Source organism: Populus nigra, chromosome 4 (genome assembly GCF_951802175.1).
Source record: "Populus nigra chromosome 4, ddPopNigr1.1, whole genome shotgun sequence".
NCBI classification, from domain to species: Eukaryota; Viridiplantae; Streptophyta; class Magnoliopsida; order Malpighiales; family Salicaceae; genus Populus; species Populus nigra.
The window spans coordinates 22,236,408-22,306,803 of NC_084855.1; the positions used below are offsets into that span (position 1 = coordinate 22,236,408).

The 70,396-nt window shown below is 35.1% G+C and overlaps 6 protein-coding genes across 14 annotated transcripts; 3 read left to right on the forward strand and 3 right to left on the reverse strand.

Annotated features, from left to right (window-relative positions):
• Positions 1-1,794: 1,794 nt before the first annotated feature.
• On the forward strand, positions 1,795-8,819 carry LOC133691575 (uncharacterized). The gene is made up of 11 exons (XM_062112143.1): positions 1,795-2,395; positions 2,610-2,704; positions 3,179-3,236; positions 3,857-4,051; positions 4,608-4,684; positions 5,282-5,364; positions 5,584-5,635; positions 6,033-6,101; positions 6,903-6,989; positions 7,091-7,152; positions 8,268-8,819. The coding sequence occupies exons 1-11, from the start codon at positions 2,278-2,280 to the stop codon at positions 8,497-8,499; spliced, it is 1,128 nt and encodes a 375-aa protein (XP_061968127.1). The 5' UTR covers positions 1,795-2,277; the 3' UTR covers positions 8,500-8,819.
• LOC133691574 (uncharacterized protein At3g49140) lies at positions 3,856-18,401 on the reverse strand. 3 transcript variants are annotated; one of them, XR_009841711.1, is made up of 13 exons: positions 18,245-18,401; positions 17,481-17,604; positions 17,004-17,229; positions 16,774-16,876; positions 16,611-16,675; positions 15,357-15,473; positions 15,168-15,266; positions 13,573-13,726; positions 12,727-12,836; positions 12,253-12,402; positions 10,525-10,620; positions 9,219-9,437; positions 3,856-9,103 (listed from the first exon to the last, which is right to left on the reverse strand). XR_009841711.1 is itself a non-coding variant. In XM_062112142.1 (12 exons), the coding sequence occupies exons 1-12, from the start codon at positions 18,294-18,296 to the stop codon at positions 9,324-9,326; spliced, it is 1,329 nt and encodes a 442-aa protein (XP_061968126.1). In that variant the 5' UTR covers positions 18,297-18,401; the 3' UTR covers positions 9,165-9,323. The 3 variants fall into 3 exon arrangements, 2 of the variants coding, with proteins under 2 accessions (XP_061968126.1, XP_061968125.1); XM_062112142.1 differs by lacking the exon at positions 3,856-9,103 and having other exon boundaries at positions 9,165-9,437; positions 16,774-16,795; XM_062112141.1 differs by lacking the exon at positions 3,856-9,103 and having other exon boundaries at positions 9,165-9,437.
• A 3,897-nt stretch (positions 18,402-22,298) lies between these two features.
• Positions 22,299-32,647, forward strand: LOC133691279 (sister-chromatid cohesion protein 3-like). 5 transcript variants are annotated; one of them, XR_009841631.1, is made up of 23 exons: positions 22,299-22,567; positions 22,645-22,807; positions 23,008-23,120; positions 23,295-23,387; positions 23,561-23,724; positions 23,819-24,055; positions 24,166-24,310; positions 24,399-24,577; positions 24,695-24,840; positions 24,919-25,046; positions 25,398-25,571; positions 25,945-26,106; positions 26,197-26,397; positions 26,476-26,610; positions 26,692-26,895; positions 27,013-27,157; positions 27,379-27,485; positions 27,750-27,884; positions 28,364-28,629; positions 28,794-28,918; positions 30,419-30,700; positions 31,000-31,087; positions 32,177-32,647. XR_009841631.1 is itself a non-coding variant. In XM_062111709.1 (22 exons), the coding sequence occupies exons 1-22, from the start codon at positions 22,532-22,534 to the stop codon at positions 31,011-31,013; spliced, it is 3,354 nt and encodes a 1,117-aa protein (XP_061967693.1). In that variant the 5' UTR covers positions 22,299-22,531; the 3' UTR covers positions 31,014-31,174. The 5 variants fall into 5 exon arrangements, 1 of the variants encoding a protein (XP_061967693.1); XR_009841630.1 differs by lacking the exon at positions 32,177-32,647 and adding an exon at positions 31,565-31,883; XR_009841628.1 differs by lacking the exon at positions 32,177-32,647 and adding an exon at positions 31,218-31,557.
• Positions 32,600-34,539, reverse strand: LOC133691280 (protein WHAT'S THIS FACTOR 9, mitochondrial). 3 transcript variants are annotated; one of them, XM_062111712.1, is made up of 2 exons: positions 34,314-34,539; positions 32,600-33,964 (listed from the first exon to the last, which is right to left on the reverse strand). In XM_062111712.1, the coding sequence occupies exon 2, from the start codon at positions 33,957-33,959 to the stop codon at positions 32,718-32,720; it is 1,242 nt and encodes a 413-aa protein (XP_061967696.1). In that variant the 5' UTR covers positions 33,960-33,964; positions 34,314-34,539; the 3' UTR covers positions 32,600-32,717. The 3 variants fall into 3 exon arrangements, with proteins under 3 accessions (XP_061967696.1, XP_061967695.1, XP_061967694.1); XM_062111711.1 differs by having other exon boundaries at positions 32,600-34,024; XM_062111710.1 differs by having other exon boundaries at positions 32,600-33,961; positions 34,314-34,538.
• A 518-nt stretch (positions 34,540-35,057) lies between these two features.
• LOC133692700 (uncharacterized) lies at positions 35,058-43,143 on the forward strand. The gene is made up of 9 exons (XM_062113810.1): positions 35,058-35,555; positions 35,644-35,855; positions 37,070-37,351; positions 39,155-39,277; positions 39,638-39,788; positions 40,805-41,025; positions 42,474-42,510; positions 42,602-42,744; positions 42,845-43,143. The coding sequence occupies exons 1-8, from the start codon at positions 35,186-35,188 to the stop codon at positions 42,718-42,720; spliced, it is 1,515 nt and encodes a 504-aa protein (XP_061969794.1). The 5' UTR covers positions 35,058-35,185; the 3' UTR covers positions 42,721-42,744; positions 42,845-43,143.
• Positions 43,144-43,968: 825 nt separating this feature from the next.
• Positions 43,969-51,093, reverse strand: LOC133690865 (clathrin interactor EPSIN 2-like). Its single transcript, XM_062111129.1, has 14 exons — positions 50,864-51,093; positions 50,517-50,631; positions 50,345-50,396; positions 49,860-49,939; positions 49,696-49,774; positions 49,363-49,446; positions 49,122-49,267; positions 48,521-48,859; positions 47,994-48,035; positions 47,802-47,897; positions 47,560-47,711; positions 46,563-46,786; positions 44,979-45,876; positions 43,969-44,863 (listed from the first exon to the last, which is right to left on the reverse strand). The coding sequence occupies exons 2-14, from the start codon at positions 50,549-50,551 to the stop codon at positions 44,421-44,423; spliced, it is 2,670 nt and encodes an 889-aa protein (XP_061967113.1). The 5' UTR covers positions 50,552-50,631; positions 50,864-51,093; the 3' UTR covers positions 43,969-44,420.
• Positions 51,094-70,396: the final 19,303 nt, after the last annotated feature.

Sequence of the window (70,396 nt, forward strand, 5' to 3'; positions counted from 1 at the left end):
AATGCAAGCAGAATCATCGGTCAAAAAGATTATCATGAAGCTTGTGGCCTTTCTTTTTTTTTTTTTAATTATTATTATTAAAAAAGAAAGTCTACTCTTATGTGGGACTACCGCCTCTGCGCATGCATACATTAGTTTATTTACGAAAAATTGTTTTTTTACGAGTTAATTATTAATAATAATCTCTGATTCGGTGATCAATCTAGTGGGTCTCATGTCAAACTATATAAAAATTAACTTAATTAAATCTGAATAATATAATATGTCCATTCACAACCTCATTGATCTAATTAAAATTCAAGTAAAATTAATTTTAAAATGATATTATTTTATTTATAAAAAAAATTTAAAATAAAATCAATTTAAATTGATTTATTTCTAAGTTGACCTATTAAACTAATAACTGAAATCTCAAACAATATTATAGGCCGGAATGAGTTTTATAAATATACTTCACTTAATAAGCTGAAGTTTCTCCAATAACAAATAAAATTATACATTCCCACTACCCTCTCATATAGTGGTGGTGGAAGCCTTTAACTTACAAGCAGTCATGCTTAGAGTTTATTACGGTAACGATGGTGTTTTAAAGTGTTCTGTTATTTTGAAATGTAATAAAATAATATATTTTTTTTATTTTTTAAAATGTATTTTTAATATTATTGTATAAAATAACTTGAAAATATTAAAAAATTAATTTGAAGTAAAAAAATAAAATAAAAACGATATCATGAAGTGAATAATTATTGTTGTTTTCGATTGGTGATACAAAATTCTTCTATATAAAAACAAATTAATTAAAAACGAGATCATAAAGTCAACTCTTTATGTGGATGCATGAAGGGGTAAGAGGTGGATGGCAAAGGGCTTGAAATCTGCACAGCAGGTCTCGAGTTCGAGCCAGGGCGTACACCTCTTGTAAGAGCCTGGGACAGCCAGGGTTTTACTCACTCACCTGAGCCCACAAAGTGCGCTTTCCGGAAGGTGGGGTTTCCTCAAATCTAAAAAAAAAAAAAGGGTAATAGGTGGATGTTTATGTCTCAAAATAAATAAATAAATAAATGAGTCCCTCTAAGCCTTCTAATCGACGTCCAGGTTAATAATGGAAGTTAATATTATTCTAATACGTCATTTTTTTCTAATTAAATCACAAAAGTATTAAAATATTTTCTATATATTTTTTTAATGATTAATTTTTGAAAACATTGATAATATTTTTAAATTCAATCTAGTTAGATAGATAATTCTAATGACTTGATAATTTATAATTTAAAATTTAAATTAAGTTGAGTTTTAAATTAAATAAAACAGTAGCTGATTCATTCCAATCAATTAATCTTTTTAAGATAAGAACTGTTTGATTTTTTAAAAAAAATATTGTTTTAAATTCATTCAAATCAAATTATAATTTAATCTTCAAAATAAAATAATTATTATTTAAAAAGGAATCAGGTGTCAAAACACCATTGATTAAAAGTTAAAAACTTGTAATTGAGATCTGGCCTTGCAGGGGAAAGGGTTTATTCCCTCTCTCTACCTCCAGGTTTAATCCTTTCTATATATATTTATATCCTCCATGAAACTTTATTTATTTATTGGATTTATAGGTGTTTAGTGTCTCTATACATATAAACTGGCTCGAATACAATATATATTAAAAAAATTCAAAACTTGAAATACTATGCATAATTATATCAGTTGAAAACCCCGAATTTTAAAATCTTTTTGGATAAATAATTTATAATTATTCAATTGATTTAAAAATTCAAAAATCTCTTGTACGTGATCTATGAGGTAAAATAGAAAGCAAAAACCAATGCACTTATTCAGGGAAGAAAGTTGAGCCATCAAAATCGCCGAACCTCTTTGTTTCCCTCACTCTCTCTCCCCAAAATTCAACGGCTGGAGTCAAGTTCCGCACAGAACCCGGGAACTCCAAACAGCCGTTGGTTGATCTTGATTCTCTTATTGTTGGAGCAAATTCAATTTGGCAAAAAAACCTCTCTTTTATCACTTTCACTGTCAAGTCACCCACTCAAATTCTATCACCACCATCACCAACATCACCAACCACGGAACATTGTACTCTTTGGCCTTTCCATCATAAAAAAGATCAAAACTGAAGAGGGTTCTTGTTCTTTTGCTAATTCAATCCCTTTGAACAGAAAAGAGTTGGGTTTTTTTTTTCTTTATTCTTGAACCACCTAACTGGTTCTTGGAACTTCCTTGTAGATTGTTTTGCGTTTGTGCTAACAGAAGATTGGCAAGAGGGAGAAAATGTTGAGCTTTAAGGAGTTTTGGACGAAGAAAACATTGGTGGCTCTTGGGTTGGGACAGTTTCTCTCTCTCCTCATTACTTCTACTGGATTTTCATCCTCTGAACTTGCTAGAAGAGGTGCAGCTCCAGTTTTCTTCTTTCTCAAGCATTTAATTTTTATGTCTTTTGCTTGCTCAGAACTCGTTTCCTTCTTTCCCCCCTGCGTTGTTATAGCTGTTTGTTTAGATGATGATGGTTGTCTTGTGAAGGAAATCTTAAGTTAGAATGCAAAATCTCAACTTTGTTGGTGTTTTTTTTTATACTGTAGTATTCTAACTTGGTTCTAATTCAGGAATTAATGCACCAACTTCTCAGTCCTTTCTAAACTACGTCTTCTTGGCCATTGTTTATGGAAGTATTATGCTTTATCGGAAGCAAGCACTTAAGGTGAATTTCTTTGCTTCATCTTCTTACTTCAATTTTTTCTTCCGTCATTTAGTAGATGTTATTAGTTTAGTATATAATTTAAGTGCTACTGAACTCATTTTCTGAGTTTACTTCTATCATTGGAGCTTTCATGAGGGCTGGGAAGTGATTGATTAGAATTAATGTCTTCATTGGATGTTCGTATTTAAGCTGCAGGGATGCAGTGGATGGGTGTAAGAAGTTAGGGACATAAAAAATTGAAGGAAATTCCGCTTGGTCTTTTTTTGAGGTGATAGGAGAGTTCCTGATGAAATAATTACTCGGGGTAGATTAGTGATGCAGCTGCAATATAAACCAATTTGAGTTGACAGCGAAGAATATTTTGCTCAAATTTCTTTTTTTGTTGAATGATCTTTTCTTTGTTTTCATCTTTCTTGGCTGCAATTTTAATATTAGATGTTGATGTTTTTGGATCTCCTTTTGGAATTTGTGCAGGCAAAATGGTACTACTATGCTATTCTTTCATTGGTCGATGTAGAGGCCAATTTTCTTGGTGAGTCTTTACTCTACTGGTGCTACTGACTGGGTATATAGGTTATTTATTTCCTGCTCTACTGTTGACTTTTTAGCTAAACATTTGTACTAACTATATTTTTCATTTGATTGTAATTTTTTTCTTTTACTGATCCTGTATTTTTAGTATCTACGAGATTAAAAAATCCTGAAGATGTACTAGGAAATTGCATATCTCTTGATTATAAAGCAAATAATCAATTTGGTACTGGTGAACTTTCACCGAAGCCTGGGCATTCTCTCTGATTAGTATCTAGTTGTGATAATATAAACGAGAGTAAAGTACTTCAAATAGATATTTTTCACCTTGTGGTGGTGTAAATCATGAAGCGGGTTACTTCTCACGAGTTCTCAGCAGTATGGAGTTGCATCTGCTGCTGATGTATCTGTTCTGCTACATGTTTTAAACAATTTGTAGAAGAATTGATAATGGGAACATGTTATTCTAACTTGATGTCACTGACCTCACTGGCGCTTGCATTTTATATTTTCAAAAGAAATGCCACTTAGGCCTTTCATTAGTGAAGTATAAGTAGTGAATTGTGATTGTTAAAGCGACTCATGCTTATGATAATTGATCTCATCTTCATTCATGGGCAGTGGTGAAGGCCTATCAATACACATCGATCACAAGTGTCATGCTGCTGGACTGTTGGTCAATCCCTTCTGTTATGGTTCTTACATGGTTTTTCTTGAGCACAAAGTACAGATTCAAGAAAATAGCTGGAGTAGCTGTTTGTGTTGCAGGCCTTGTTATGGTTGTTTTTTCAGATGTTCACGCTGGTGATCGATCAGGTAACTTTGCCCTATCTCTTTAATTAATTTTTCTTTATTGTTTGACTGATGTCTGTTCCATGACCTTAAGTTAAATCATAATGTAGCTTTTGGATGGAATATTTTCCAATTTCATTGAGCTGTCTTTGAGGATAGCATGTTATGTTCGTGTTTTGATAGTTTCACTCGCTTGTAAGGTAGGCAAGGGTTGTTTGATTTTTCTCTCATTTCACTCTCTAAATGAATGTGCTAGATAGGAGAATAGTTTTACTATATACATGTGTGCTTTCGTTCATGTTCATGAATCCGTGGTTCTTTTTGGGATGTGGCTATTGATATATCGAGTGCAGAAAGATATTGACCTACAGCTATAAGCCAACATGTTCTAAGGTATTATCAATTTACCTTGTATGCCTTGATTCTCCCTTCTGGAGATACTGAATGTACTTAAACTCTCATATTTGAGATGCAACTGTAGCATTGTTGTTGTGTATAACATTTCGTAACCATTTCCATTACAGTTTTGTCTCATAGAATTGAATGATAATCTCTTAACAAGTGAGCTTCTTTCTTGTAGGTGGGAGCAACCCTCGTAAAGGAGATGCTCTTGTTATTGCTGGAGCAACGCTGTATGCTATCAGTAATGTCAGTGAGGTAAGCCAAATTGCGTGCTATAATTTTGTCTAGGTGAAAATCAGTGCTTGTTCTCTGATCCTCCATGCTGCTTCCATTTGGTAGTTGTTCTCTCATGATCTTACTTCTTCAAAGAAGTGTTACTGACTTTTTGTTTAGCTAATTATAGCGTGTATAAATTGATAGTCTTAATCCAACTTTTGTTTTAAGTTTAGGTCTTCAGTTTGGCCTTGGAGGAAGGTTAAAAATTTGTCACCCTCCTATTAATATGTGCTGCATAACTTTTTCATATAAAAAAGGCAACCAAAAACAAAAAGGAAAAGGAAAACACAGAGAAACATGGTGCCTGGCTTTTTTCATTTGAGATTTTGGTCTGAAGTTTTATTTTTTTTGGAGAGTGATTTAGGTCTGAAGTTGATTTTCCAGATATCGGTTAGAAGTTTTCTTATTATGAATTGTAAGTAATTGTTTTCTTAAATAGTTTAAAGTCTTAGTTTTTATTCATCATTTCAAGACAATGGGGGCTTAAAGCAATACAGGTATTAAGGATATAAATTGTTATACTTGTCACAGTAAATAGAAAAGGTTTATCTTCATTTATTTCCTTCTGTTATGCAGGAGTTTCTTGTAAAAAATGCTGATAGAGTTGAGCTCATGTCGCTTCTGGGTTTTTTTGGTGCCATAATCAGTGCCATTCAAATGTATCCTTAACTTAATGGCTAAGGTTGATGGCTATGAGGAACATCAACCTTTCTACTGATGAGTTACTTTAATTTATTCTGTGTAAATTGTCTACAATCGACTTTAAAACTTCATGATATCCAAAACTCATGATCACTTGGCTAACTTGATTGTGCCATTCAATGTTGGTAAATTGTTTAATTGTTTTTGGCAATTGTATCCCTTAGTGATATCTACAGAAGTATTCTGGAGCGCAACGAAGTTAAATCCATTCACTGGTCAGCTGGGGCAGTATGTTTCTTGTCCATCCTCTTCTTCCAAAGCATATGTATCTTACACTTGTTTTTCCTTTTATTCCTGTTCACATGACTCAGCAATCACAATAGAATGGTAGCTTCACATCTGATGTTTAATGGTTCTGTATAGGGGTCATCTTTGTAATTTGCTTCTGGTGTTAGATGATTCTTAACCAAAATCAATTCAAATACATACATATAATGGCTCAGACGAAAAACATTCAAGAGAAAGATATGAAAATGAATGTAGGATTTTAAATATTCAGTTATTATCAATTGGTCTGACATTGTTAGAGAATTGATTTGTCTTTAAATTTAATACATATAGAAGTCTTGAGGATTATTCGGTTAGAGTTTAACTTTTCATGTTTACTTTATGTTGTTGGTTTCAGGCTCTTCCGTTTTTTGGATTTTCAGTGGCAATGTTTCTGTTCTACTCTTCAGTCCCGATCTTGCTTAAGGTATGGATTTGAGTTACCATAGAACTAACTAAAACTTAGTAAGAATGTGGGCTGCCTTTGAATTCAAGAACTTGAAATTGTAGTTTGAAGGGTGATGAATGATTGCGAGCTACCTCTTTGAATTGAAAATCTTTTTCAAAATCTGTAGCTTACATGCACTAGATTAAAATCTTCTTAGCATCTAAAACACCGATTATATTTATTGAAATCTGTTTTTATCCCTCGTATACACTACCAATGGTTAATTTTGGTTTCGCTCTTTTATTAGTCATTAATTACTTTCTAAATTAATGGTGCTTTTCATTTGTTACTTTATCATCCATCGATTTTTAGCACAAATTTGATGTTTTGTGAGATGGTGCCAAGCCAACCATATGCATCAGTTGTGCTTCAGTTATCTGTGATGGTTTGGTGCTAACATGAAAGGAGCTAATCCATATGCATCAGTTGTGCTTCAGTTATTGCTTCAAGCCTGTACTTAACTGATTTTGACAATAAAATTTTATTCTAGACTATCAAGCTGCCATCACCTTCATCCAATGTCTTAACTTCAGAGGATTTGTATTATTATTTTTTTACTTGTTTTTCACCAGCCCAGTAAGGTTACCATCTTATAATTTGTCATAATTGTAACTTTTTAATACTTGCAACGGTAACTTTTGGACAAATGTGAAATTCAGTGTGATTATCAGAGTTTTATTCAATGCTAGAGGGCAAGAGTTATTTAGACTGACCTCATGGATGGTTTATAATAGTGCGTGCGCATGCTCACCTAAATATTCTAACTCCCACTATTTACAGATTAGTGGATCCACGATGCTCAACTTGTCTTTGCTGACATCAGACATGTGGGCTGTTGTGATTCGCATCTTTGCTTATCATGAGAAGGTTTGTTAACTAATAACATTGTATGAATGTGAGAATTCAAGTATTATGCAAGTTCAAATGTTCACACATGGAATTTTCTCACTGATGGGAATATTGATCAGGTTGATTGGATGTACTTTGTGGCCTTTGCTGCTGTTGCTGTTGGGTTGATCGTTTATTCTGGGTATGCAACTTTTTGGATTTTGCTTTGAATATTTATCTCCATTTCATATGTGATAAATTCGTAAGAAAAACAGAAATCTCTGGCTTTGCTGTTTACCTAAGCTCCTTCATCAGGAGCACTAACTAGCAAATGAGTGCTCTAGTTTGAATGAACTGTATGTCCTTACAAAGCTCAACCCTGTTAGGGTTACAGAGGTTAGATTATGGAAAATATTTTGGATGAAGTAGGTCTGACAGACTTTTGATACAAGGTTCAAAAAACAGTAATATTTAGTCATGTTAGGTTTGTACACTAGCTTTGCGTAGTTAAGGCTACATGAAACAGACCTTGATGGTGTTTGAGTGGTTAGGCTATTCCCAATTCTGTCATGTTAAGGATGCTCCATTCATTTTAGCTCCCCTGGTCCATCATTGTAAGTTACTTTTCTATGAAGACACTTATCTGCAATATTCCTCATGCTTTGAGGATAGGCTAACGTGTATTCACTGGAATTGGAGGTTAGATTTTCCAGGTTTTTTCTTTCTTTTCTTTTCTTTTCTATTTTTCTTTTTATTTTTTTGGCATTTTCTTAGCTTGTGTTTAGTTCATGGTTAAAAATTGGAGTTTAAATTTTCAGAGGTCAAGTGTCAAGGGTTTAAAAAAGTAATTGAAGGGTAAAGGTTAAGGATGTTTGGTAGATGCGTAAAAATTGTGTAATGATGGGACCCAATTTATTTTAAATATAAGTTTAAATTAAAAGAATTAGTTTTCGTGAAAGTTTAATAGTGTCACAATCTATGATTGCAGGATGGTCTCTGTTCACTGTCTATATCTATGAATGCTGCTATTCTTTACATAATGTGATAAAAAGTGTGTTAGTATGGAAGCCCTATGCTTCCTAAATCACTACTTTTTCACGGACAACTCAGTTTGGAAAATGACTTGCTGGCATGCAGTTGAAAAATGTCTGATATCTCTGAAATTTCACTCTGGTGTACGGGAATGAAAAATGAATATATCACCATTCTTGTCATGTGGTCTCCATCTCATCCTTTGGTAACATGATGATAGGTCATTTTATCTCTTCTGTGAGCAAACCATATCACATGTGCCCAACTCTTATGTTGTTTATGCAGGGGTGACAAGGAAGAGGATCAACACCATGCTGGTGATGAAGATGAAGATGCAGAAAGAAGTAAACATTTCGACGAGGAGGCTTGTTCTGGAAACCGCGGTCAAAAAACTATCCCTGGGAGCTCAAAAACCAGGGATAGTAGTAAGCATGATCTTGCTAGCACCAGCATTGCAGATGAGCAAGACATTGAGAGCAAGAATGTGGGAAAAGATGTGTGGGGGAACAAATCATAATAAGGCACTAGATGCAGAAAAAGCTTGAAAAACGAGCACATGGGAAAAGTCTCAGGAGCTAAAAATCGTAATGCAGGATCTGCTTTCAGGGGTTAGAAAGAGCGCACGTCTCACTCCTGCTCCAACAAACTATAGGTGTCAGCTAAGTTGGGGGTAATGGTTAGCAGAAAAGGAGGGGGGGTTCAATAATCACCAATTTGCAGCTTGGAAGTAATTTTTTATGCATAATTGCAGTTCTTATTTTCTTTACTTTTTACGTTGTATTACACGTTGTTGCCTTACTCATATCATCAGTCATAATCTAAAGTATATTCTTAACCTTTCTTAATGTTTAGAATGTTTAGGGATTTGTTTCACCAACTTGACAAGTGGTTTATGTCAGAAAACTTTTTAGCTATTTTTGTGGGGCAACTGCACAGGATATTGAACTTAAATGGCTAAAAAAAACCAAGAGAAGCATACCAATTTCTCTAGATTTGCTTCCTAGTCTCACCAGCATGTGTGGCTAAGCTTAAACATCGTAAGTGCACAACCAAAGATTTTCGCCACCACTCCCTCGTTCCCACCATTGAGTTGCTCGTCTAGCTTGAAAACTTAAAGAATGCTGGATTGGGGTGCACAGCATAAAGAAATTTTATCATGTCAATAAGATTGGATGAACAGAGTGGCCCCAACTGGTCCTTTATTGAAATAATGTACAAATATGTTAGTGCAACGACCTTTTGCTGACAAATCTCCAGCAGATTAAAAAACAAACGGACGAAACGCGAACCACCAAGCCTGGACTTTATTATAAAAATAAATCTCTTGTTCCCTCGTCAAGGTTAGAAATATGAGGAGTCCCCAAGCTCATCTTCGTGAGTTTTAAACTTTTTTCGGCGAGCCCTAGGGAACAACAGCTGATGAATCTGCTTTCGAGCAGCAGTTTTACAGGTAGCCTGCAAATTATATAGACAAAAAATATCAACAGACGGGCAAACTTTGGTCCTGGATACAGTGTCAAGACGTTCATCAATCCATGTCATCAATCTGAAGAACAATGAACGCCTCTGTTAACTTCCAAAGGACCAGAAAAACTTAAATTTTCCTAGCTTGTACATGATATCGGTACTTGTTTTCCCGCATAAGTAAAAAGGAGGCAAGAAAATGCACATGAATGCAAGCACACATTGCCCTTGTAGTACATGAAATGTTCAACTCATCAACCAGTTACATTTTCAGTGCCTCTCATATAAAAGAACTCACATGTGGAGTAAACAACCTTACATCAGAGGGCAGAAGATTGTACCACTATAATGAATTCTACAGATGTGCTCAAAGGTCAAGTTTTGGGAGAAACATCCATAGTTTCCCACAGCAGTGAATAAAGGAATGAAACAAAAGCTTCTGACCCAGGCTTGGAAATTCCAGCAAATGATGTTGAAAAATGAATGAGGCACATTCCAGCAAAAAGCAATAGCGAGAATGATGTTTAAGAAAAATTAGAGAGCTATATGGCACTTGATTGGTACCCAAAACACAACTATGCATCTAGCTAGAAGAAAGGCACTTCAAAGAAAGATTGCAAAATACTTTTAAAAAGGTCAAGAGGAGAGTGATGGACAACTCACAAAACGTATCAAGTGATGTGAAATTTTTGAAGACAAATAATATGGCTAATGCCGAGGGACATTTTTGGAATGAGAAGTAACTACTATGCAATATTTCAAAAGAAGTGTTGTACTTTATGGACCAATTTCAAAAGAGATGAACATGCATTAAACATGCGCATAAAATACCAAAGGTAAAATTGGTTTTCCAGCGAAAATTTAAGCAAATAACACTACTGATTTTTACAAATGCATGATGCAAAAGAACTTATTCAGCATATTTGACACTGTTTCAACTTTGGTAGGAACCAGACAATTTGAACAGTTACAACTGTACATTCAGATAGGCTTTCACATCAGAAAATCTATTACCTGACATAACCTGGATAAGTCATTTTCTATTCTACACATCTCAACTGTGCCTTAGATTACTTACCCGGACTTTGAAGGGAAACCGATGAGTTCGTGCTTCCAACCCAGAGAAAATTCTAACATCCATGCCAAGGCTATCAACCCCAATCAAATTAGCTCTCTGTATAAGATCAAAGGGACGCGGACAGTAAATAACTGACCAACTATAAAAAACTGATCTTAAGCAGGAATGCAGACATAAGTTTCTCATAAACGCTGCAGAAGTGTCTTAAACAGAGATACACGAATATTGCAAATGAGACTCCAATCACATCCCTATTTCTCATTTTCATCACAATGATTTGATAGACTGGTGTGGTTTTTTTCAGCAAGCCTGATATGGTTTGCTATCAAACAAGACCTGATTGAATAGTGCACAGGCAAGATGTATATTTTGACATCCACTTTCATTCCAATTAGGTTTTTATAGCTTATAAATGAAAAAACAAGGCAAAACGAGTTAATTTCCACTAATAAATTTATAGCTTCTCTTTGGGAGCTTATTGTTTGATAAATTTTGCCTCTCTTACAGGCTCAATTGCATATTAGATTGTGTTTTGCTTTTGTTCTATGTCAGGAAGCAATAGAATAAGATTTGCAAGTGATTTTAAGGCATAACATGGAGCTCAAAGAATTTGCAAAACTGGGGATAAGGAAGAGATGAATCGTTCAAGAGTCCTATTATGGAATTGTTACAACAATATTTTTTGCGGTCAGAATATTTCTCATAGACAATCTATTCATAAATGCATTCTTGGTTTTCAAGAATTTTCTGACTGCAAGTTACTTGACAAAACATTTTGTAAGTGGTTGTCAAAACTTGAAACCCATTGTGAGTTTAATGAGATTCCTGAGGATCAAAGGATGAAGCTTACTTGCAAACTTGACGATGATGTGATAGAATGGTTAGATCATATATCTTGTTCAGTTTGACAAGGCAATTTTGTTCTGCCTCAAAATGTTGATGCGTGTACAGAAGAATGTGAATATAAGGAAGCAAGTTCAAGATTTCAACAATAAGTTGAATGGTTGAACAAAGAACTGTTTTGCTCCAAATTGTTGTTAAAAACAGATTTAACAATCAAGAACCTGTTATCATAGTCATCCAGGATACTTTTCTGAGAGAGTTTCAAGAAGGAGAGAAACAGAACAAAATAAAGTTTTGGGCTCAAGTCAATAAGAAATTGAAGAGCAAAAGATGCTGACTTTATTGAGAGAAAAAACAAATTAGTAGCGGGTCCTATTAGATCTGAAGCTGATCCTGTAACCAATAATTTTGATTTTCTGAATATCAACAAGCCAGCTTGGTTTGGAATTTTCTTCTCCATGACCATCCATTTATTGATTTTTCATGAAAGGTTTCAAGTTAAGCGACTTTATAAAGATGTTTTAAGTCCTTCATTTGATGTTTAATGTGGAAAGCTGTAATTATTTTTCTGTCACTAATGAGAGTGCAAGGTTTTCTTTTTCAAGTGAAGTGGTTAGAGAAGTGTTGACAACCAAAAGAGAACTAAAATAATGCTACTTGCCTCTGAGTAGTTTGGACAGCATACAAAGACAAGATAATGAAGTTGTTATCTTTTTTATCAGAGGTTTGTTAGCAAGTGCCTATGACACAATTTCAACACATCCAAGTGAACAAGAAATGTGTTCTACAGATCATAGCAAATAAACAGGCTGCGTACAGCTTGCACAATATCTGATACAAGAAACCAGAAATATAGAGGGATAGCACTCGAAAGCATTTATTTACCTCAACATGAAGACCCTTCTTCTTGCAAAGAGCTTTAAGAGCAATATTGCATCTACTTCCCTTTTCACTAAAGTGCTCTAAAATTGCTGGAGTCGAGTGTGCAAGGACATCAGGCTCTGCTTCTTGAAAATCTTGTAAACTAACCGCAGACTGCAATATCCAAAGAAATGCACTGTTGTAATAGAACGACGTTGAATTGCTGAGTGTGGAAACCACTGCATAAACAAATTATAAAATGCTTTCCCTCCAAATAGAATTTAGTAATGGGTGAAATAATCTATCATTCCAAAACAGATGCCTTAATTAAAAAAGCAATCATATGTTTTGTTTTTTGTTCACGTGTCTTAATTATATTTCAAAGTAAAATCTATTCCCACTAACCCTGTGAGCTGGGCTTCCAACCATCCACACGAAAACATAAAATGTCATGCAGGTTATGATTTATGTTCTACAAATATGGTTATAAGTATGTACCTGAGATCCATACAATGAAAATAGCTCTATTCTCATGATCTCCAAGCAATGGAGAGTTGAACCAGAGCTGCTTACATCACTTTTGGAGTTAAAGCTCAAAATTTCTGTGTCTACAGAGGCAAAAAGGATATATGTGTGACGGAATAATTGCACAACAACATCACAGGTATGTTCTAATGTAAATGAGAGATGGCACCAACTGAAAAGGATGTTCTTGAATGCTCAGGTTTACACTAAATATCTAGAGCTGCCCTTGATTGAATAAATACAGTTCATATTTTTAATTGGTGAAAAGTTACATGAGAACCATCAATGAAGAGTGTAGGCTGGGAAGCATTCCATTCCAAAAATCAGCTTGGTGCAGCTACACAATGCAATTATTTTGTTCCTTAAATTATCCATCTGATTTTAGTATCCCCACCAGCCCCACTCCACCAGTGTGTATCAACTAAAGGTAGGTCCATTACGTGAAGAGTAGGAATGAAGAACAGTAAAAACAGCATAAAAAATAGAAACATAGCTTAAGCATGAGTAGAATTGAAGTTGGAATAAGGGAATGAGATTTAGGTTTGATGAAAATCTCTAACTTCTGTAATTGATTGATAAAATAAGTTGTCTGGTAAAAATCCTCCTAATAGCTGATCTGCACTAGTTAAATGTTCTCAATCCTAATTGTTACAAAAATAAATTAATTCTTATCCTAATTGACTAATATTATTAAAAGTCAAATGCTAGTAACTTGACAACTAGAAATCCTATAAGGATTCCTAACAAAACAAAAATCAATAAGCAAACTTTAGAAGTTACATTAGATGGTGTAGCAAGGTAAGCATAACCACAAGATACCTTTCCGGTCTGAATTATAGCCATCACTATCCTCACAGTGAAATGATGTTCTTAAGTATAATTCTTCATCAGAAAAAGCTGGTCTCAGACAACCCACAATAGAAACACCATTTGATGGATGGTCCATTTTTCTATAGTATTCCATATTGATTGCCTGTGAGGATGCAGCATTCAGTAAATTAAAACAGTAAAAAAATAAAATAAAAGAGTAGGTCTAATTTCCTACTACCCTTTTGCGGCACTGCCACCCTTCTAAAGTTGATCTATATCATTTTTCATGCAACTAACTCAATCAATTCACTCCTGACCTAATTTGTGGCACAAAAAGAACTTTTAGATGCCTTCTCTATTATTATTTTCATTGCTTCCACGCTTTCTTCATATGTTTTCTTTCGAGAGATTTATGGGGAAATTTTCTCTTAGTATCCTCAAATACTTGATTTCTTTACTTTTTTGTGTATTAAAATCTCTAACTTGACCAAAGGTTTGGTTTAGTTTATAGAACTTTTTCACTTAAATATTAGACTTTGTTGGAATCACAATTTGTTTTCCAATGAGTTAGATCGACCGTTATTTGTTCTTTGTATCTTAGGTTTTTCGTTGTGCAAAGCTGGGCACATGATAGATAATATAGAAAGGTTTTGAAAAGGTGCCACAATTTCCTAAAATCATTGTCCTATAAGTATGTATAGACCACAGTTACAAGCTATATATTGTTACAAAATGCACTAAACCACAAAAGGAGTATTTAACAATAGAGGTGGCAAATGGATGGGTATGGATTGGATCAAAATGGTTATGGATTATGTTTTATCCATTACACATTTATGACCTTTTTATTTTAAAGATATAAACATGAATAAATATTTTATGTTGCCTTTCAATTAATGAGTCTTTTTTCATGTCAATAAAGTTTGTTAAAAGATATAAATTATTCTTTCTAAAATCATCAAAGATAACACAAGAAAATAACTTAGGTCCCTTGTAAGAAAATAACTAGGGTCCAATTTAATTTGCTGAATTGGTTTTATTAATTTTGGAGTTAAATATCTGTGGGGTGAATATAAATAAAAAAAATACAGGCATGAATTGAAATTTTAAAATAGTTTTTCTTTTTAAGAAATCTTCTATAATATTTGTAGCAACTGTAAAAAGGAATAACAAAAATTTTATGGATACTTTCATGTAAAAAAGTCAGATAAGTAAGACAACAACCAAGGATCCAATTTACTAATTTGATTTGCAATTTCAATTTTTAGGAAAAGAAAAAAATAAGCAGTGATACAAAATCTGCATGCCACGTGAAATGGGTGTCAAAATCAAATGATTGTTCTCCGAACCATACAAATTTAGCCAGTCCCAGGCCATTGCCATGGTGGTATGGCACCATGTCTTAAGCAATGACCATGTAGAACAATTACTAATAAAAACAGTTCAACACCAAATATCTTAAATTGAAAGAAGACTGAAAAATATTAATAATGATTGCCTGTCAACAATCTTCATTAAGATTTCCAAGAACAGTTATGAATTATGTAGATTTCCATCCAAGTCAGTAATTCGCTATATTAACTAGGAAACCAAGTTGTAATCACCTTTGTCATGCACTTGGCAAAATAAATAGGATGAACCAAGCTGGAAGTATCTGGCATTCCCCAATCAACTGGAACTTCAGAGACTTCCGAATCCATTACCTATTTGATTTTCATGTAACTTCAGTTTGCAGAATAACTCATAAGGATGTGCAAGATTCAACCCAGAAATGAGGAGCAGTGATTACTAACCTCAAAGTAATCCTCATCAAATGGTATATCATCTTCACTGCCAACATTGAAAATATTGTATTCATTGACTACCTTTTTATTCTCGTACATTGGAATATCCATCCCAATCAAAACATTCTGAAAAGAATTCATGAATGCTTTAAGAAGAAATTCAAATTCATGCAACTCGAGCAACAGAAAAGAGGAAACAGATTATTAAGGTAACTTACAAAAAGAAAAGAAAAAACATCTTTAAGGGATTACATATTCCACCCTTTATTTTTAAAAACATATGCTTCACACCCTATAATTGCATCCTGATCATGTTGAAGGCCTTCTGTTAGCTGACTGACAGGTTCTGCACCTACATATTAGGGGGCTTTAAAGGGCTGTGTTTCTTTTTTTTAGCCAATGATATCCTGCTGTTTGAACAAATTTTTATTGTGCAAGGAATACAGGTTAAATCTTTAAGATAAAATAACAATTTCATTACAGGGCAGTAGTTTTTCTACTGCTATTTTGAAAATAAAATATGCGGCAAGTAACCAGAGCAAAACTTTGAGAGTTTGTAATTTACAGTAATAAATATCTAGGCAGAATCAACCAATTTATTTTATAGCTAATCATTTTTCCATCATTTATTACCTTTTAACTAGTAACAAAATCATCTTTTTAGGGTTACGTATATGAGTAGAAGATATCCAGTAAAAAAGGCTCCAAAGGGCACTAAGCATTCACAGATAACACCAACTGCATAGCAAGTGTGTAACAGCATCACTTCAGTCATCCAAAAGCTTTCACTGTATTCCACATGTGTCCAATAATCTGATAAATAGGATAACAAGGAATAACCCTTGAATCTTTTTTCTTGCACTTATTCCAAAGAAACTAAAAATATAATAGAGGAATACACTTCTATAGTCCCTGTTCACATGCAAAAATCTCCACCTCTCAACATTGCTTCTCTAGTTCTAGTAGTCTTCTTTTTCCCTGTCACCCTAAATTTACATGCTAGGGTTCAAATAACATCTTATTGAAGAGCTTTTTGGCTTGTTGGACTTCTAAACGTTGAGTGTACACGAAAATTCTCCCAAATTTTGCGCTGTTATTCAACTTGTTCACCATTGTGCTACAATGTTTTTGCCTTTTTGGTTCAGTTATCAACAGGGACTTTTTTTCTGTGTTTTGGCAGGGGGCATAAAAAGAATATTTCACTCTTGCCCCTTAAACATATTCTGGATTCATCCAATGAAACATAAATAAGTGTGACCTCACCACAGGGTTGCTTGCTCCTCGATCTTGTAAGATATTGCTATCGTCAAAAATCTCAAAGAATATGTCTGAGAAGAAATTCATAATAGAAAAAGAGGATTAGGTCAAATCAACCAAGTTCATGTTTTACGTATGATTATGCATGCACATTACAGCTAGAGTATACCTCCATAGTCATCAATGATATACTGAAATTCGGCCCAGGAAATTTGTCCATGTGGTTCACAATGTACGGATCCAGGAAAAACCAGCAAAGCACTAGTATTAGCCTAAAACAAAATGAAAGGCACGACTATGAATTCTTACACAGAGAAAAAATCATGGCATTTACAGCAAGTAGACCTATGACACTGAAATTTTAATTCTATGCTTCCATAAAACTATCCAAGCACCCACCTCAACAGTTGTCCTTGCTATTTCAGCAGAGGTGAGCTGAGTTTCACGAGTCCTTTTGCTAAGTTTCACTTCTTCTAGTGGATGATAACCTCGATGACTTGTGTAATTAGATGAATCAGGAACCGAATCGGAGTAATCTGCAGCAACTGAAACTTTCTGAAGGCAAAGATTACGGCCCACAGATGACCATTGGAACTGTGTTGATCCAAAAAATGGATTTCTGTACCTGAAATTTAACATAAAAAATACTATCTTCATAAAATATTCCAGAAAAAAACAGCTAATAACAAGAGACAGGATTGAAGGAATATCAATGCCTTGGAATTGTATGAAAAACTTAAAAATATTCAAACATGTAGCTAATTTTTAAAAAAAAAGGAAGAAAAAAAATATGAAAGAACTAAATCAATCTCATGCTTTGAACATGATTTCCAACTTCCTGTGCTGCGTATCTTTATCAAAAATGAATATATTCACCTTATGCTGGAAAGGTCACAAGGTCTGCAACTGTCAATAGGAGACTTGTTCCAGCTATTTGTGCCCCCGTGTGATGTTGAGCAGCAAAAGGCATCTGCCTGGCATAGTTGACAATGGGAAGAACCTGAAAACATTATACATAAACATCAAGAAAAACACCTTGAATGAAAAAAACATGGAGTTTAAGAGGAGCAAATTCGATTAACAGAGATGCTGAAAAGGAAGAATTAAAAAGCAAAATCCTCAGTCAATGACAAAAGTAGATTAATGAAATTTATTACTTATTTCTTTCTCTCTTTTTTCAGGTTCCAGAAAGCTAATTCCCCATCAACCCATCCCAACCAATGCATGAAATGTATTTGTACTGCAACCACAATTTTAGAAGAAAAAGGAAAAGAAAGAATTGAATTCATTCACATTCATTTCTTGCATTCTCAGCGAGAAAACAAATTAATAGCAAGCTTATACCCTTCAAATAAAAGTCTTTATGGAAAAGGGGTATCAAAAACTGAAGTGCCTTTCCTAATGTCTTCATATTAATACATTCTTCTGATTTGCAGTGGACTAAGCAAAGAGGCATCAAAACAGAGCTAAGAAATAGAGCCTTTCTCCGAAACACAAAATGGGTTTTCAAGAAAAGAGTCGCTCTCTTTTGGGTCGGGTTCGATTCTTGAAATCAATGGGGGGGAGCATGCACGCAACGCACCCTAATTAACAAACAAAAAGAAGAAACAAAAGCATGAAAAGAAGGTCATAGTAATTACCGAGTGAAAGCGAAGAAGCAATAGCTGCTGCCGCTGCTGCAGCGATCACCATGAGAGAGAGAAGAAGATGCGATGGGAAGAGAGGAGGGGAGAGGAGGGATATGAAAGGGATGGTGTTTGTGTGTCGTTTGTGTTATGTGTTAAGTGGAGGGATTGGGCCATCAAAATCTGTGTCAGAGCGGTCGTGTCCAGAAGACTAGACTTTCACTGACATACATTAGATGTCCAATGCATGACATGGCCATGGCATCTATTTTGTGAAATTCGTTGGTATCCAGAATTTTATTTTATTTTAGTAAGGCAAATTTTGACAACAGGTAAGGCTTAACATGCCATTGAATTTCTTGCCAAAATAATAATAATAATAATACTTTTGTTTTTTAGTTTTCAGTTTGGCAATACAATGAAGTTAGACATTCGATTTTTTCTTTTCTTTTTTACAAGAATTAAGAAAAAATATCATGAAATTCTAAGGAGTGCTTTAAAAACAATGTAATTCTTCTCCTTGATTCACATTGGAAATTAGTAACGTGTATGTTTGGGAGTGTAGTTATAATTGTTTTTCAAAGTATTTTTCATATTGAAATATATTAAAATAATATTTTTTTTATTTTTTAAAAATTATTTTTGAAATCAGTACATTAAAACGATCTAAAACATATAAAAAAAATAACAAAAAAATTTTAAATTTTTATAAAATGTAATTTGCACCGCATTCTCAAACGATGCCTTATTAATCTCACATAAAAAGTCTTGAAGAGTTTTAAGAGTTTTTTTTGGAATATGGTTGGTTATTTTTGTAATCTTGCATCAAGACGTTTCATGAATTCAAATGTTAATTATATTAAAAAAAAATTACATTTAATAATGGAAATTTTATGAGATTAGTATTGTTTTGTCTAGAAAAAAAATTATCGTACAATTATAATTATGAACAATCCTTTATTTATTATAATTAATATTATATTCTTGTAAATATGTGCTTAGTTTTTTTTTTTATGATCATCTTGAGTTTGTGTGGATTGATGTTGGGTGCCCTTGAAATATTTAAGAATTCTCTAAAATTACATTGATTCTGACTATAATATTATTTTTCTTCATTTGTGAACATAATTCAAAACATATAAAATCATTATATTATGTATTATATGATTATTTCTTTCTTTATTTTACTATAATATTCTTAATATATACGTGTGAAATCTTTAAAATTTTGGATGCCACAATTATCGAAAGAGGAGTTCCAGATTATGAATGAATTTCACCGGTGGAGAGCTAGAAGTCGGTTTGCGGCTGAAAACACTCTATCTATTTTTTTAGCATTTTTTTCAAAGATGCGAATATCTTGTTTGTATAAAAACTATAGCCTAAACACAATGATGATGATTCATTTATCTTTTTTACTTTTGATGTATTGAATTAGTGACATAAGCGCACACAACTTTTATTTTATTTTATTATAAAACAAAGATTTTAGTCATAGTTAGTTAAATTCAATCTGGATGGATTGAAAACAAAGTATATATTATAATTTGGTGAGTTAATCTAAAAATTAATTAAAAAAATAATGGGTTTAACTAGATAATGAGTTGAATTTTAAAGTAAACTTTAATTAGGTTTAGATTAGTTGATGGTCATCCGAATCTTGAATTTACCCATTAAACAAGTTTAATAATGTTTATTTTAACATGAGATTTCTTAAGGAAAAACAGGTGTGGATGCATGCAATTAAGCTAAAGGTTTATTGATTTTTCTTTTTAATTTTCTTTTTATTCAATAGTAAAGTGAATATTTAAAAAAGCATTACAAATTAATAAATTTACGATCTTCCTGTTAGAAAATAATATAAATCATATTTTAGGATTTCACCTAATAGTTTAAGTGTTTGGGTTGAATTTATTCTTTGATATGGTATTAGAGCCTTAATGATCAAGCGGTCACGAGTTCGAATCTCATCATCTTTATTTATTTGATAAAAATTAAGTACATGATAGTATGAGTTTGTGTAAATTTCAAGACCAAAGGGTTCTCACTTGAATATGTATATTAGATGATAATATAAATTATATCTTGAGAAATTACCTAATAACTTAAACTTAAATTATTAAGTTGAGATGATTTTTAGCACTCCCAACAAAAGTAGAAAGAAAGATTGTCGACGTCTTGCACATACCCTTCAACTCCAGCAACAATTTCACGTGCCTATATATAGTGGCATCGTGAAGGTAAATATAAAATCATGTAGCTCTTCCTTTAGTTCATGATCTAAAGCTACTGCCATCTCTGCTGTGAAATAATTTTCCCAATCACCAATCTTTCCTTTCGTAAAGAAGTCAGAGTTCTTGAAAGAAAATTATGGGGAACTACTCTTGTTGATCTCCAAATTGCTTAAATTCTAAACTGCACAGCTTCGTTATTCTGAGCACCACCACATCACTTTCTTCATCCTGTGTGAAGGGTTGCTCTAAAAATTCAGTTAACCTCTTACTATGAATTGAGGGATCGCTTTTCAAATCCTCATATTTAAGAAACAATATCAATTTTCTCTGGCAATTCTAAGCTTACTTTCTAGTAGCCTAACATCTGGTCCCCAAAGGGTCCATAAGCTGAAACTCCTTGATAAAAAATCTCGAACACATCTTCTAGAGGTTGTGGTTCTGGTAATAGTTGATTTGTTCATAAAATGCCATGTTGAAATAACATTTATTAGATCACGGCAAACATAAACAAAAATGTAAGGACAATGAGTAGAGAAGAGGCGAGGTGAGGGAAGAGCCTCAAGATTAAAAATAGATTCGTGCTTGGCGAAGTATCCTTCTGGGAAGGTGACTAGGTCATGAGGATTAGTTGTGAGTTAAGGGTGCATTGGTTGCGAAGCCAGGATAACATCAGCTGGTTGAGCCTTAAAGTAGTCTTGTATGTAAAGGATTACTTTTAGAGCTGCACAAGAAAAACCATGCAATCTGGACATGATAGATAAGGTTTGTATCTAATTATCAACCTTTTAATATTGAATAAATCAGGAGAATGACTATCTACTAAACACCCACTCAGATATGAACCTACAATAGATAACCAACAAACCAAAGACCCTCGTCTCTCACTAAGAACCCAACATGTCAGCTAATCCAGCCCTGAAGCCGCTCCAAAATACAGATAAACCCACAACACACCACTCGTACCATGAAAAAATAGCAAAAAGCATATTGCTCATAACTTATTGCAAGAATTAATTAATTTATTCTAAATAAACACTGTTTCAGTTCATAGGAAAAACACGACTAATCTCTTTTAGTTTTTATTTTCTTTTATAAAAAATTATCATAATTTTATACAAAAATTATTTACTCACAACAATTTGTTCATAAACCATTATACATTTGATATTAACTAATGCTCCTAGTTATTAAATCTGTTAATTTGGATTTTTTTCAAAATATTTTGGATATTAATTAATTTTAATATAGGAGATATCTAGTTAGATCATTTTTTTTAATATTTTTTATTCAAAAACATCAATATTTTAATTTTAAAAAGGCTAAAACTATAATTCTAACTATCATTTTAAAATTAATGTAATGAAAATCCAATTATTTAGAACTTAAAGCCGGTTTGATTTTGTGTTTTTTAAAAAATATTTTTTATTTTTTCTTTATTTTAAATTTTTATTTTAAAATTTTAATTATTTTAATGTGCTAATATTAAAAATAAATTTTAAAAATTAAAAAAAAATATTATTTTAATATATTTCAAAACAAAAAATATTTTAAAAACTAAATTTTATCTCATTTATAAATAAGATCTAAAATATCTGGTTATCAAATAATTTTTGCTTTGTTACTAGTTAGCTCACCATTTCTTTTCAAAACTTAATTTTATATAAAAATTAAAATAACTTACTTTTTAGTTAAACCATAAACTATTTTTTTATTTATTTTATAAATTTTAAAATAATTTTAACTAAATAAATATTTTTTAAAATTATTTTTCTTAGATCTATTTTTTTAATTCACAATAACAGAGACTAATAGAATGACGAACCACGCTACACGCTGTAGCACCTAGCTAGTCAGTACGAGTGAGCATTGCTTCAGTGCGGGGGCGCGCACGCGCACACACACAAGTCACAGCGGGACACACACAGGCCTCAAAACACCCAGTCAGATGCCATAAATGTCGGATTGATTTCGTTTGGCGGGATAACAAGACACACAGAGTCATCTCCCCCTCTACTCTACAACAACAAAATAATTTCAAGAATTTTTAAACACCAACCCTAGCTAGGTCATGGAGGACCACCCCGAAACTTCCCGAAACCGCTCTGTAAGTTTCAATTCTTCCGATCTGCACTTCCATCTGCTACTTTTAGGCACTAATTTTGATCTAATTTGCTTAAACAGAAGAGGAATCGGTCTAAGAACGCGACCGATGAGAGAACAAGTGAGGAGGTGGAGGAGCGCGAGGATGATTTCGAAGAGGTTCGCCCTAAATCCAAGCGTAATCGTGCTGCCAAGGATGACACTCCCGCCGCCGTCCTCCTCAATCCCAACCAAAGCTTGATAGGTGATTAATTGACTCCTAATTTTGTGTAATTTTGATAATTATGGTTTCAGTTTGCTCCAATGCCGTGAACTCTGTATTTCATGTTAATTGATGTGATGAAATTTCTATTAGACGTTATTTAACAATATTAGATGTTTCTGCTAATCATGGAGGTCTTGTGTGTGTGTGTGTGTGTGTTCATGAATATTGTTCTGCTGCAGATGTTATTAAAGGGAATGGGGTACAAATTCCTCAGGCGGTGAAGCTTTGGGTTGAGCGATATGAGAAGGATCCAAAACTTGCAATGGTTGAGCTCTTGACGATGCTGTTTGAGGTAATCATGGAATTTTTTAAAATCTCTTTGTTTGGAAAATAAGGAATGAAGGAGGGCAGATACAAAGGTGCAAGTATCTTATCATGAGGCTTAATATAATAGTCTATGAAGTTCAATTTCAGTGCTGCAGGCCTCTCCCCAGCCTTGTGACTGTTAAATTGTGTGATTGTTCAGGCATGTGGAGCCAAGTATAGTATCAAGAAAGAGTTGCTGGATGAGACTGATGTTGATGATGTTGTCGTTGCTCTTGTCAATCTTGCAAGAAATGTATGCTACATCTTTTATTTTAATATGTTTCTTGTTTCATTATGCCCATTATCTTATAGTTTCCAACCTTTTCCTAGAACCTTTTGTGAAAAATGCTTGATGGGGTTTTCTTTTTTAAGTTCATGCTTTGGGAATACAAGTTTAGAGCACTCGCTTTACTTTTGAAACTGTAGGGTGAAGTTGAAGATTATCAGAGTTCAAAGAGGAAGGACTTCAAACACTTTAAAGATAACCTCATCACATTCTGGGACAATTTGGTTACTGAGTGCCAAAATGGGCCCCTGTTTGATAAGGTTTTGTTTGACAAATGCATGGACTATATAATAGCACTGTCATGGTTAGTACTTATCTTTTTATGAAGTTCAGAATTGTGGTTTAATTTTTGAAGCAGCCCCTTTTGTTTACATTTTCTTTGTGTTGACTCTAATCAGCACTCCACCAAGAGTTTACCGTCAAGTTGCATCCTTGATGGGTCTCCAACTTGTCGCGTCATTCATAACAGTAGCTAAAGCGCTTGGCTTACAACGAGAAACTACTCAGAGACAATTAAATGTGGAAAAGAAGAAACAAATAGAAGGACCTCGTCTAGCGTCCCTAAATAAAAGGTTATCAGCAACTCATGATAAGATACTTGTACTAGAGGACTTGATGCGCAAAATATTTACCGGGTACGGTTTATTTTTATAGAAGGAAAAGAATTGATCAAATTCCTGTTTCACAATATTGACATTTTTATTAAAATAGTCTTTTGACTTGTCTTATTCCTTGCCTTTTGAAGGTTATTCGTGCATCGGTACCGTGATATTGATCCTAATATTCGAACATCATGCATTGAGTCTCTTGGTGTATGGGTTTTGTCCTATCCATCACTTTTCTTGCAGGATTTATACTTAAAGTATCTTGGATGGACACTAAATGATAAAGTAAGTAATCTTAACTGGTTTGATTTAGTGTCCTTTGTTATTGCTGAACAGTCATAATTTGCTTCTTTTTGTATAATGCCACTCAAAGAATGCAGGTGTCAGAAAAGCATCTGTTCAAGCATTAAAAAAACTTTATGATGTGGATGATAATGTGCCCACTCTCGGTCTTTTTACTGAAAGATTTTCCAACCGGATGATTGAGCTTGCTGATGACATTGATGTTTCTGTAGCTGTTTGTGCGATAGGACTTGTAAAACAATTACTTAGGTAACTGTCTGCCAATTTTTGCTCCATCACATGTGCATGTAGAAACACATCTTTGATTTTTTTGAAATCCAATGCTAATGGCTCTTATACTGGCAATTTGCCTTATGTGTCCTGCAGGCATCAGCTCCTACCTGATGATGACTTGGGTCCGTTATATGATTTACTTATTGATGATCCAGCAGAAATCAGGCGTGCCATAGGAGAATTGGTGTATGATCACCTAATTGCACAAAAATTTAACAACTCTCAATCTAGCTCAAAAGGTTTCTTTCCTATTTGAACTCTATGATAAGATCTTTGTCAAAATTCTATAAACTAATGTTCATAACGATTTTTTCCAGGCAGTGATGATGGCTCTTCTGAGGTTCATCTTAGCAGAATGTTGCAGATTTTGAGGGAGTTTTCAGCAGATCCAATTCTCAGTATCTATGTTATTGATGATGTTTGGGAGTACATGAAAGCAATGAAGGTATGTTGTTATTACTTTTGAAATTTAGAATTCTACTTGTGTTTGAGGAAAGGAGTAGGATCATGACGGGGTGGGGTGGGGTGGAATTTCTGACTTAACCTGTGAGAAGTATTGGGCGTGGGCTTACCTGTACTGACTCCTGCCCAATTTGTATTATAATTTTATTCTGCATTTGACAAGTTTCTGGATAACGGAACTTTTTCTTGGATAATTGTTTGTGATGGAAATTTTTTTCTTTTATAAACCTGGAGCACTTTACTGACAATGACTAAGAAACATTATGCTACAATTTATTTATGAATGTACAGTTCCAATTGCTTAATATGAAGGAAATTCATTTTTCATTTGCAGGACTGGAAGTGTATTATTTCCATGCTCCTGGATGCGAATCCATTAATTGAGCTTACCGATGATGATGCTACAAATTTGGTTAGACTTCTTTCTGCATCTGTCAGAAAGGCTGTGGGAGAGAGGATTGTTCCAGCATCAGATACTCGAAAGCAATATTACAATAAAGCTCAGAAAGTGTGTAATTTTCTGGTTTTAAATCAAGTCTCTTCAAAATTGTGTCAGTTTTAAGTGATTGTTTATGGCACTCTGTTAACTCTAAATTCAGTTGATTAATAGTTTTGTTCATGCAAGTAATTTTCCAAAATTCTGAAATTCTAGTTTGATACTTATTTATGCAAAAACATATCAGTGCTGAGATTTACAATCTCGAGCAAGCTAACTTGTCATAATTCATGTGTGGATATTCATGTTTCAATAACTTGCATTCCTTTTCTGGTTTTACCAGCTACCTCTTCCTTTGAAGATAGTTGTTCTTTCCAGTAACTTGATATTTGCAGCACTTCTGCAGTTATGCCATGCTTAACGTAGAGTATGCTTTACATGTCAGGAAATATTTGAAAATAATAGACGGGACATAACTATCGCCATGATGAAGAACTACCCGCTACTTCTGCGCAAATTCATGGCCGACAAATCAAAAGTGCCATCGTTGGTTGAGATCATTGTGCATATGAACCTAGGGCTTTATTCCCTGAAGAGACAGGAGAGTGTGAGTGGTAGCATTTCTTTCCAAATGCAAGTTCTTAGATACTGTTAGGAAGATAGTTAGAGAGTAACCACTGATTGTCTTGTGTTTCAGAATTTCAAAAATGTCCTTCAGCTCATGAAACAGTCATTTTTTATACATGGTGACAAGGAAGCACTCAGATCTTGTGTGAAGGCTATCAAGTTCTGTTCCACCGAAAGTCAAGGAGAGCTGAAAGATTATGCTCTAAATAAATTGAAGAATCTTGAAGATGAACTCATTAATAAGCTTAAGTCTGCAGTGAAAGAAGCAGCGGTAGAAAACTTCCAGTTTTGTGTTTTACTTTCTTGATGACACTAAAATGGATGAGATGTGACATGCTCAAATTTGCAGGATGGTGATGAATATTCTCTGCTTGTGAATTTGAAAAGGTTATATGAGCTTCAGTTGGCATGGTCTGTACCTATTGAGAGCTTATATGAAGATATTGTTAAGGTTCTCCACAGTTTCAGAAATGTGGATGATGAGGTGTGTTAAATATTATATTATATGATTTGTGCTTTTCATTTTCTTATTCCTTGTATTTAATAATCTCTCTTGCTTGTCCAGGTTGTCAGTTTTCTTCTGCTCAATATGTATTTGCATGTAGCCTGGAGTCTGCAGTCTATTGTAAACAGTGAAACTGTCTCTGAAGCTTCGTTAACTTCTCTACTGTTTAAACGCACTGCCTTGTTTGAGGAACTTGAGTACTTTCTTGGAACCCCTTCTGAAGATAAGGAAGGGAATAAATGTGGAAATCAGCTTGCTTGTAGAGTAAGCTAATTATTTTTTGTAACATGACTCTATCCAAATGCTTCTTTTGACCTGTTGGCAATATCTATTGCATGTTTTTGGAATGACTTAACTTTCAATTTGATGTACTATGCCCAGGTTTGTATTATACTTGCAGAAGCATGGTGTTTGTTCAGAAAGACTAATTTTTCTTCAACAAAGCTGGAACATTTAGGATATTGTCCAGATACATCTGTTCTACAAAGGTTCTGGAAACTTTGTGAACAACAGTTAAATATTTCAGGTGACTCAATTCTTATGTGCTCTCAGCTTTGCTAAATATTTCATGTGATGATTTCTGGTTCATAATCCTGTAGATAGCACCTTTAGGAGTCTGCAATGGATTGGTTACCTTAAATTCAACATCGACGCTTAAAAGCATGATCCATAAATAATTTCATGTTGGATACTCGCTTTTGTATTTTGTTCTCCCCCTGTTATTTATCTCCAATGTTTATCTCACAGATGAGACAGAAGATGAAGAGACAAACAAGGAGTACATTGAGGAGACAAACAGAGACGCAGTTATGATTGCTTCAGCGAAGTTGGTAGTTAGCAGTGCAGTTCCCAGGGTGGGCATACTACTAAACTGTAAAGATAGTCGTTACTTTTAGCTTGTGATGAACAGGGTTGTTGAATAAATATCATAGACAATAGCTGTAATATGCTTGCTGTTTGAGTGATACAAATGCGTGTAGTGAGTGGGCAGGGTGACAGAAATGTATTTTGAAGATCTACCATTTTTCACATTTGGACTAAATTTCATAATCAAGCATGTGAAAATATGCAATCTGTAGTTCATAGTTTGCTAACTAGATCTTGTATTTTTAATGCAGGAATATCTTACTCCGGAGATCATTTCTCACTTTGTGATGCATGGAACAAGTGTTGCAGAGATAGTCAAGCATCTAATCACCGTCATAAAGAAGAATGATGATTTTCCAGACATTTTCCTAGAAGCATTGAAAAGGGTATGGCTTGTGTTTTATGGTTGGGGGAATCACTTTGGGTCTAAGATGCTGTAATTTTGTTAATGAAAAATGATTTCTCTGGTTATTCTCTTGCATGTTCTTCACATATGCTTTCTTATACAATGTATGACTATTAGTTCTCTTTTATTTTATGCTTGGTTTCTCCTTTCAAATCCCTGGTTATTTATGCTTGTGTCGGTGTTTTTACATTAACATGCTATGATTAGTTAATAGTTTTCAGATAATTTCATGTATATCTACCTTGTTGAAGGTGCCTTTTGTTGTCGTTGTTCAAAGTTTGTGCTCATGCAGGTCATATTTTGAACTTCAATGTTTAAAAACTTAAGGATAATCCATAGAAAACTGTCGTCCTTGGATATCTTGCATCAAAAGAAGTCTTGTGTGTGTGGGTACACATGCATGCATGCATGCCAAGATGTTGATGCTTATATTCTTTGCCATTTTTTTTGTTTGACTAGGCCTATGATCGGCATCTAGTGGATCTTTCAAAAAGTGATGATGAATCTTTCACCAGCAAATCTCTCATAGAGTGCAAGGATCTTGCTGCTCGACTTTCTGGGACATTCGTGGGTGCTGCTCGGAACAAGCATCGATCTGATATTCTAAAAATCGCCAGGGATGGTATTGAATATGCTTTCGTAGATTCTCCAAAACAGCTCTCTTTTCTGGAAGGTGCTGTGCTTCATTTTGTGTCCAAGCTTCCTGTGGTTGACATCCTGGAAATGTAAGAGTTACTTTCTTTGACATTGCCATCCAGATGCATTTTCCATAGAATTTATATAGTTCTTTCCCCTCTCTTCTCCAAAAGCAAATTATTTGGTCATAGTTTATAGATTGCTGTTTTATGGATAGAAACAAACTGGCCCTAACATGTTCTTTTACAAATAGTCTAAAGGATGTCCAGAGCCGGACAGAGAATATAAATACTGATGAAGATCCTAGTGGCTGGCGCCCTTACCACACATTTGTTGACAGCTTACGAGAGAAGTATGTGAAGAATGAAGGTTTGCCAGGTAGCGCTTCTCTTCACTTTTCTTCTAATCCAAATAGGCAACTATGTTTATGTTAATCATGCTAATTTCTTTTTTGTCTTCTGCGCTCTCTCTCTTTCTCAACAGGTAAACAGAAATATGAAAAATAGAGCCCGTTTCAATAGAAAAGCATTTAGCAGAAGCAATTGCTTTGTCCTGTATCTAATCATCTCAATAGCCCAACAAGAATAAGAAAAAAAAAGTAATCCAAATCTAATAAATGAAAGGGAAAAACACATGTAGTTTACTGAATCAAAAGGCAGCCAATAACTCTTGTTTTGAGGAAAATATACACTTATAAATAAAAAGCACAAGAGTGGAAATTAATATGCAAGGGAATGTCAAAGTGAAGTGGGAAGATGGGAAGTTTGGAATCAATATGAATTGACAAAAAAAAGGATCCAACCTTGTAGACATCTTCTTAAGCATGCTCTTTTATTATTCATCTGGACTGTAGGCTTAATTTCCCAGTTCCTTTGATGGTGCTGCTTTTATATTTTGTTTTGTAAGGCCTCTGTCTTGGTTTGTCAATCAATTTACACGAGCTTGTTTGGGTTTCACAAGATTTGGCCTGTTTTGTCTATTTGCCTTTCAAATGTAAAATTGGTAGAATCATCATATGGCAATGATGCTACTAAACTACTGGAATCAAAATATGCTGCCACCAAAACAGCCATTCTCTATGTGATTCAGATAATTTTCCATCTATGAGATGGTAAGATCGGAGGATCTTACAAACTGGATCATGATTTAGACAACTGTGGTATGGACATCTAGGTTTCCACTAGTTTTATGTCTTATAATTCTGAAATGGTGGAGCTCTTTGTTTGCTGGGGCGTAGTGCATTGATAATGATGATGGCAATGGCAGTGGTACTAGTTTATGTGCTATTGAGTCGTTGATTGCCTTGGACTAATGGAAATCCTTGTGAGGTGCCAGATCTTTTCTTTTTCAAGATCTAGGCTTCATGCTTTGTTTAAGATCTGTAAACTAAGAATAATTAATTTTGCCGAGCAAGATTCTTGGATTTTATGATGGATTGAGGGGACAGTGTCTTGTTTGTATCTGTAGCCTTTTCTACTTCTGGTGCTTTCATTTTCTTTAGTCTGTTGTTTAATTTGGTCCTGCTGCTTGGTAAATCTTACTATATTCAAGCAGTTATTTTATTTTTATTTTTTTCCTTTGGTATTTCTCTCTGTTCTTACGACAACAACTTAATATCTGTAGTACATTTTTTAGCTGCTGCGTTGAAATTGGTTATATTTTGCATGGAAGTAACTGTCATTAATTAAATGCAGTCCTCTTCATTGAATCACATGTTCCATGAGTGAAAACTCAACATAAGGCTGGTTTTATTTAGTGCTTGTTGGTTTTTAAGCACCTTGTAACTGCATTGGGATTAATCATATTGGTGCCTTTTTTTTTCTTCTCAATTTCATGTTGCAAATGTACTATGGTGCTAATAACAATAGAACATTGCAGATGAGAAAGAGAGGAAACGCGGTGGTCGCCCAAGAAAGCGGCGTAATATTGAGGGAAAGAGATTGTTTGACGAGGACAGTTCAAGCGAAGAAGAGGATTCTATTAGTTGTTCAGATCGAGAAGATGCTCATGATGAAGAAGAGAAGCAGGATGAGGAGGAAGAGGATGAGGCTCCTTTGATACATTCCCTCAGGTCATCATCCAAGTTGAGGTCATTGAAACTTTCAAGAGATGAAAACAAAGGCCATAGAAGGACAGGAGTTTCTGCTTCTAAAACATCAGGTACGAAATGAATTTATGCTCTGCTTGATGCAGCTTGATTCATAAGGTCCCTGTAGAATAGCATCGTTCAAACCATGCTATGCATACTCCAATTATAAAAAACACAATCCTGTAATCTTGGTTGATTCTTCTCATGCTCCATAATGGCCACAAGATTGTCTGAATAAGGGAAAATAAAAGGAATGTAGCAATCATGATGATATATTTAGTAGATAAAACCATATGGTGATGACTTATAATCTTTTCTCAATATCGTATCATGTCATGCAACTAACTGTTTTTTTTCTTTTGTCATGCAGGGGCATCAAACTAGCAACTGTCCCTATCATGTTTCGTTATATACATGAAAAGCATGGCTAACAAGTTTTCGTTAAGATCTTAGAGCAGGTCTGTAATCTTCTTCCCCATCTGAACTAGCTTGCTAGGTGTATATTTCTTGTATTCAACAAAATGTTCAAGAACACCCTTTTAGTAGTTGTTTATGCTGTTTTCCTAAACGCTTCCATAATTTCTATAGGCTGGCTATGTATTGTCTTCTTTTTCCTCATCTGTATCTCACCAACTAAACTCATCCTTGTCGAAGGAGGGCCTGTTTCGGCAAATCTTTGCCGCCACCACTGCCTATCAAAACTCAAAACCATCTCAGATAAGCTGGCACCGCAACCACCTGCTACCCCATTTACAGAGCCACTACCCCAATCAACGTGTTGCTCCAATCTCACGTTGGATAAGAATTATAAGATCTGAAGTTCAAACTTTTAGATCAAGCGAGGATAAGATCCCGCTAATCGTTTTATGTTGTTTGTAGCCATTTGGGCATTACAATCAAAGCAGAACCCTTAGCTGCCCTTTATCTATGTTCAGTTGCAGCGCTTCCTAATCACATGGCATGGATGAATCTTGATGTCAATATCGAGCGGATTATCCAATAGCATGCTCAGGATAGTCAAGGTGAAATAAGAAATATTATTAACATCCATGTGCTAGAAGAGTGGAAGAATCATCTGGATGTCTCCATCAATCTAGGACTACATTTACATAGGTGGAAATTTGAATATGGTTGAAATTATGTTTTTTAAAAATTTGATTTTTTTCTTATTTTACTTAAAATTGATTTTTCTTTATATTTTTGTATGTTAAAAATAAATTTTGAAAAATAATAAAAAATTATTTTAAATTGCAATTGCTCACGTAATTTCAAATATCTCTTTTAGTGTCTCGTGTAATTAGAGCTGAAAAGTTAGATGGTAAGACTTATTTCGTTATTTCGTGTAATCTTAACACCATCCATAAAGTGTCAACTGAACAGGACTAGGGCAAATTTTCTCCTCGGACGTCCAATTTCAAAATTGATGTTGAGTTCATTTTATCGAATCTCAGTATAATCATTCTACACGAACATCCAAAACAATGAGGCAATGAAAATAGAAGATGGCAAGTAGTTTGCGTTGAAATTGGGGTCTTCATTCTGTACAGGGAAACAGTGTCAAAAGATAGAAAGCATGCCTCTTCTGCATTTTTCTCATAAATTGCATGGAAAAGTTGGAGCAGCCTCAAGTGTTTAAGTTGATCTCTCCTATCATGCCAAAGCCATAACAGATAAGTGAAAAGCAAGGTTTCCAGGATGAGGATCAGCCTGAAAGAAATCAGCTTTCACCTTCTCTGGATGAAGGTGCTGAACATGTTTTCTCTAGCTGCAGCGACGGATAGCTGTTAAAGAAGAGGATTCTGCCACGACCACGTCCAAGATCATATGACCTGTTCTCACGGCAGAGTTCAGAAACCATGCTGGTGGCGTGGACAATATGAGAGGAAAACCCACTGATTCATCCACTTATCAGTTCCATCCAAACCCCCTCCTTCCATGTCGAACTAAACATTCTAAATAGAAACATATAGTGATCTGTAATAATCATTCTATTCAACGTTGAGAATTTTAAAAAACAATCTCCTCAAAGTAGAAATCAAATGAACAAGCCTGCAGGATTCATAAGGGATCATGCATTGGGTTATTAACTTATTCGGAAAGCAAATCACAGCCTAAATCTTCTTCACAACTATCAGTGGGTTCATCACCATGAACAATCATTGATTCCTCTGGACCAGAAGATGCTGTTTTCTTGTATAAGCCTCTACTTCTATCCAAAAATCCCTTTCTCATCATACTTGCATATTTTCCCCTGATATCAACAAGAGGATGTTTATGTAAAAGTTGTTGCCGATCATATGCTTCTCTAAGAACCACAGTCTGAGTATCAATCTTCTTTGAGATGTAAAAAATGCCAGGATGTCGCTCAAACACCCTAGTGAACTTCTGGGGCAGTGACAATGGGTTGCGAAGATTGCTTACATTCTTGCGCTCCGTTCTCTTATGTACAGTAAGGTGGAGAAGCTCATGAAAGACTCCAACAATTCTCTTCTCAGACACATCTGTTCGTGGATCCAAATCTGAGGCATCAGAGTAAGGTGAAGTATATGGAAGTCTCTGCCACTCTTCCAACCATTCCATGCATTTCCTCTTCAATCCAAAGCCCCTTGTAAAGCCAACTGGAAAGGCTAAGCAGCCATTTTTCATGTCTTCTTCCTTCTGTTGCAAAGCAGCATTCTTCTGCAGCTGGGAGACAGCAAGGCGATCATCCCAAACTTGGAGTTTCAAGCCAACACGATCGTCAGGAAGGCGAACTGAAGAAAACAAATCAGGGTGAAGTGGAATCAAGGAATCAAAATAGTCATAAGGCAATCCCATGTCCCATCTCAGCTGGTCAATGGTTTGTAATGGCAGTGTCCTATCCCTTGTAAGCATAAGCAGTTTGCATAGCCGTTCAACCAAATCAATTTGATTCTGCTCAAGAATTCCAAGTTCTTCACGGCGGAGATCTAGGGCTTCAGCAGTCAACTGAAAGCAGGGAACACGAGTGCCTCCACTATCAAGAACATGAGATTCACAGAAAATATTAGGATATCTCCTGATAAATGTAGAGAGCTTAAGATCATGAGGCAGCCCAAGCTGCCCACGATGCAGTCTAAGCCGGTATATAGGAAGGCAGCATCCGCGAGCAGAAGAGATGATCGAAACAAGTATGCAAGCTGCTTTAAGATCTGCCTGATCTGCCACTACAGTATCCAATACTCTATCCTTCACCCATTTTAACTTGACATTCACCAAGCTAAATTTTTGCTGGTAATTGTATCCTGTCCGAAACGCACCAAGAAAATTGGAGCATCCAGCTCCCTTTTTCAACAACAGCAGAAAAACCATCTCTGCTTCATGATGATAAAGAATGAGTTCAGATATCAATCAGGCTCTAGTTTCGTCATTTTACACTTTCCAAACCCACCATAAAACAGTAGAAAAAAATCAGCATAGCAGAAGTTCCCATCAATCAACGACATTAGAGACAGTAAAACATGAATTGACAAGTTAATATTTACCCACAAAAAAATCAGCCACCACAATCAAGTTAAATTTGTTTTCCTATCAGTAGTTAAGGAACTAATAGTTTTGACATTTCTCAGTAAGAAAAAGAATTACTTGCACTTGAAAAAATCTTTTTCAAAGAAGAAGGCATAGATTTAAAGAAGAAGAAAAAGATGCGAGGTTTTTAGTTTTTACCTGCTGGTTTTAAGTCGTCTTCTAGGTGATGGGAGAAGATGGGTTCGCGAGGACAATCATGGACAGCAGCAGCAGCAAGGGCAGTGGGAAACTCGCGTTACACATGGCAGCTCCATGCGCAGATTGGCGAAAACGTTGCTTTGCAGCAGCAGCTGGAGATAGACTGAAGCATAGGCCTTTTATAGTTCTTTAAAGAAAAGAAAAATCGTTTCTCTATTTTTGTATTTTTTTTTAATTAATATGAGGAAAGGTAAACGTTGAATATATTTATATATAAAAGATTGAAAAAATAATTGATATCTGTTTATCTGTTTATTTAATATTTTATAGTTAGGACGTGTATTTCTTGTAAGAGTTTGGGACAGCCAGGGTTTTACTCACTCACCTGGGTTCACAAAATACGCTTTCTGAGAAGTGGGGTTTCCTCGAATCCAAAAAAAAAATAATCAAATAAATAATATATTATTATTATTAGGATGAGAATTTTTTTCAATCCAGAAGCATAAAAATAAAAAGTTTATAAAAATAATATCAAGAAATATTTTTAAAAACAAAATAATATTATTTTAATAAAAAAATAATTAATGCAATGACTCATAATAAGTTTCAAAAATGAAAGATAGAGACCAAATAGGTTTACCAAATATTATTTTAATTTGTTTATAAGAAAGATATAAGACTATAAAATATTAAAATGTTCAAAATTTAAGGACTAAATGACAAAAATTTGGGGAGCTTGCCTTTGTCTCAAATAAAAAAATGAATGATTGAAGAGAAATAGATTCTTTCTTTCTACAGGAGGAGGAGGAGGAGGAGGAGAAGCGCCAGCAAGCCAAGCAGGAAGCAGGGCAGCAGCAAAGCAATCCAACAACATGATGGGTCCAGTAATTAGCAGTAGAGACTGTGGTAGCAGAGCTGCTGCAGTCCCTCTCGTGGTTTCCTCCAAAACCAAAGCTCAAACTCACCCACCAGCATCACTTGTTCTTCCCTTTTCAATTCCCAAATCCCAACTCTCTCTTTTCAATATTCACCACAAATTCTACCGTAGTAGAAGAAATGGGGTGGCTCAAAGCAGCCCCAAAATGGTTACATGCTCCGCCTCCGCTGAGAAAAATAACTCTGCGGCAAAGAAGTTGCGTCTCATCCTTGACTCTCCTGGGGTTCACCAGGGCCCTGCTTGTTTTGATGCTTTAAGTGCTCTGCTTGTCCAGCGAGCTGGTTTTGATTATTGTTTCACCAGTGGTATGTACTATGTTTCTTCTATATGTCCTATGTTTCTCTTAAAGACAAAAATAGGTTGTGGGTTTCGTATGATTGTTTGTTTCTGTAGGATTTTCGATATCGGCAGCTAAATTGGGGTTGCCTGATACTGGATTTATTTCCTATGGAGAAATGGTGGATCAAGGCCAACAAATTACTCAAGCTGTATCCATTCCTGTCATTGGAGATGCCGATAATGGATATGGGAATCCCATGAATGTTAAAAGAACTGTTAAGGGTTATATTAGAGCTGGCTTCGCCGGGATCATCCTTGAAGATCAGGTTTGTGTTATTTTTCAATGAAACAAGACTTTATTTTTTGTTCCGGAAGAAGAATTGGCTGTTTTCTCAACCCTGTACTGTACTGGATTGGCTGCTTAGCACTTCAAGTTAACCAATAGTATGAACCAGACTGGTGCTCCAGCTGGTTTGTCGTGAAATTATTAGGTGAACCTAGCTCACCATTAGCTCACTTACATGATTTATGTGGGACTGCCGCTTCTTGGATGAATGTGGGACCACCATAGAGTGGTTCTAGCGATCATGCAATAATTTCTCCAGTTCACGGCTACCCTGGTCCAACTAGCCATTTCAGTACAGTTTTAAAATTAATTGGATGTGGATAGTTTTTTCTTAGTGGATAAGATAGATTCCTGTCTTGATTCTTGTCTAGAAGAGTAACCAGCACTCGTTCTCCTTGTTGCCTTAATGGTGGATTGTTACTTAGCATGACACTCATGGTCAATGATTCAAGAGTTGGTCTGGGGAAGAGATAAAGTATTTGGGAGAACAATGTAGCTCTATCAGAGGAGTTTCTAGACTTTTCTTGTACTTATGGTTCGTGTGATTTAGGTTCAAGTAAGGGTGCCTAAACCAGGTACTGGTTTACAATCCAAAACCATCTAACCTTCATGACACAGGATCTGCAATTTTTCGCTTTAGGTTGCCATGGACAAATTGGGCATTTAGATGGCCTTAACTAATTTCCCAAAGAAGAAAGTAGATGGATTTCCACCCAACTAGTTTAGTATTGAAGCTCAGTTGTTTTTGTAAAGTAGGATAAGTTTTAGCTCTAGCTTCAAAGATCTATCTTTGTTTTAATCTAACAATAATTTAATTGTGGACTATTAGTGTAATGAAGATGATATCTCTTTTTAAAAATAGAGAAAACTAGCAATAGAATCATATCATACAATATGACAAGGAAACCAACGATCAATTTAGGCATAAAATCTGAATCTTGTGAGTCACAAAAAATTGAGATGTCCAGTTTGGAGTGAGCATTAGTTTGTCTGTCTTATGAAGCAGGATATCACTAGGAATTTGAAGATCCGAGTAACACCTTTTGGTGTCTTGTGACTCTTGTTTCCCTTCTATTAAAATTTCAGCTTAAATCTTAATCCTAAATTTCTTAACTATGATGTGTCCTATCATTAGTCAAGCTGCAAATTGCTGCAGTTTAGATTTTCTTTTGCTTATAAATCTGATAATGCAAGGTGTCTCCAAAAGCTTGTGGCCATACGCGTGGCAGAAAAGTGGTGTCTCGGGAGGAAGCCATAATGCGGATAAAAGCAGCTGTCGATGCACGGGAAGAGACTGGATCAGATATTGTTATTGTGTCACGAACTGATTCTCGTCAAGCAGTGTCTTTGGATGAATCTCTTTGGAGGTCAAGAGCTTTTGCTGATGCTGGAGCAGATGTCCTTTTCATTGACGCACTAGCTTCAAGAGAAGAGATGAAAGCTTTCTGTGAAATCTCTCCCTTAGTTCCAAAAATGGTAAAGTTTGTTTTCCCTGATATAAATATGACATGCATCTCAAGTTTAATGAATCATTTTTGTTGATCTATTATTAAATGTCTTCTTTTGAAGTTATTTACCCAAAGAAAAATCAACAGTTTTTAGGTGGAATTAGTATATGTATGTGGATGAGTTGTGACTCTAGAAATCAAAATGAGGATTCAAAATCAATTTTTATTTTCTTTTCCTGTAGTGGCATCAGCACTGCTTGCTTTGTAGGATTATGCACCTTTTCGCTTTGTTAGTCAATTAATAGCGTGACCAGAAGTGTGCTTTATAGACAAGACTTGTAAAAAAAATCATATCTATTCCTTTTCCATCTGCTTCACATTATATCATATTTTCAGCTTTAGCATTCATCTTCTAGCCTCGATATTAATGAATTAAACTATCATAGAATTAACTCGAGGATTATGTTGGAATGGTGGGCTTATTTATCAGAATATTAGGGCTGCAAACTAATTCAGAGGTCCATTCAGCTAAAGGCACCACAGGCAAAATTAGCCTTGGTTTCAAAAACTAGATTCTGTACCAAAATTGAAGTTTCTAGTTGCAATGAAGTTTCCAGTTCTAGCCCTGAATCTTACAATGCAAGGTATCTCTAAAAGCTTGTGGTCGTTAGGTGTGCTTGTGACCTTTTTAAGTGTAATGTCTAAGGTAGCAAAACTCCCTATAGTAATGCCCCGTTTGATTTAACAGTTCTGTCTGTGAATACAAGTTAAATATCATATGCAATGCATATGACCCCTTATTAGCACCAGTAATGCAACCCTCCATCTCCAAAACCCTTTTTTTTTTTATTATTATTATCACTATTCTACCTCTATCCACCACCAACAATTCTTTTACTCTAATTTGCAGTTTGGTTGTATCTTTGAGTACTTTATGTAGGATCTATTGCCTGCAAAAACATGGTGAATTTGGTTCTTGGTGGATTCGGGTCTTGATGTTAATTGAGTGGGTATTGATTGTAGAGGTTTATTGGGTTTTATGGTTTTGGTTGTAGTTCACTCATGAAGATTGATGGTTAAAATATCACTGCCCCAGGATCAGATTCCTCCTTATAAGAAACCAAATGATTTGGAGAATTTGTGGAAAGTTGGGTATTAATAGCTTAATAAAGCCTACATATGTCATCTAGTATTGCGAAAATCAGCAGATATGCCTATTAATTTGGTCCTTTGTTTTTTGAATTTGAGACATTTGAGCTTTGATAACACTTATCAAGATGTGTTATATGTTGAAGACATTTTTTTGAAAGGGGATTGTGAGTAAGTACATGTCTAACTTCGATTTTGATCACTGTCATTATTGGATCAGCTGTGATTTTGGGGCTGGTGGGAGAAATAGGGCTGAGTTTAGGAAGAGAAGAAAGAAGGGTAAGTGTATGAATGTAGATGGTGTGTTTCCAATTTTTTATTAATCACTACAAGAATTGGTGTCATTGAAGGGCACACACATCTCTCCAGAATGGTGGATTGGAACATAATAAAATTGTGGTGTGCCAGAGGGAGGGAGGGATTTGTATTCATAGTACTGTTTCTAACAGTCCTTCCAATCTCTAAAGGAGTCTTGTGCATGAATTCTTAATTAATGGTTGATTATTTTCTTCGCTCCTTCTATTTTTTGAATTTCTTTCTTCTTTTTTTGAATTTCTTGTAGTTGCTATGGTATTCATGATTCTAAACTTCACTGGAATAACGAGGATATTGTACAATGCATTTAAAAGAGTTTTTCCTAACAAATTACTTTATAAACCAAAATTTTATTGTTTCTATGTAGGCCAACATGCTTGAAGGAGGAGGAAAAACACCAATACTCACTCCTTTTGAACTTGAGGAGGTTGGATATAAACTTGTGGCCTACCCTCTTTCCTTGATCGGGGTATCTATAAGAGCTATGCAGGTCAGATGTCTTCACCTTTATAAGAAATTGATACATATGGTGTTAAAAACTTGTTTACATTCTTACTCAAGTTGAATAACTTTTCCAAACAGTATGGCGTGGCTTAAATACATTAAGTTTAGGAATTTCCCAACCGTTAACATATATCTTTTCATGCTTTTGACCTTTTCTGAAAGTAATGCATCAGTTAAATACTTTTAAGTACTTCTATGATCAGAAAACCCATGAGCAGTTTGCTTTTGGCAATTTGCGGATCAAAATCATCTTCAAAAAATAAACCCTGCAATTTTGGCAGTGTGCTCTTTCAAGAGTTTTCCTTGATGAGAGGGTTGTTAAAGTAACTCCTGTCACTCATTGCAGGATTCACTAGCTGCCATCAAAGGAGGTCGTATCCCTCCTCCTGGCAGCATGCCATCTTTTGAAGAAATAAAGGATATCTTAGGTTTCAACACTTACTATGAAGAAGAGAAGCAGTATGCAATTAGCAGCAGTCAAATGGCTAGGCAGAGAGGTGAGTGAGATTTGAACGTAACACCTAGAGATTCCCATTTGTGTTTGTACTGTTTACTATGTTATCGATTCAAGAGATTGGGCAACTTTGGTTCTGACCATTAAACCTTGTTACTTGCACCTTTTCTTTCTCTTGGAGAAAATGCAAAAATGGACCGTGTGATTTTGGCCATTTGCATTCCAGTCACAATTTTTTTTTTCTTTTTAAGCATCATGTGATTTGCTCCATTAGCAAGGGCCTTAATACCATTGGTTGCATCATGAGGAGGCATGAAACATTTGGAATGCTTTTAGGTGGATCTATATATTTTTGACACATCACCCACATAAAAAAAGGCTTCTGCTAATTGATTCTTGATTGCTGGAAAATAAATCCATTGGGAATGCAAATATCCAAAAATTACAAGGTACAGTTTTGCTCTCTGGCCTTTCCTGTCTTTTAAAAACTTAACTTATTGGTTATTTGTGAACACAATTGTCTGCTTGGGTAAGTTATTTGTGAATACAATTGTCTGTTTGATAAGATTTTTCAACCCAAATGATTAATCCACAACTAGGAGAGGCCTATATACTTGTTTAACCTGCCTAAGAACTATGTGTGCCCTAACATCACCTCTCCAGTGTAATCCCAGAAGCAGCAAATGCAAATGGGATCTTTTGGAACCGCAACAAATGACCTAACAGGCTGATGTTGAGACAGTTAGGGGTTGAAACTAAAACTGAACTAAATTGTCTTTTCTAGTTTAAGGAGATCAACTGCAGCTAGTTGTTTAACCATGCTCCTGAGCTATTTTTGCTTATAGTACAGTTTGTTGGTTTTTTACTTTGCTTGGATGGTTCCCAAAGACTTTGTTTCGAAACTTTTGAGTGTATGCTGATGTTTTGGTTGTTTCTAAATCAAGCTTTAATATGTGCTTGTTGATTGTTCTTGTTCACCAACTTTCCTGTAAGAATCCAAGTTACACAATTGCTACTTCCCTGTTTCTAACTCAATAAAATATGTTATTCATTCATCAGCAAGCAGTAATGTTTATGGCATACAACGGAGGACTCCAGATGATACAGAGCAAAGAAGTCAGAGTCCTCAAGATCCTGTTGTTGAAGTGATCACTCCAGAAGTATACGGTGGCTATGGTGCAGATAATTCAAGAGGTCCTTTTTCTGGGATCTGGTCTCGAACATTGAGAGTCAAAATAACTGGAAGAGATGGATTTGAAAAACTTGATGTTAGGATTCCAGTAAGTCCTCTTCTAATGTAGCTAACATCTAACAGTGCTCCATCTGACCTAATCACACCACTAAGGGCATACCCCAGATTATAAAACCTGATCATAAAGCATTGCCATCTTACATTTTTTAAATTATCAAGTATTTCATGGTTTAAATATGAATTCTACTGTTACATAGAGAATCACATGATGGATTTTTAAGTTACCACTACATTTCATGATGGATTATATTGGCCACTTCCTGGCGGATGCCAATGCTTGAAACCCTGTGGACTAAAATGCACTGCTTCTTCAGTAAATGAACATACTTGGTGAGATTGTTTTTCCTATTAAAAGAAAGGCATTGCTAGTGTTTTACTGAAATGATCTATGTTGCCAACCCTGCTAGTTTGCACTGGAGACTAGTTTAGTTTTATATCCAGTACACTTCACCATTTCACCAATGTACTTGATCAACATTTATTGCTTCACATATGATTTAAAGATATCATAAAATGTTTTAATTCTTTCCTTTTCTCTTCGTATGCATTTGTTTCCCTCATTCCATTTGACTGAAACCATTACTGATATCATCTGTCCAGATCTTTGACAATTTATGGATGACGCTCTTCCTTATCACTGAAATAAATACTAATTATGCAAAAAGAAACTGCAAGTCATTCACATATAGTAAATTTGTGGCCAACTACCTACCATGCTGAAATCTCCTTTCATTTGTTCATGCTTAAGGAACTTGTGGGATTGCATGTAAAATAATATGATGCATTGTGTTAATGCCTGAAAAAATGTCCCTTTGATCAATTACTGCATTTCTTATACATCCTGCCTCTCATTGAATGATCTTTCTTTCATACTACAATAATTGGTGCAAGATAGAGTTGCATACAACATAAAATGATGCCCTCTTATTTAATTAAAAAGCTCATTCTTTTCTCTATTGTACCCTCATCGGCATCTCCTTACGCTGATTCAATAGCAGCTGGAATGCATTTGTCATGGATTCTTATCTCTAAGCTTTGATATCTAATCGTACATTATACATCCTAAACTCTCTCTATATATATTTTATGAAGAAATACATTATCAAATGAACAAATGACGTACAAGTAAAATGCATGGAGTAGTGATGCCAGTTCACCATCCCATCTCTCCCAGTCACCAGTAAAATGCATACAGTTTACAATTTTTTTCCCCTTTTCTTTCTGGAAGCATATGGGACAAGTTCGTTTTTTTATTTTTGGCAACATATTTTATCTTTGTTTTTGCCTTTTAAAGTAATGCTTCCATTATTCTGCAATCATTATTATGATTTGTAAATACTATAATCTCTCACATCACCAGCAAGACATCCAAGAGTTTGTTTCATGAAACAAGAGAGTACTGGTCTTTCGTTTTTGTTTCAGCAAAACAAGGAGTGATTAGACAATTCATTCTCTTTTTCTTTGTATTCTTTGCAGGCTGGGTTCTTGGAGGGGATCACAAATATAGTTCCAGGTACTTTCTGCATTCAATAAACTAATAAAAATTGCTATATAGATTTGAAGGTTGTGAAAAGGTTAAAGTGGTGCGCATATTTGGTACACAGCTTTGGGAGGTGTGAACATTAAAGGACTCTTGGATGATGCAGCTGAGGAAGTAGGAGGCAAGCTCTTGTTAGATTTTAATGATACAGTTGGTGACAGGATTCAAGTATTTCTAGAATAATTTTTCACAAGTTGAATAGAGAAGGTATCTTTAGCTGCAGATAAACATAACTCTTGCCATTCTTCGAGACAGATTTACTATTGCTTGTTCTTTTCCGTCCTGAGCCTAGTTCTCCATTTTGCAGAGAAGCCCTACGTGCCTTGAGACAAATACCAAGAAACAGAATGCAGGTTTGCTAAAGATGAGTATATGTAGGGTTTGGACTGAAACACAGACACTTGATAAATTGTAAAGATTGAGGTACTGCAAAAAGATCTCAGGGAGGTGGTTGTGATGCCCCTTTAGTTTATCAGAAGGGAGACAAAACTGAAATGAGTATCCAATCATTTGTGAAGCATGTTGAAACTGCTAATTAAAGTGAATTGACAAGCAATCTGGAAAGGTCAGGGGCGTTTTGAGGTGTTTTGGCCCCAATATTTTCTACCTCTAATTTTTATTTTTATTTTTCAAGTTATAATATTGTTCCTCATTTTGCTGCTTTTTAGGTATCAATTGCTTCTTATTGAGATTCGATTTCAATAGATTGCAAGTTTGATAAGTTGACTTGCAGGTCGGTCAATCAACCCAAAACATGTTTTTTTTCTTAAAGAAAAACTATGAATCCAAGGATCAAGAAAATAAAAATAAAAATAAAAAGAGTCAAGGTTCCAGAAAGATGGATTGACCAATGTTGTATGAATTAATTATAGCAATATAACTATGTTATAGCGATATTCCTCACATCATTGATTGTATTTAACTTTCGAGATCATGCCTTTGTATCTTCTCCTATGCTACACAACTTTGACCTTTATTTATTACAAAAATTACATGGAAAACTCTCCCAGACAGATCTAATCAAATCTAGACAGTTGAAAAAAAAAACCAGTACCTGCCGAAAATTATCTCCAGCTACCCATGTTATGACATCTCTAAGCCCACAGGCCATCAAGCCTATAAGCTGATCCTCTCTCAGCCTAGTTGTGTTTCTGCATATCTTGTAAAGCCTCCAAGTCGTGCTGAGCATGCACCTGTTATTCGAACTAGCTTGCCTGATACACAGCAATTCACTTGCACTAGTCAAAGGTTTATTACATGAGATAATTGCATCCAGCATGGCGTATGCTACGACTGTTTTTATTGATACGAGTTCACAAGATGATTTCTCAACAGATTCAAATCACCAGACGATGACACTATCCTTACTCCACCTGTCTTCCCCCTGCATCAATAATTTAGACATTCACACCACAATCATTACAAAAAAAATGAGAAAAAAAATGAATTCTGAGATTTATTGATCATTCGGTAACCAAGCATAGTATCAAATCCCTGATGAGTTACAAAAAAATATATATATGCTCCGTGAGAGGAGAAGGGGGTGAAGACAGCCTGAGAAAGGTTATCTTCACCGTATTACAAATTCACAACAGCCGAGTCAGCGACGCAACTAATCAATATATTCTGGCTCAAAATGAATGATAATGCAACCAATGGCGAGATATAAGGATGATGAATACACAATCACATCAAGATTTGTATCGGAATATTATGACTATCAAACAAAAATACATCTTCAAGACAAATACATCTTTAAGAGACCCCGTGGGGACGGGAAAGAACAAGCATGGCAATGGTAGCACTTGGGTTTAGCAATGCCATCCCCTTTTACCTCCAAAAATCAACAGGTATTCGTTGCCCTTCAGTATGGTTGATCCATCTCATCGATATCCGCCATAATGTTGTTGGGGAGTGTAACCACCAGAGCCCATCATGGGGTTATAGCCACCAGGCATGGCTGATCCAGGAGGCATCTGGCCACCTGGCATCATTCCCATGTTCATCATCCCCACCCCCACACCCATGGGCTGGTGCACTCCTCCATAACCTCCCATGCCAATGCCTGAACCAGGACGACCACCCATACCAATGCCCATATTCACACCCGCACCCACACCCATTCCCATACCAGAACCAATCATAGGGTTTGGAGGTGGGCTGAGAACACCTGCACCAGCTCGGCCCATCCCAGTACCAGACCCCATAGCTTTGCCCATGGTGACAGTAGATGTAACTGGAGTCATGGGCTGTTTTTCCATTCTCTTTTCCTTGCGATTAAGGGCATCAAAATCAACTCCAATGTCAGCCAATGGATTGGTTTTAGCTGCATATGATAAAAAAAGAGAAGGTAAAAACCAAGTGTACAAATAAATTATGATTTCACAACCAAAAGACCATTTAACAAATTTGGATAACTTTAAAGTATTGAATATACTCACGTCCAGAAATATTCAAATTGACCAGCCCTCTACTCAGAGTATCTGCCCACACTGTTGACTTGGTCTCAAATTTGTCTTTGGATGGTAGAGGAACTATAGCAAGCGACCCTGTTGAAGATGGAAGAGCTGTCTGAGATGACATGGAAGAGTTCGATCCTTGAGAAAACAAATTACCCAGGACATCTTTCTGCTGAGGAGATGAAGCAGTTGGAGTTTGGTAAGTAAATTGTGAAGAAACTGGGACTGTAGAGCCACGTTGTGGGTGAAAGTTTCCACTGTTAAATTGTGGGGTTGATCCAGTCAGTGTATGGTGAGAAAATTGAGAGACAACTGGGGCTGCAGAACCTTGTTGTGGAAAGTTTCCATTGTTAAAATGTGCCACTGGTCCAGCTGGAGGTTGTAGAGCCATGTTGGAAGGGTTAGTAGCTGGGAATCCTCCCTGTGGAAGGAAGTTTGCACTGCTTAATTGTTGGGTCTGAGGAGCCAAGTGTGGAACTGCTGGCAGTACCATATTCCCTGCTGGTGGATTGAAGTTCCCGTACATGCTAGCCCCTGACTGTGGAGGTTGGCCAGAAGGAAATGAAAAACCTGCCTGTGAGGCTGCAGCAGAAGGACCGGATGATGGGAGAATGTCTGCCAGAATATCAGTTTCTGGATGAGAACTTGACATTTCTTGAGGAAAAAAGTGTGAGTTTGTTGAAGGAGGTTGAACATTGGGTGCTGAATAAGTCATGTCAGAGAACGCATCACCATTTGGTGGTGCAGCTGCATGGGGCATTTCAGCATTTTGATTCATGGTAGGCTGGAAAGGGGCAGCCGAAGCAGTTGGCTGTTGGGCTGAGAAATTGTCTGTAGGAGTAGCTTTAAAAGGATTATCACCAAATGGATCTTCGAAAGCCTGCATCAAGGAAATGTCATTTTATATCACAATTGCTATGCTCCATCACCTAAATCTTGATACTAAAGATTATAATTAAGAGATAAAAACCACATATTAGGTGAGGGAAGGATGGTGGTTTGCAGAAAATGCAATCTTCATCCCTCATATTATGAGACAATTAAAAAGCAGGAGGTTTGTGACCAAAGCCAATATTCAACCTATTCAAGCATCTAGATCTAGTCTCCACATCCCTAAGAGATATATTCCAAATTTCAAATGAATATGATGTTTTTTTTTGTTGGGCTATGCTCCAAAACACACCTTTTTTTGATTACTAAACCCTTCAACTTAGTTTACCACTGCCTGACAATTTTATACAGCTATGGGAATTGCGTGACATTCCAAACAATGGAACTTGACAACAGCACATGAGTCCATGTAGCGGCAAATAAATGTGCAAACTTTAGCAGCAATCCTCTCTTTAGTAATAATTCCCATAAGAATTTTCTTTAAAAATAATTGTAATAAGCAATATTCAGAATGCATAATGGAATTGAGGGGTGTTTGGTTGTGTTGTCTGGTGCTCCTTAACCACAACAGATTTATAAAACTTGTATAAATGATCAACTCAAGAAATATGGAATTTTTGGTTTACAAGAAAAAAATTTAGAGACTCCAATCCTCAAACACAAAGTTATGCTCACCTGGTTCATAACATTAGAGGCTGATTGTGTTGCAGCAAAAGTGGATCCAGAAAAGTTTGCCTGGGCATCAGCTTCAGAGGATGATGTTGCAGAAGTGACTGGCACAATGGCCAATGGATTTGGAGCAAAAACATCTGATAAAGAGCCGAGTAAATCCATTTCAGCATTGTTTGAGGTGGTAGGGAAAGCAGAGGCAGTTGGAACAGATGTTGCTGTGGGGGAAGCTGTCATGAGAAAAATGAAAAGCATCAATTTCCAATAATGATGGATGTTGATGTTTATTGCAAAAGCTGCAGCGGTACCAAAAAGGCCAATCTACATGCCTCATAAAATTTCATATTTTTCCCCACAAATACATCAAATTCCACCCTATCACCAACCATGGTGGAACATCACATGAAGGGATCCTCATAGGCATTTTTTTACGGATCATCATGCATTGCAATGCAATAATTGCTTAGATATTTTAGTAAACGAAGCTGAATTCTGCAGTTGTCCACATGAGTGCCACACAGGAAAGTGGCCATGTCATGATCGGTCTAACATGCCATTTTTTCATAGAACCAAAGCATTTAAGGGAACTGAGCTCCAGTGATAATTTTGGTTCTACTTAGAACTCAAGTTCATGCAGACACTGAACATGTGGACACAAACACCTCACCATTAAGAACATATGCACCCCCACAAATAGACAGACAGACACTTCAGAGAATAGCCTGGGCACTTATTTTTTTCATCTCACTTGCAATGCAACTCTTAACATCAGCAAATAAACAAGTATCACACTCATTTTGATAGTCACTTTGCTTAGTTCAAAGACCACCTTACAAACTTAAGTCCAACATGGATTAACACCCCAGCCAGCACCCCCCTTATTAGGCAACTCCGTCTCAACATATGCAGCAAGATTTCAGATGCAAGCGAAGGACTGTGCAATACAGTACAACACAAGAACATTGACATTAGCAAACAAGCAGAAATACACGAATTAGTGTACCTGAAACAGGACCACGTGGATCAAATTCATCAGCCACCTCAATTTCCCGGTCTGCAGGAGATGGAGACCTCACATCAAAAGTGTTTGCTTGTCCAGGATTGCTTGGAGGTGGAGAAGCTCCAGGAGCAGGTGCTGCTAAAGTTTCCCCATTCCTTTCATCAAGAATTGATCAAAATTAACCAGAAAAGTCGAAGTGATAAAGAGCAGAATCATACTAAATATCAGTTGTACAAAATCAATACCTTTCACTGTGAGCAGGGCTTCGGGATTCACTTATAGTTTCTTCATAGCTGGGAGGACCACCAATATTTTGCTCGGAAGGTTTTCGCTCAAGCCGCCTGGCAGTGGTGAGACATTATCATTTCAGTTTTACATCGTTGATCGACCTTTATACAACTAAAGCAGCAATTAAGAAAACATGAAATGAAATTTACCTTCCATCCTGAGCCCGATCATCAGCTCTAGCACCACTGCCGCTGCAGAAAATGACAAAAAGCTCAAACATGATTTTCAGGTCTACATATAATAAAGACATATAAGGGAAAACAGAAGTTCAGAGAGAAGCATGTTCACTTTTCAGACATCTTTAACATGGTACAATTCAATGGATCTTCTTTCTCACGCATCAAGCTGGGGCCATTTCATTTTGCTCTTTTTTTAAAGGATACTTTTTATCCAAATTTATTTCTTATATAGACTTTCCCAACACCAGCACCCTCCATTTGATTATCATAAACTTGCTTTCTCCATGTTTAATTTAATAGCCAAATTAACTTATGAAATAATTCAAGATGAAAAGATTAAAAATCAGACATAACCCCAAGATCAGTATGGTTCTTTCCTAACTACAAAAGGTAAGTTACAATTGACCATTGCACCCAGACAAGGATTGTCCTGCGGAAGGTCTGTTATGATTGATCAAAAGTAAAAAAGAACCCTATAAAGAATTCAGAACAGTTACCGAGATGAGGATTGACCATCGTCATCAAAAGCCCGATCTCTATCTCTGTCGGAGCTCCTGCTTCTTGACCCATAACCATCAATGCTTCGACTTCTTCCCTGATAGTCATCATCCCTATATCCATCTCTGCCATACCGTTCTTCACCGTAACGATCAGCATCACGACCATACGAATCCCCGTATTTACCATACCGGTCATCATCCCTATAGTTGTATTCTCTTTCTTTGCCATAACCATATCCATTTCGATCCTCATCCTTATAGCGACCATCGTCATCATACCCCCCTGTACTTGAATAAGAGCCAGGTCTATACATTCCACCAGGAGATGTGCGAAACCTACCAAACAAAGAGTTAAAATACAATGGTAAATGTCAACAATTATCAGGGAATCCTTCCGGAAAAGGGTTATCTTTCTATTCAATCACATGTTTGTGTTCTGAAATAGAAATTGTTTTGCAAACTAGATATCCTTAAAAATCAAGCATTTTCTGATGCCACCATAACATAAATCATGAAGTTAAAAAAAAAATAGCATATTCAAAATGCATCAAAATAAAGTATTCAAATAACTGTCAACTGGGTTCAAGAGAAAACTTACTTGTCCCTGTTAGCAACAGCCTTCTGTCTAACTTCAATTATCCTTTCTTTATCATTCACCAGGGCCACAAGACTCTGGGATTTCTTCCTGACATTATTACCCTGGTCCTTTCCGCTGGAATCAATATATTGGAAATTTGACAATGTCTGCAACATAGTAGAAGAAAAATATTATTACAGGTGATCAAAGAAGCATGAAACACACATCTCATTGCCAGAAGAATTAAGGAACAGAAAATTACCGATATTTGATATGAATGTTCCCTTATCTCATCTATGACACGCTCTGATCCATGAGCAACCAGATATTCCAAAACAGTCAACGCCTGAAACCCAACACACTTAGTTTTCAGTCTCTTGTTACAGTACCATTTCTTGAAATAAATATTGCACGTGCTCACAATACATGATACACGTCATTTAGTAATGTACATATTCATAAAGAAACTAAAGAGCACACATCCAACTAATGACAGGTCACAAAAATCAATAATACACCCATTATCTTATCTACATTTTGAAGAAGCATAAGCATACACCATTCATCAACCAAATCCATCAAAGACAAAGCAGACCTTGTAGACATGCCGCCAATTCCTGCCGGTATCATTAAGCCGTTTCCATAAAACTGCCAGGATCATCTGATATTCATGACTGCACGAGATGTTTAAAAATGAATTCCTCTCTATACGAAAACAAGCACCGGAAAGCATCCACAAGAAAAATCAATCAAGCTCACTAATTTCTAGATGCCTGTGCAATATCTGCAAGAAGTGTTCCATGCGGACCCCAAGGCTCATTACTGGTAGCATCAAGAACCTGAAACAAAAAAAAATGGACAAATTTTATTCCATAAAATCTCTTCCACTAACTCCTAAAATCAAATGCCATTGCTTTTGAACGCAATCTAAAAACCAATTTGCACACAAATAAGCTTTAAATCATTATAATTATCATCGACATACAAGTTCGAACTACAACACATAATAACATCAAAATGAATTGTCACGATGCCACTTAAGTTAGCATTCACATAATAACATCAAATGCCATTGCTTTTGAACGCAATCTAAAAACCAATTTGCACACAAATAAGCTTTAAATCATTATAATTACGATCGACATACAAGTTCGAACTACAACATCACATAATAACATCAAAATGAATCGGCTCGACCCCACTTAAAGCTTTCACATTTTCAAAAGAGCAAGAGAAGATTTTACCTTCTGTTCTATCGAAGGAACTTTGAGCACTTTCTTATTAACCTCTCTCTTGCTGTAAAAAAACAAAATTAAAAAAAAAAACAGAATACAACGTAAGTAAATGGCGTAGAAAGCACATGAAATGAGCCGAACCAAGTGGATACAATCAAAGATAGCTACGAAGCAGACTTACATGTCCCTGACAGTTTGATCAAAGGCCTTCTTCATTGTCGGAGGACGAGTTGAAGGGCAGTACTGTCGATTTCACTCTTTACCAGCCGTCCGAAATCGAATCGACGAAGAAGAAACTGTCAAAACAACAAAAATTACAGATTAGGTTTTCGGAAGGAAAATTGAATTTAAATAGAAACAATTTTATTTTGTAAAAAAAAAAAATCATCAGATAATAACTTATAAATTATCAAATCGAACAAAAACATTTAATGTGGATAGTAAAAATAAGATCCGAAGAATTATTTGAAAAAGGAAGCAGAATGATAATAATGAAAAATCTAATAGAGGCATAAAGGGGATGCTTACGGGATTTAAAAAGAAGAGAAGATGAGATCCGATTGGATTGAATTGGGTCCGATCCGGTGGAGAGAAATGGAATCAAGGCTTGGAGAGATGAGATCTGATCAGCTCTGTTATGCTCTTCGGAAATTCAGAGAGAGAGAGAGAGAGAGACAAAGGCCAAAGCTCCTGTAATGGAGTTGATGGTTTTGGTGTTTTTTTTTTTTTTAATTTTCTTCTGTCTGTCTCAAAGCTATAAATTGGGAGAGAGGAATCGAACGAAAAAAAGACAGCGCAGCTTACTAGGAGGAAATTAAGGTGATTGATTAATTAATTAATTAAATATCCACGATTATGATTTTTTTTGTTGTTGTTGTTGTTGTTATTATTTTGTAAATTAATTACTGCTGTTTTATTCTAATATAAAACCACTATGCTATAGGATTATTATGTGGATTGTACATATTAACCCACAAATCAGTGAGTTAATTCGAGTATATTGATTTTTAATAAAATGATATTATTTTAAATAATAATTTAAAAAATTAAAATAATTTTGTTTTTGATAAATAAAATATAATTGATGGGTTACTTAAATTAGATCGGATCAATTTTATAAATAATTTAAAAATAAACTTGACTCTAGCATATTCTAGATTACCAAGTAATTTAATGAGCCACATTTAATAATGATAATTATGGTTATTATTATTGAAATACTTGTTTTTTTAACAAAAGTTACTTTTTGAGTTTTTTTTACCCAACAATAACATTGAAGAGCTAGAAAGTTGATTTACATAGATTATTAGGGTTTTAGTGTGGTTGCGGTTGTTTTTTTAAATGTTTTCCATGCTAAAATACATCGAAATAATATTTTTTTTATTTTTTTAAATTATTTTTGAGATCAACACATCAAAACAATACAAAACATATATAAAAAATTTATTTTTAACAAAAAAAATTAAATTTTTTTAAAATGCAGTTTGCACCGCGTTCACAAACGGTGCCTAAATTATTAGGAGGGCAGTAGATCTAGTGATCATTTATTTTTGGTACATAAAAAAATAAATAGTTTTCTATATAGTAGCAAGGACCATAAAATCAGCATATATATATATATATATATTTAAATTAATTTATACATATCTTAATTAATCTTACAAGTATTAAAATTAATAAATATATAAATCTCCAATAATCCCTGAATGAGGATAATCTCTCTCCCTGCTAAAGTTTACAAGCTGTCATCCATGAAAAAAAAAACTGATAAAAGAGGTATAAGATGACAAAATAAACTAGCTTCGTTCAGGTTTTCTTACAAACAATTTCACTAATGAAGTCACAAAAATCTTGCTATTGGAATTTTTCATGGCGGACAATGAATTTAAAAAATAAATTCAAGGTTTTTAGAACTCAAAATAATCACCATTAGAGTATTAAGAAATCAATTCAAAATACTTTTAAATTAACTATAAATACAATTTATTCAGGTTATCAACTCTGATTTACTTGTTTTAGTAATATGATGATGACTAAAACACATTTTAATAGAAATTTTCTTGTCAAATAAAATTTATTGACACAAAAACCAACCTTTTAATTTCTAAAAAGTTATGAAATGAAAATTTTTTTTTTCATTATTTTTTGACGAATCTCTTTTCTTTCTTAAACTTAGGAATTGATGTGAATAAAATAAAAATTTAGACCAAATCATATAAAAGTTAAATAAAAAAAATAAATGCAAGTTTTTTTAAAAAAAAAACATTAAATGAACATTACAAAAAAAAAGCCTTTATTTATGCCTCGATCAATTTTGGTTCCCTTATTTTTAATTATTCAAAAAAAATAAAATTGAAAAATCAATCACAAACCAAATATTAAGATCTTTATTTTTTACATTATAATATTCTTATAAAAAACAATTCAAAACAAATTATAAAATTTAATCCTCAATTAATATAATATACAAGAAAAAAAATCAATAACAAGAGAAATAATTAAATGATAGAAAAAGAAAAAACACTATAAAAATCTACGTTGTTTTGTAAGGCAATGAACAATGAAATCATCGCCAATCTTTAGGTTTTTACGAAATAATTCAGATCATAAGTAATTTTTATTTTATCCCATTAATAATATGACAAGTTGCATGATAAATAAGCTTTGTTAGAGGGTCATTCATGACGATCAGCTACTAATCTACTCTTCCTTACTCGTAGATGCTGAGAAGGAAATGGAGTTTTGGTAAGAATAAAAGTCATCCATTTGAAAGTCAAACCTAGCAAGCTCAATAACGACGACAAGCCATACAAAGATGGTAACCTTAATTGAATCTTCGGTACCACGATGCAATAATCAAAGACAAAGATAAGCTTCAAAATACTTAGATATATCTTTTTCTCTATTGTTTTCAAAAACATGTTTAGATTGTGATTGTGATTGTTTTTTGAAATATCTTTTATTTTTGATATTAGAACATCAATATAATTTAAAAATATCAAAAAATATTAATTTGAAACAAATAAAAAAAATTTAAATTTTTTTAAAAACACTTTTGAAATGAGTATAAAACTTGATTAGCTGGTATCCAGAACCTACTAATTTTGATATGAGTTTTTTTTTTTAAAAAAAAACCTAAATTAACATGATTAACCTTGAACTATTAACTTATTGATATTTTTTTAATTTTTTTTATTAAAATAACATCATTTTAATCTATGATGTAAACCTTATCTCGTTAGATTTTAAAACTATGCTTCTCTCCCAACATTTTTTTTCTAGTCTTTTTAGGATGCGTGAAACATGATTGTACATGTGTTTCCAAAGAAAATAAAAAAATAAGTTTTTTGGTATGTTTTGGATCATTATTTTAATGCGTTGATTTCAAAAATAATTTTTTAAAAATAAAAAAATATATTATTTTGATATATTTCAGCATGAAAAACACTTTAAAAAACAACCATAACCACACTCCCAAACTGGCTTCGAAAAACATACAACTCCCTAATTGTTTTGCCCGGCAAAATCGGTTCATGATACGAGTGTAGACTCCTTCAAAAGTTCAAAACTCCCGAAGACGTTTTCTGATTTTGAACCCTGTAATACAGGTTTCCATGGAAGAAGATGGAAATTCATTTTGTTAATTCTCTCGTTTCCTTTCTAAATTCCAAGCCTTGATTCTGCATCTTCGGCCAATTCAGCACTGCTCTCATCTTCTCTGAGACACACTGCAGTTCAAGATGGTTTTTTCACAAAATCAAATCTCAAATATCATCAGAAGGAATCCATCAAAAACCTCTTGGCAGATGCATCATTCAATCCCAGCCTTGAATCGACGGAAGAAAACAAAAGGAACAAAATTTGTGTTTTTGTAAACTTGTTGCGCACGCGAGAGAGAGTCGAAGCAACTGGGTCTCGTCTCGTTGCAAGAGTGTTCATGTGAGGAGAGAGAAGGAAAAAACATTTAGAATATAATGTCAATTGCTGCCATCCAGCTGTTATGGAAAAGAACCAGCCTAGGGAAATGAATCAATACCTAATAATTAAAAAAAAATTAATACCTTAATTGCATCACTATTGAATTAACTGGATTAATTTAAAATAATTTTATTTTAATATTATAGTTTTAAAAACAAATTAGCTGGATATTAATTCAGTCATGAATAAGCATATCAGGTTGACTGAGCAACACTATTTAACTTATTTAAAAAATTAACTTAGATTAAGAGTTGAGTTAATAAGTCAAGTTTATAGGTTATCAGATTAATCAATCAAGTCAGGTCTAGTTTAATAAGACTGCTAAATTATATACCGTTTACAACATCAAACTTCATTTTAGTTCAATCAAGTCGTTGTTATGAATCTGTGTAGGTGTGTTTTTATTACTAAGCATAGATTGAAACAAGTGAATTAACCAAATCAAGATTGATTTCTATGTTAAATCCAGTGGTCGAAGATGAAAAAAATAAAATAAAAATGAATAGTGATTACAATTCAAGCAAGATGGCAACATAGTTATTAAACTCGGACTGACCCGGCAGGTCGACTTGATGGTTCGATCAGTCCAAGTAAGGTGAAAGACCGGGAAGAATAAAAAAACAGTCAGACCCGATTGATCTGCCAGGTTGAATCTGCAAAACCTGGTGAAGACCCATTTTTTTTTCAAATGTGTTTTTTCTCCTAGTTAAAAATCCCTCTTTTTCATATTTTTTACTTTGTTAATAACCCTTTTCAAAGTTTAGTATATAAATACAAGAAATTATGTTTTTTTAATGTGGGATAAAAAACCTTTTTGGTTTAAATATTTCAACTTAAAAATATTTTAAAATAATATTTTAAACTTCATTATTTACAACATTTATAGCTTATATTTACATAGATTGTTTTTTAATTTTTTCACATGAAATATTAAAACTTCAAATATTTTTTTTTAAGTTTTTCCGGGTTGACTCTAGTCAACCCATGTAACCAGTGACCCGCCTCCTTGGCCGGGTCAACTCTCGGGGGTTTAATACATAGTTATTAAACCCGAACCGGCTTGGTAGGTGGACCCGAGATCCGGCAAAACTCGATTGAGACCCATTTTTTTTTCAAATTTGTTTTTTCTCCTAGACAATCTAGAGACCCCTTTTTATATATATATTTTAGTTTATTAACAACCCTTTTCAAAGTTCCAGTATATAAATACTTTAAGAATGTTTTATATTTGAAGTCTTTTAGTATACATACTTTACGTTCACAAAAAAAAATATTTTTTCAATGTGGGATTTGTTTAGTATATATACTTTATATTCACAAGAAAAAAGTTATGTTTTTTCAATACGGGATAAAAAATATTTTTTATTTAAATACTTCAAGTTAAAAAGATAAGATACTAACATAATATTTTTTCAATGTGAAATAAATTTTTTTTTAAAATTTTATTATTTATAAAATATATAGTTATGTTTCTTCAAAATATAGATTGTTTTTAAATTTTTTCATATAAATATTAAAATTTTTATTATTTTTATTTTTTCAAATTAACCCAAATTAATTTATATAACTGAAGACCCTATAAATCCAGAAAAGGACAAGCAAAGCCTTTTCAATTGAGATATTATAAAATGAGTGGATTTATTACCCACTGATATAATAGGTCATTTTCGATGACTATTATTCAAGATTTATTTTCTTCTGGTGTCTCTGACATGTTCAACATCTTGAGTGGTGATTGTTCTTCGTGGCATAGTTACTTAGGCCGGGCTCATCTGATAATAAGTCCACTTGTCGATTCAGCTTGATTTTGATTTTGATTTTGTTTTTTGTTTTTTAATTATTTTAATAATTAACTTAATTAAATATGAGTTACTTAGCTAGTAAACCCGTAATTAAATTGGTCAAGGTAAATTTGGGTAAGACCTAGTCGGATTAATTTCTAGAAATTATAATTGAAACTCATGACTCGGTCTTTTGAATTTAGGATTTTGGAGATTTTTCTTCCAAGACCTGTTCTTCTGGTACGCTTGACTATTAGTTTGATTGCGAAGACAGAAGACAAAAGTGTTGTTTTTAACTAATTTTATGTTCGAAGGGACGGAGGAAAACTACACTTCAAAACTAGAAACGCCCAATAGTGATTGGACTTGGTTTCAAAGTACAAATATTTTATGTGTTTTTTTTTAATTTATTTATTTTTAAATATTTTTTTTATCATACATAAAAATATATTATTTTTTTTATTTTTTAAAATTCCTTTTAAGAATGTATTCGCATTAAAATTATGGGTTTTCCATCTCATCAAATTAATATAAAAAAATCAATTTCTCAAGATAAAGAATAAATTTTTTTATACAATTTAATAATTTGTAATGGAACCATAATTTGATATTGCAAGTTTCTATTTATTATAAATAATATAAATAAATTTCTATTTATTTTTCAGATATTACAAGTTTAATGATAATACATATTAAAAAAAATAAACTTTTTTGCGTTTTGTTCTATCTCGTTCTTGGTCAACTAAATAGAAAACAAAATATTTATTTTATTTTACAAATCACTACTAAATACAACTCCATTTTCTTCTCCTATTTCATCTATTTTATTTTTTAATTCTAGCTATCTCCAAATCTTATATTTCAATATTATTGTTGTAACGCAATTTTGGATTCACCAAGATTTTCTTGAATGTTATTTTATTTCTATTATTATTTATAAAAATCCAAAAAAAAATTAAGAAAAAGTTTAAAATTCAAAAATATATTTTTCTCGAGTCAACCGCATCTTTCCATCAAAACCAAGTCCACCGGGTCAAACCAACTCATGTTGACCAGGGTAAAAAATGAGTTTCAAGCCGTTTCGGGTCAAAACCGTCATTTTCGGTCAAAACCGAGTCCACCGAGTCAATATGGGTCAAACCATGTCGACCAGGGTAAAAAATGAGTTTCAAGCCGTTTCGGGTCAAAACCGTCATTTTCGGTCAAAACCGAGTCCATCGAGTCAATACGGGTCAAACCATGTCGACCAGGGTAAAAAATGAGTTTCAGGCCGTTTTCGGGTCAAAACCGTCATTTTCGGTCAAAACCGAGTCCACCGAGTCAATACGGGTCAAACCATGTCGACCAGGGTAAAAAATGAGTTTCAGGCCGTTTTCGGGTCAAAACCGAGTCCACCGAGTCAATACGGGTCAAACCATGTCGACCAGGGTAAAAAATGAGTGTCAGGCCGTTTTGGGTTAACACCGTCATTTTCGGTCAAAACCGAGTCCACCGAGTCAATACGGGTCCAACCATGTCGACCGAGGTAAAAAATGAGTTTCAGGTCATTTTGGGTCAAAACTATTATTTTTTGTCATTAAAATTAATTTTTAGCGGTTGAAACGAGGTTTTTCTAATACTGATTTGAGTTTTTAATTTTACCTATATAAATATATCTTATTATATATAATAAAACAAAATTAATAATACAGAATTGTCATATTAGGCGGAGCAGTTACATTTATTAGAGGCGAGCAGTTGGATGGATACATTTTTTTATTTAACGCAGATGCTTGTTGTCCCCTGTCAATGGCTATAAATAGCCGGTGACAGTTCGCAAAAAGGGAGGAAGAAAAAAAGAAAAAAGAAAGAAAAGAAGAGAAAGAACTGAGTTGATTAGATTTTTTTTTAGTTTTTCTTCACGAGAGTAGGATATTGTTTCTTTAAAAAAACAATTTGAAAAATACCAAATATATCCTGACACATCTCAACCCTTGAAATGTTCCAAGATTTGATCCCGTTGTGCCACGTCATCCGGTGTACCGAGCTTTCGGTGCACCGCGCCACACCAGATCAAAGCTCCGCTCATCCAGACCGTCCAATCAACCTGCAGATCTAGCCAATCACAGCCATCCGATCGTTTCATCCGAGATCCAACGGCGCACAGTGTTCAGCGGTACCGGTGTACCATACATGCGTTCACACCGTAGCATAATCTCGGACTCCCTCTCTCCTCTCGCCGGCGACGCTGTCTCTCTCATCCAATCTCCACTTTCCGGCCGTCTCCAGCCTCCGCACCACCACAGAAAGGTTTCTCCCCTGCTTTAAAGAAAAACCCTGGTGTTTTTCATCGTTTTCTCCGCCTCATCTGGCCGGAAAAAGACCGCGATCGTTGCCGGCCACCGAAGCTTCAAGTCATCGATTCTCCTTCGTCAGCCATCAACGACCATTGAGACCACCACCACCAAAATCCTCGACCTCAGATCTACCAGGATCAACCATCGGTTGGTCAGAAATCTCGCCGGAAAATTTCGCCGCCACCAACAGTAACCGCGCGTGAGTCACACGTGCCGCTAGTGGCATTTTCATAATTTTTGGAGAAATCCGAGGGTATTTCAGTCTTTTATCTATACAGTGACACTCAGGTAAATTTTTTGAGATTTCTAACATTTTTTTATTTTGTATATAAATTTTCTTGCATGTAAAAAAACAATAAAACAAAAAAAAATATAAAAAAACAACGTGGTTCCAACACCCATTTTATCATATTATTGTTCGTGGGTCCAAAGCCCAATTCTCGAATATGGTTATATCTATTTCTCAATAATATCAAAATACAATTTGTTTTTATAAACGAATATTATTTGTCGACACGTCTCTTTTTTAGAAAAGAACCGATGTCAAAAATCAAAATACCAATAAACCCAAAATATAATGGATTATATCTATTATTTCTTTTGGTAACCCAGACGTAACTCTCTTTTTTAGGGACAAACGTCAATATTTTAGAGGAGTCTCCTAATTTTTAGGGACTGATGTCATTTTTAACGTGTCTCTTATTTTTAGGGATCGACGTTAATCATTTAAGAAAAGAATTAGAAATAAGCCCAAAATATAATCGCATTTGAATCAAACAAAAAACACACAAGTAAGGGTAACCTTTCTATTGAAAGGATGTTTTAAGGGTGGTGTCTACCTTCCCTTAATCATAACTAACCCCGTACCCGAATCTCTGGGACCAGTGTCTAATTTGGGATTTCTAGTTCCCTCAAATTACTAGATGGCGACTCCAATAAAATCTTTGTTTCCCCCAATTGAGAAAAAACCCTTTTTGTTAAATAAACAAAAAAGCGGGAGCCATCGCCCGACGTCGTGTATCGACAGAATGACGACTCCACTGGGGACTTAGGGTTGAGCCAACTACTTATGTTTGCTTTTCATTTACTCTTTCTTATTGCTATTTATTTTTGGGTATTTATTTTATTTGCATTATTTATTTTATGCAATATCTACTGTGATTCTTTTCAATTTTTCATATCGTCACATGCATACATGTTATTTATTTGTGTATTCACACACTTCACGGTGAACCCATAAAAGCTCTGGACCCGAGCTCATCCTGTTTAAGGTTAGAAAAGAGAGATTCAAGTGGCAAGTGTGACTTATGTCTACTGATGCTCATTTGGACTTTTGCTTGGATTGTAACTCACCCTATGCAACTAGTACTGTGGAGTCTTTCTCCCCTACTCATGTTGTATAAGGTTAAGAGACCGATTACTTCACAAGTAATTCGGGCAATCTAAGAACCAAAAAATATCTTTAAGGATAGACTAAATTGAGCCAAACCTTATGAGCTAGATCCTATCAAGTAGGATATATCATTTAGGACACAAACAAATGTCAATGCATGAACATACATGTTCATATACATTTCATATACTCATTAAATCTCCACCGATCCTTACAGGAAGTGTGAGATGGAAAAACCCATTGCTATTGAGGAATTTTTGACCATATCAGAATTGAGCCAACATGATGAAGGGGATTGTTTGCCATCAAAATTTGAGTCTCAATTGCCAGAGCATGTTAAATTAGATGACAGACCACTTGGTACAGGACAACTGCTAGACTGCTGGGAAAAGTTATCCTCTCATGATCAAATCACTTTTCAGAAACAATATGGGGATCTATCACATTTACTGAAAATTAGGGTCAAACATGCTTGTTTTCAGGCCATGATAGGGTTTTGGGATCCAGAATATCGGTGCTTCACATTTGATACTGTGGATATGACTCCTACTATCGAGGAGTATGAATCCCTGCTAAATTGTCCCAAGTCAGAAAAGGTGTACTTTTACACACCTATAGAGCATGCACTTTCTAACTTTGCTTGGATTACCTAGACAGACTGTCAACTAGCAAAATCACATGCAATTAAACGAGGAAATAGCCAGGGTTGGTTTTGGAATGAACTAGAAGCCATATTCAAGAGGAGATTACATGATGAAAGCAATGAAATTCGATTGAGAATTTTGGCCTTAGGCATATATGGTTTGGTTCTTTTCCCATCTGCCGAGGGAATGATCGATTTTGAGGCTGTTAATGTATTCAAAAATGTGGTGACCCTTAAAATTAACCTTGCTACAGCAATATCAGCAGAAACTTTCTCATCCTTGAATTATTGTAGAAAAGCCGGAAGGGGTCGTTTAAGATATTGCTTGCAGTTGTTGTTTGTCTAGACTGTGAGTCATATGATCGAGGGGAAGATTTCAGGTTTGGTTGGTACCCCATAGCATCTTTATTCTAAGCTGGAGAATTTTGCTGAAAAACATTTGCATGAAGTAGGAAGAACCATATGGGAATTAATGTTTATAAGCCTAAGTAAATCTCAATTTCATTGGAGGAGTCGATACTCTTACTTCAAATCTTATCTGGCATATTGTGGTAAGTATCCATGGGTCCCGTTGATAGGAGCCTGCTGCTGTATTAGTTATTGTCTTAACATGGTTTTACGACAATTTGGATTTGAGCTGTAACACCCCACCTTACTAGCAAAATATTGTCCGTTTTGGGCCTCCCAGTCCACCCATTCCCAGGGCTTCCACCTAGGTCCCCCTCAGGGTTTTAAACGCGTCTTACTAGTTAAGATAAGCATGCACTTATAAGGCCCTAGCTCTGGACGCTCGCTTTCGATGTGAGATCTTCCATGAGCAGTTTATTCCAAGGACTACCGAACTCACAACATTTTATGAAGATTTCAAGACCTCGAAGAAATTATTGGAGTCAGTGAATAAGGCATGGAAACATCCTTGTAGGGTTACTTCTGGTAAGAGAGTAGAAGGAAAAACAACTGAAGGATATCCAATAAAAATCAAATTTCTCCCCTAAATCGGTTCAAGTTCCTGTAGGTTTGGAGTCCTCAGTGAGAACTTTCTTAAGAGAATCTGATCTGATCTATTCCTCGTCATAAGCTAAAGGAAACTTGAAACAAATAACAAGCATGCGTAGTCCATATGGCATTTTGCATCCATTTGCGCATTACATTCATTTATCAAGCATGCACACGGTTGAAACATAAGTTCCCCCACTTGAGGTCTACTGGGCTGATGAAGATGGAAAATAAAGACAGGGGTTAGACATAGGTTTATTATCAAAAGCAAGTTGAGAGCAGTAAAGGTGAAGTGGCTCGACTCATAAATCTGTTTGAATAAATGTTGAGCTTCAAGAGTGGAAAGGGAATGTCTGTACAGGCTCTTGCTGGGAACACTACTTGTCCACGTTCCATTGAAGTTGTACCTCTCCTTTTTAGTCATGAACAATGACATCAATGCCTTCAGTCATCAACTAATGACAACCCTTGTTCTCATTCAACTGCACTGATAGTCGTTCAAAGCCTTCGCATATTCCAAGAGCACATAATAGCTGTTAGCTTTCTGTTCCTGGTGCATTGGCTTTTTTTCCAGACATTTCTATTGTGAACACCATTCCGGTCCAGCAGTATCGGATGCTGCTCTGAGAAAAACAAGAGCAGACTTTGAAACTTTAACAGAGCAAAATTCCCACTATAGGTGTTTGTTTATTGCGCTGCCAGTAAGGAATCAAAGAGGAGACAAAAGGGTTTTCAGATTCATTAGTTTCTCTTCTAGTTGAGACAACGCATGATTCCACACGTTGGCAGTGGTGGTGCTGCATGTTTTTGTGCGTTACCAAGATTACCTAGCTGTTGGAAAGTTTCTACCAATCCACAAATAACCACAACAATGTTGGAAGATTTACATGATGTTGTGAGAATTGTCGAAAGAATTGAACAAGCTACAAAGAGAGGAATGATTGAAGATTCTGCCAAGAGATGAATCAAAGGATGACTATGACGATGAGAAGCCTTAATTATGTGGTCCAACCAGGTCTTACTGTAGCATCAATTGCTCAAATGTCTTTGCCAAGATTGACATACCTCGACCACTCGAGTTTGTCTACCAGCATCTATTAGACTCTGGACTTATTGCCCTGACTCCGCCAAATCCCATACAACCATTGTTTTCTAGGTGGTATAATCTAGAAAAGATATTTGAATATCATTAGGGGATTTTGTGCCCTTCAGTTGAACAATTGCAAGAATTTCAAGAATCGAGTTGAGTTTGTGAAAAATGACATCATCGGCCATATTGTCACCTCAACATCCTCAAAATGACAAGTGATCAAAATGCTTGGCAAAACACAGATATTGCCTGAAAAGCTTATCCAAGAAGAGTGTTAAACTGTCGATCCTTTTTGTTATGAGTTTTGTCATTCTGCATTTTATTTTGGGATCACATCTCATCTTTTAACGAAACATGTCTTTTCTTTGTCCCTTTGTTGTTCTGAACGCATAAGATGTTTCTTTCAAAGGTTATTTACAAAATATTTTGATCAAGCTCCAACATGCATTCAAGATTAGTCAATCCTGAAGATTAAAATTATATTGCTTGAATGACTCAATGCTTACTAAAATGACATGAGGTGACCAAGAAACTTTTGAGCTCACACATGAAATTGAACCACACATCATGTAGCTACGTTTTAGCAGTATGCATAATGACACGTAGTGGATTCATTACTTATGGACTCGTGAATTATGATTCTTACAAGTCTCAACCATTACATTGGATGAGGTCAAAATTTATCGGTTCTAACCAAACTTGCTTGAAATGAGAAAAGGCCATTTTTGTTTCATCCTCTCACAATTCTTGAAATATATATCCCTTGCAGTCCCATTTTGAGTTGATAGAATATTTTTTTCATAAAAAACCCTGACTAGGATCACACCCCACACTAGGGGCAATGAGAATCTTTTCCTAGAAAAGACAAAGACAATGTTAGAGTCGATGGATAAAGACACAACAAATGCTAGAAGAAGAAGAAAAGTCTAATGATTGAGAAAGGGCTAGAAGAAGAAAGCCAAAGATTGATAAAGACACAACAAATGCCAAAAGTTAATTCGAAAAAAATCAAGTGTGATGTCTTTTGGTGTGTCTATGGTAAAGCCTCTATGATCTTCAAAGGTTTAGATTGGCTATTCATCAAAGAAAAGTTGGATTTGCGTTATGACCTATGTTAAACGAATTTTGATCTTTGAGATTAATAAGGTTATATGTCATCGTCTTTACAAAGACAACGTGACGAAAAGAGATTGATGAGTAATTGATGGTGATCCTAGGTTCATGAAACCCTCAAACACCTTTTGAGCTTGTGAAATTCCTTTCTTTCATAGCCAGGAACCATAGCCTACATTACGTGCTTTAGAAAGTCCTTTTTAATCAAGTAAGCAATCTGAACCGATAAATGGCGATCTCAAAACTTGAAGAGTTGTTTCATACAGGTAGTGACTTCATGAATCAAGCTACTGATTATTATGCATGCTGATAAAATTGGTGCTAAGAAAAAGAAACAATCTTTCTTGATTAAGCCTCAAGTTTTGACTCGGGTACCTTGTTTTCTTGAAATTCATAAAAGGTCACCTCATCACAGATAATCAAAAGATATACCCAAACTTAGAGTTTAAAATGGATACAAAAAACCTTGGAAAAAGCCATTTTAATCTTACAACGGGTCAATTTTCTCTCTCTAAAAAACAAGACAATCAAAGGACTACATTGAATAGCATGTGTTGGATCTTTGACCAACAAAGCTTGATTTCCAAAAATACTTTCAAAAATTGACATCTCTCTGATTTCATTTCAACAATCAGACTTGAATTGACGTGATCTTTGAAATGTGAGATTTGATTCCAAAATAAGAAAGATTTTCAAACAAGAAAAATATCGACCGAGTTTGCAAATTCCTGACAGAAATGACATCAATTCTTCTCGACACTTCTGGGGGCAATACAATGGACCTTGGAGAAGGAAAACAAATAGTATTTAAATCAGCTGGGGGGTAGAGATGATCAAATGATGAATCAATGAACTGAGGACAATATGGTTCAAAGAAAGATAATCAGTGAATGAGCACATTCAGATCAATTAAGGGCAATGATGTTCAAGAACAGTTTATGATCCAGTAAACCCCGACAACAATTAAGAGCAAAGATGTACCTGAAGGACATCTTCATATCTTTATCTTGGTTTATCATCTCCAATATGACTATGACTATTGAAAGATGTTATCACATGATTGCTTTGAATGAATGTTGAGAGGATGCACCGCACCCACCTAGACTGACCGTGGGACCATCTGATTTGAAGCTTAAATACGCACTGCACCACATGAGTATGGGTGATAAAAGTAACATAATTGATGAGGCCGAGGCATTTCTTTTCATAATTTGATTAGATGAACTGAGAAGAATTTATCGAGAAAGAAACTGAGCATACAACGATGAGCTTTTTACTGCAAAATATGAAATGCAGGTCTGAATGACATGACAGTTCCATGAAAGTGGATGACCGTATATACTTGAAGGGTATGTTTCAACTGAAGTCGAGTTCATAACTGATTGACAATCTTGATGGGTGTTGGCACGGTGCGCACAATCAATCAGAGAACAATTCTTGAAAGAATCCAGGAGATGAATGATTTGTTAAGCTTTTTAATGATGAATCAAACAACACTACACTTGGGGGCATTGTCAAGCTTAATAAATAGCGAGAGCAGCAATCATCGCGGACAACCCAAGATGGGCACTGCATTTACAGCTGAGCGGATGGCTAGCACATGAATGAGCCAATGCATCGAAAGAACAAAGCAGGCTTTGGAATGCAAACAAAGCCACCCTATGACGATGAAGCATCAAAGAAGGGGGACCTATATTTCAAAAACAGGTAAGATGCATTGCATATCATCTAACTTCACGGGCATTGCATATTTGTTTTGCAGATATTTCACAAGACAAAATTCCCAACGGGATCCAACGAGACTCAGATGAAATGAAGATTCTTCTAAATCACATCAAATATGACAATTCCATAAAAGCAAAATTCATAAATGAAGACAAGAAAGATGGATTTTTATTCATGGAAAAAGGGTTTACAAATACAAATGCTAAACAGTGCGAGGACGATCAGGGATATTTTCATCTTGATGGTTAATCATGCCTCGGAATTCCTCAAATTGTTTATGCATACGCTCTATCTCTTCCTCAAACTCGAGGTGTCGTGTGTTAACATAGTCCCTCCAAAAGTCAACACGTGTATTTAACTCTTGGTTTCTCCTGTCCAAGTTGTTTCTGTGATGTCTCTCATCACGGAGTCTATTCCTTAAATTCTCAATCTGATGATGGAGATCAAGAACTTGAGTATTCAACTCAAGTCTTCTGGCATGAAGACGCTCTGCAACGTTCACCAAAGACGAAGTAGCTCTGATACTGAGAGTAAGTGACTGATTCACTGCTTTAATATCGGTCCTGGCAGCCAGCATTATTTCATCACGAGGAAGGATCATATCTCTAGCCACGGCTACAGAAATATCTTCATTGTCCATTACAGTATCCTCTATTGTAACTGGACGACCATTCACTTCAAAGGTAGTACGCCAAACTGCAGGCTCTACTGCAAGAACAGGGTTTGGGTTAGCATTGAAAGAAGAGGAAGACATGGTTAAAGCTTCAAAAGTTAAGAACTTTGAGAGTATTGAAAATGCAAGAAGTTGATGATGTCTTTTGCCAAATACTGCGTGATTTATAAGGAATTTACTCCTACCATCGTTTTGAACGGCAGCTCAAATCTCAACTGTACATACAGTACTTCCTTCGGAAGCTTTTCTCATTTTTGGGATCCACAAATCGAATCCCAACCATACATACATGACTTCCTTGAGAAGCTTTCCTCATTTTTGGGATCCACAAATCGAATCCCAACCATACATACATGACTTCCTTGAGAAGCTTTCCTCATTTTTGGGATTTACAAATCAGATCTCAACCGTACATACAAGACTTTCTTGAGAAGCTTTCCTCATTTTTGGGATCCACAAATCGAATCCCAATCGTACATACAAGACTTTCTTGAAAAGCTTTCCTCATTTTTGGGATCCAATTACAAATCAAATCCTAACTGTCCATACAAGACTTTCTTGAGAAGATTTCATCATCTCTGAGATCGATTTACAAATCAGATTTCAACCATACAGGTATGACTTCCTTTAGAATTTTTCATCAACCCTGAAGCTCATTGCTGAAATCACTTTCATGTATTTCACAAAATTATATTGAAATCACTGTCAAGTATATTCAATTAGACCATTTGCGAGTTTCCTCGTATTTTATCATCGGGTAGGTTGTCTGGAACAATTAGACCACTTGCGAGTTTCCTCGTATTTTCACTATCGAGCAGGTCGTCTGGAACAATTAGACCACTTGCGAGTTTCCTCGCATTTTATCATTGGGCAGGTCGCCTGGAACAATTAGACCATTCGCCAAATTCTTTTGCTTTCATCTTCACTATCGGGCAGGTCGCCTGGAACAATTAGACCACTTGCGAGTTTCCTCGCCTTTTATCATCAGGGTAGTCACCTGGAAAATAGGACCAATGTTGAAATCACTTTCATGTATTTCACAAAACCATTGTTGAAATCACTTTCATGTATTTCACAATGCTAATCTGAAATCACTTTCATGTGTTTCATAACACAAATGTTGAAATCACTTTCATGTATTTCACAAGACTAAGGTTGAAATCACTTTCATGTATTTCACAAAAAAAATCAATTTTGAAATCACTTTCATGTATACAAAAAAAAATCAATTTTGAAATCACTTTCATGTATTTCACAAAACCATTGTTGAAATCACTTTCATGTATTTCACAACATTAATCTGAAATCACTTTCATGTATTTCACACGATCAATATTGAAAACACTTTCATGTTTTTCACTTGGGCAGGTCGCCCATAAGAATTAGACCAACTGAAAAATCTGTTTATTTTTTAAACACTTCCATCGTTTTTCTTTACAAAACTTACTATGCAAAGTCAAAAGAAAATGAATTTTCCAATGCTTTTGCACCGTAAGCATTATAAAGAGGGGGCAACTGTTGTAACGCAATTTTGGATTCACCAAGATTTTCTTGAATGTTATTTTATTTCTATTATTATTTATAAAAATCCAAAAAAAATTAAGAAAAAATTTAAAATTCAAAAATATATTTTTCTCGAGTCAACCACATCTTTCCATCAAAACCAAGTCCACTAGGTCAAACTATGTTGACCAGGGTAAAAAATGAGTTTCAAGCCGTTTCGGGTCAAAACCGTCATTTTTGGTTAAAACCGAGTCCACTGAGTCAATACGGGTCAAACCATATCGACCAGGGTAAAAAATGAGTTTCAGGCTGTTTTCGGGTCAAAACCGTCATTTTCGGTCAAAACCAAGTCCACCGAGTCAATACGGGTCAAACCATGTCGACCAGGGTAAAAAATGAGTGTCAGGCCGTTTTGGGTTAAAACTGTCATTTTTGGTTAAAACCGAGTCCACCGAGTCAATACGGGTCCCACCATGTCGACCGGGGTAAAAAATGAGTTTCAGGTCATTTTGGGTCAAAACTATTATTTTCGGTCATTAAAATTAATTTTTAGCGGTTGAAATGAGGTTTTTCTAATACTAATTTGAGTTTTTAATTTTACCTATATAAATATATATTATTATATATAATAAAACAAAATTAATAATACAGAATTGTCATATTAGGCGGAGCAGTTACATTTATCGGAGGCGAGCTGTTGGATGGATACATTTTTTTATTTAACGCAGATGCTTGTTGTCCCCTGTCAGTGACTATAAATAGCCAGTGACAGTTCGCAAAAAGGGAGGAAGAAAAAAAGAAAAAAGAAAGAAAAGAGGAGAAAGAAATGATTTGATACTGTTAGATTTTTTTTTAGTTTTTCTTCACAAGAGTAGGATATTGTTTCTTTAAAAAAACAATTTGAAAAATACCAAATATATCCTGACACATCTCAGCCCTTGAAATATTCCAAGATTTGATCCCGTTGTGCCACGTCATCCGGTGTACCAAGCTTTCGGTGCACCGCGCCACACCAGATCAAAGCTCCGCTCATCCAGACCGTCTGATCAACCTGCAGATCTAGCCAATCACAACCAATCTGATCGTTTCATCCGAGATTCAACGGTGCACAGTGTTCAGCGGTATCGATGTACCATACACGCGTTCACACCGTAGCATAATCTCGGACTCCCTCTCTCCTCTCGCCGGCGACGCTGTCTCTCTCATCCGATCTCCACTTTCCGGCCGTCTCCAGCCTCCGCACCACCACAAAAAGGTTTCTCCCCTGCTTTAAAGAAAAACCCTGGTGTTTTTCATCGTTTTCTTCGCCTCATCTGGCCGGAAAAAGACCGCGATCGTTGCCGGCCACCAAAGCTTCAAGTCGTCGATTCTCCTTCGTCAGCCATCAACGGCCATCGAGACCACCACTACCAGAATCCTCGACCTCAGATCTACCAGGATCGACCATCGGTTGGTCAGAAATCTCACCGGAAAATTTCGCCGCCACCAACAGTAACCGCGCGTGAGTCACACGCGCCGCCAGTGGCATTTTCATAATTTTTGGAGAAATCCGAGGATATTTCAGTCTTTTATCTATACAGTGACACTCAGGTAAATTTTTTGAGATTTCTAACATATTTTTATTTTGTATATAAATTTTTTTGCATGTAAAAAAACAATAAAACAAAAAAAAATATAAAAAAACAACGTGGTTCCAACACCCATTTTATCATATTATTGTTCGTGGGTCCAAAGCCCAATTCTCGAATATGGTTATATCTATTTCTCAATAATATCAAAATACAATTTGTTTTTATAAACGAATATTATTTGTCGACACGTCTCTTTTTTAGAAAAGGACCGATGTCAAAAATCAAAATACCAATAAACCCAAAATATAATGGATTATATCCATTATTTCTTTTAGTAACCCAGACGTAACTCTCTTTTTTAGGGACAAACGTCAATATTTTAGACGAGTCTCCTAATTTTTAGGGACTGATGTCATTTTTAACGTGTCTCCTATTTTTAGGGACCGACGTTAATCATTTTAAAAAAAATTACAAATAAGCCCAAAATATAATCGCATTTGAATCAAACAAAAAACACACAAGTAATGGTAACCTTTCTATTGAAAGGATGTTTTAAGGGTGGTGTCTACCTTCCCTTAATCATAACTAACCCCGTACCCGAATCTCTGGGACCAGTGTCTAATTTGGGATTTCTAGTTCCCTCAAATTACTAGATGGCGACTCCAATAAAGTATTTGTTTCCCTCAATTGAGAAAAAACCCTTTTTATTAAATAAACAAAAAAGTGAGAGCCGTCGTCCGACGTCGTGTATCGACAATTATAATCAAATACCTTTTTTTTTTTTGAAAAACTTTTCACAACAATATACACCCATCAAAAGACACCCTCAAAGGATTTGGATGTTACGAGGGATTTCCTAAACCCTATGCTATGCACTTGACAAAGTTTCAGTATTCCTTTAAAAAATAGATGAAGCACCCACCCTTTTGGTACGGTGTTACAAAAGAATTTGGGTAAAATTTTAAATTTTTTAATTATTTTAATACGTTTGATTTTAAAAATAATTTTTTTAAAAAATAATTTTTTAATAAAAAATATTTTAAAAAACAATTATATATATATATATATATATATATATATATATATATATATATATATATATATATATATATATATATATATATATATATAATTAAGTTTTGAAGTACAAGAGCAGGAGGACAAGGCATCCCCCGAGCATCTTTTCTATTATTTTTCCCTTTCGCGAATGTTGAGGGACCTCTAACTAATTGATTTCCTCGTCTACCTAAATTTGTCAG

Coding starts and splice junctions, on each gene's coding strand:
- LOC133692700 (XM_062113810.1), top strand. CDS start 35,186: ATGATGGGTCCAGTAATTAGCAGTAGAGACTGTGGTAGCAGAGCTGCT. Junction 37,352..39,154: donor CTCCCTTAGTTCCAAAAATG/GTAAAGTTTGTT, acceptor GTTTCTATGTAG/GCCAACATGCTTGAAGGAGG. Junction 41,026..42,473: donor AACTTGATGTTAGGATTCCA/GTAAGTCCTCTT, acceptor TATTCTTTGCAG/GCTGGGTTCTTGGAGGGGAT.
- LOC133691280 (XM_062111712.1), bottom strand. CDS start 33,959: ATGGTTTTTCTGCTGTTGTTGAAAAAGGGAGCTGGATGCTCCAATTTT.
- LOC133691279 (XM_062111709.1), top strand. CDS start 22,532: ATGGAGGACCACCCCGAAACTTCCCGAAACCGCTCT. Junction 27,486..27,749: donor TTAGCAGTGCAGTTCCCAGG/GTGGGCATACTA, acceptor TTTTTAATGCAG/GAATATCTTACTCCGGAGAT. Junction 28,919..30,418: donor GAAGAATGAAGGTTTGCCAG/GTAGCGCTTCTC, acceptor AGAACATTGCAG/ATGAGAAAGAGAGGAAACGC.
- LOC133691574 (XM_062112141.1), bottom strand. CDS start 18,296: ATGGTGATCGCTGCAGCAGCGGCAGCAGCTATTGCTTCTTCGCTTTCA. Junction 17,230..17,480: donor TGTGACCTTTCCAGCATAAG/GTGAATATATTC, acceptor GTTAAATTTCAG/GTACAGAAATCCATTTTTTG. Junction 16,676..16,773: donor TATCATTGATGACTATGGAG/GTATACTCTAGC, acceptor ATTTCTTCTCAG/ACATATTCTTTGAGATTTTT.
- LOC133690865 (XM_062111129.1), bottom strand. CDS start 50,551: ATGAAGAAGGCCTTTGATCAAACTGTCAGGGACAT. Junction 49,268..49,362: donor AACATTCATATCAAATATCG/GTAATTTTCTGT, acceptor ACTATGTTGCAG/ACATTGTCAAATTTCCAATA. Junction 46,787..47,559: donor TCCACGTGGTCCTGTTTCAG/GTACACTAATTC, acceptor TTCTCATGACAG/CTTCCCCCACAGCAACATCT.
- LOC133691575 (XM_062112143.1), top strand. CDS start 2,278: ATGTTGAGCTTTAAGGAGTTTTGGACGAAGAAAACATTGGTGGCTCTT. Junction 2,705..3,178: donor ATCGGAAGCAAGCACTTAAG/GTGAATTTCTTT, acceptor GAATTTGTGCAG/GCAAAATGGTACTACTATGC. Junction 5,365..5,583: donor ATAATCAGTGCCATTCAAAT/GTATCCTTAACT, acceptor TGATATCTACAG/AAGTATTCTGGAGCGCAACG.